General features: G+C 34.9%; 3 protein-coding genes across 3 annotated transcripts; 1 reads left to right on the plus strand and 2 right to left on the minus strand.

Moving 5' to 3' along the window:
* Positions 1-1002: 1002 nt before the first annotated feature.
* LOC128989627 (glyceraldehyde-3-phosphate dehydrogenase 2) lies at positions 1003-11765 on the plus strand. Its single transcript, XM_054411573.1, has 8 exons — positions 1003-1116; positions 3732-3817; positions 4325-4448; positions 5385-5500; positions 6544-6798; positions 8881-9041; positions 10323-10517; positions 11530-11765. Exons 2-8 carry the CDS (start codon positions 3740-3742, stop codon positions 11600-11602), a joined length of 1002 nt encoding a protein of 333 aa, XP_054267548.1. The 5' UTR covers positions 1003-1116; positions 3732-3739; the 3' UTR covers positions 11603-11765.
* An 806-nt stretch (positions 11766-12571) lies between these two features.
* LOC128989628 (syntaxin-12) lies at positions 12572-28729 on the minus strand. Its single transcript, XM_054411574.1, has 6 exons — positions 28551-28729; positions 26735-26980; positions 26311-26476; positions 23991-24258; positions 18186-18268; positions 12572-14616 (listed from the first exon to the last, which is right to left on the minus strand). The coding sequence occupies exons 2-6, from the start codon at positions 26962-26964 to the stop codon at positions 14524-14526; spliced, it is 840 nt and encodes a 279-aa protein (XP_054267549.1). The 5' UTR covers positions 26965-26980; positions 28551-28729; the 3' UTR covers positions 12572-14523.
* Positions 28730-36092: 7363 nt separating this feature from the next.
* LOC128989903 (glyceraldehyde-3-phosphate dehydrogenase-like) lies at positions 36093-49807 on the minus strand. Its single transcript, XM_054412028.1, has 8 exons — positions 49634-49807; positions 47888-48164; positions 46767-46890; positions 46278-46393; positions 39918-40175; positions 38867-39027; positions 37900-38094; positions 36093-36258 (listed from the first exon to the last, which is right to left on the minus strand). The coding sequence occupies exons 1-8, from the start codon at positions 49732-49734 to the stop codon at positions 36171-36173; spliced, it is 1320 nt and encodes a 439-aa protein (XP_054268003.1). The 5' UTR covers positions 49735-49807; the 3' UTR covers positions 36093-36170.
* Positions 49808-72089: the final 22282 nt, after the last annotated feature.

Genomic DNA, 72089 nt, shown 5'->3' on the forward strand with positions numbered 1-72089 from the left:
TTGGTTTCTGCCTTTTTTTACCACTTCTTGGAGATTGTACGTACCTAGGTGATATTCTTTGGCAATTGCATCTGTAGACGAAACTTGGATTGGTGTAATTATTACAACGGAAAAGAGCGAGAAATCCTGGACAATTTGATATAGGCTAAAAATAAAACTGAATTAACACTGTGCTACATTTCTTGAGCAATCATTGATATAGGTAACCGATTTGCAAACAATGGAAACATAGAAAAAGTCATAGAACACATCCAGGTAAAAGAAATAGAAATATTTTTTTTACACTAAAAACATTAAAAAAACAAGATCAGCTTTTTGAAAAAAGATAAGATATTTACAAAAGATTTTGATATCTAACTGTTGTGTAGATCGTAAGTATTTCCATAATCTTTGAGTCGCCTGCAATGCTCCGCAATTGCTCGAATTCGAGCAACAGGTACACTAGTGTCAAATTATTTTAAGCCTTCAAACGGCAGAACACATATTATATACACAAGATAGTTGAGATAGCATTGACAAATTTGAAGGAGACTGCAAGCGCCGTGAATAGAAGTCGTTCGGAGTTTAAAAAAGAACGACTCTCATTATACTCAACCGATCTGTTCAGCAAGAGCTGTTCTCCTTCAATTTGAATCTCCCGCTCTTTGTCGATCTGTTTTGCTTGTCGACATTTTGCGTGTCGATAAAGTGGGAAAATTTACACAACCGTCCCACATAACAGACATCCCACATAACCGACATCCCACTTTACAGACATCCCATATTACCGACACTGTCGACATTTTGAGTTGTCGACAAAGTGGGACTATTTCAGTGTCGATCTTTTGGGATGTCGATAAACTGGGACCCCACGTGAAAGTTCAATTAATTACGTGACAAACATCACACATCCCATTCCCATACAACATTTTAACATAGTCGGAATGAGTAAAAAACGAAAGTTGGGCACCCAGCCATATTGATACTCTATGGATCGTTTTCCCCTCCACCAGGTGGGAAGGGGTGATCACGTGACTCGGTCCGATTTATACTCGACTTTGACGCAATTCTTCCTCTTCGTGTCCTTGAAGTGTCAGTGGCACATCCTGTGTCTCTTCGTTTGAATATTATAATCAGGTAATTAATTTAATTTTTTCATGAATTAAACCTACTGGGTAGAACATTTTATTGAGTGAGTGAGTTACCATACCGATGAAGTGTTTTCACACAGAAACAACATTATTGTAAGTGAATTAAATGAGGAACTGTGTGGTTTACGTGATAGCAGCCGGTTATTGCATGGATTTTCTTGAATTATAACGAAAGTCTTGTTTGATTATTATTACAGACCAAACTCAACACAATTTTACCAAAACGTTTTGCATATATTTTAATTAACTTATTCAATAGTTGGTATCCGCGTTGTACACGTTTAACCAGTTTATTTTAGATGAGACTGAGCCGAAAAGGAAGTTTGGTTATGACAGTGACAGATGTTTGAAATCAATGTAACTCCACTAAATGGAGCTAACTAGAGAGATAATTGACCTTAACACTGTTAATTTTATTATTTAGTAGAAATAATAAACTGGAAGTTTGAAACGTGTCTGTTTTTATTTTAAAATGAAAGTCTTCCATGACCTTGAGTGACCTTCATGTCTGTAGTGTCATACAACAGGTCTAGGCGTTGTAAGCAAGCCAATTTCGGAGTGATATATTTTGATAAACACTTTTTGTCAGCCTAGTAGCTTTGTCCTACGTTTTTAATATTATGAAAATAATAGCTAGGAGTAACTTTATGTGTTAAAATTAATGCCTGTTGGCCTAGCAGTAGACTCAATTTACAATAACTTAAGTTAAGGCTCTGTGATTTGTTACTTGTTTCAACAAAATAAAATATAGCCTACGGCAAGCTTCTTAACTTTTGTTGTTAATAGATATATTTCAAAACTTAAGTTACAGTGATTGTTGTTGAATAAGTCTTAGCGTGACAAGATTTGATTTTTTTGTTATTAAGTTAGTTAAATTAAGCTTCCATTTAAGTACCCGAAGCCAGCTGACAGACAGCTTTATCTTACTTTCTCGGGTAATTTGAAATAAAGCTGCGTTTGAACAAAGCCAGTTGGTGGGCAAGTTACCTACCTACTACTAGAGTCAAGTGGGTAGACTTTCATAGGCAGTGACTCAAAAAAACCGAATGAAAATATTACGTTAAGGTTAGGTTAACCTAAACCCGTGTTTACACCGGAGTTTGAAACTTGAGTTGCAAACGTCTCTAAAAACGCACATTTTTAGACTAAACAATTCGCTGTTGCAAACAGTTTTTCAGTGTTTGCATCAGAAATTTTTGTTCCACCTGAAGTCGGTAAAGATCAAAAGGGAGTTGCAAACTTTTGTTTGCAACACCGGTTTCGGTCACTAACTTATGTGCCGATGAAACACGATACAGAAACATTTCCCCGCCATCCCCTACGCTGCCACCTTCACTCTCTCTCACGTGATCACTCGCACCACCGAGTCACACTAATGTGTCTCGGCCATCGATATATAACTACGAGTAGTTATATATCGATGGTCTTGACTCAAGTGTCATAAACCTGTCTGGACTGCTAGTAGTTCTCTCGAGCATGTTGTGAGTGATAAGTTTTCAGTGATAATGGAAAATTTACTGAATAAGATGGAGTGGTTAGATGACAACATTCTTAATTAATTAATTTATTTGTTTATTTATTTGCCAACGGATTTACACCAATTTTACAGTTTGATTGAGTTGTAAATTGCTCATTATGACTAGATAATCCATAATAATAATAACAATGAAAGGAATGTCAAATGTCACAACAATAATAACAACAATAACTAAAGTTGATTATCTTGTACAGAGAGCAGAACGTCCTGTGGAACCAAACTATTTCCGATTACAAAAATAAAAACATGAAAAACTACGTATGGAATGACATATTCATCCTCTACACTTGATATCCTCGGAAGGACTGATCCCAGGAACCAGAACATTTAAGCGAGTCATAATCAAGGTCGAAAGTATTTCAAACATTTTAATGAAACATGGAAATAAAACCATGAAATAAAAATTGCAAACTTTTATTTGAAACTACTGTTTGCAACTGCTATTTGCAATAAAAGTTTACAACTTTTTGTTTGAAACTTGTTGTTTGAAACAGTGTAGACACGGCTTAACTAACCAAACTTTATATTTCAAATGAAATAATCAATCGAAAATTGCATTCGAATGAGTGTAGGTTTTTTGGAGTCCTGCTTATGAAAGTCTACCCAGGCAAGCAAATTGACTGCCTACAGGCGTCGAGTAAACACGTAGCTTAAGTTAAGTTACACTAGACGCAGGTAACCTGCCTGCCTACTGGCCTCGTGTAAATGCGGCTTTATTTCCATTAGGCACTTTAGGCTATGATAGAACACAAGATCTTTGGGCAACTTGTAGGGGCATCAAAAGATGAATAGGCCTAACTTAAAGCGGAGGATTTTATTTATATCTTAGCCTAAGTAGCTTAGGCCTAGTTACCTTTTAGCACGTTCATAAAACTAGCCTCAATCAATTTCTTTATGTCCTTCTAAATTGTCAATACAGTTTAAGTTAGTATGGGCAATAAGTTAGGCCACGTTAACATTGCTTATGGTGAACTACCAATTTATTCTGTATTATGATCAAAGATGGACAGTTTTTAAACTGTTTCATTTGTTACATTTGATTAACTATTTATTTGATATTCCAGAAGTCATCATGTCCAAGATTGGTATCAATGGTTTTGGCCGTATTGGAAGGCTGGTGCTGAGAGCTTCTCTGGAGCGAGGTGCTCAGGTAAGCTTAAAGTCATTGATTTTAGATTTGTTTGGAATATAAATGGAAGTTTTCTATATTTACTCCAAAGGCTTAAACAAGTTTTAATTATCCTTTGCAAGGAGTTATATTAAAATGTAGCCTACAGTTTTCCATAAATTTTTGGAAGGAGTAATTAGTTGTCAGGGATAAAAATAATCTAGGCTACTCAAGTTAGCATTATGACTGTTGTAAAACAGTCATTAACATAATTAAAAAATTAAAACCAATTTAAGTTTGTAAGTATCTGTATTCTAGAAACTAGCTTAGGAACTTAGGCTGTATTTCTTATTTATTTAACACTTTCAATTAAATTATCAAATATTTGCGATGAGAGTTTTTGCCACCTCAAAGGAGCTTGATTCAAATGATTCTGGTAAACAACTATTTTACAATCAATGTGTGACCAAAGGAAAAGACAGTTAGAACATAAATATCTGTTTTACTCTACTTTTTGAGAAAAATTATGTTGTTTGTTTGTACAAACAGGTGGTTGCCATCAATGACCCCTTCATCGGTCTGGACTACATGGTGTACATGTTCAAGTATGACTCTACCCACGGACGCTTCAAGGGGGAGGTTAAGGCTGAGGGAGACTTCCTCGTCGTTAACGGTAAAATAATGTTTTAATTCATCTCAAAAGCATTATAAGATTAGTAGGCTAATTCATAGCCGAGTTGCTAATCGTCTGCTAATCAGAAGGCTGCTTGTTCGATCTCTGATAATCAGCATCTTGGTTAGTTAGTGTTTGGAACTGGACTCAGCTGTGAAGTAAGGGCTTCTAATAAATGATCCTGGTTTAGAGAACCACCTGATCTAAGCCTAAGTTAAGCTATCTTCTCATCCATTCAACACTCAACCTCTACCGTCATCTTCACCTTAAAATATATTGGTATATCGGTGTTGGTGTATAACAGATCCAATCTAGATTAGTAGACACATTCGTTATTTACATGATTGTTTACATTGATGATTAGATTGTAAGAATACTTTCTGTATTTGTCTTGAAACAGTTTGAAACATTTATTCCAAATAAAGCAGGACTGTACGCTATCAGTGGCGGGTTTAGTGGGGCTGAAGGGGTTGCAGCCCAGGGCAAGACGTTTAAGGGCGGTAAATTTTAGAAGTATGTTATTTTAGTTTGAAATTTCAAAAATATGTTTAGCTTAAATAATTACACATTAAATAATTGACACTAACGCCCAGTGTCACCGGACATGAACTAGACATGAAAAACGAGCTTCAAAATTTACAATGGGATGAGGAGTCTACTTGTGGTTGGTTAGTCTAGGCCTATGGTGAAAGGTAGTAGGCTTATTTGAAATTAATTTTGTGGATAATCATTATGACAGTGCTGTGAAAAAAGTAAGTTACTGAGGGACGAATTTGTCCATATCTTATCATGGCATCAGCTGTGATATCATTTAAAATTATTATATCATTTTTTGAATGAAAAAAGCTAGTCGCACCGTTCGAGATGTATATGTGTGGTATGGCCGTAGTATATAAAAGTCAATAGGGTTACCTAACTGTTATGTTGAATTTGCAGGAAACAAGATCGCCGTGTTCTCTGAGCGAGACCCCAAGGCAATCCCCTGGGGCAAGGCCGGAGCCGAGTACGTTGTGGAGTCTACTGGAGTCTTCACCACCATTGACAAAGCTTCTGTAAGTCTTGCTTCTAAAATCAACTGACTTTTAATTTTTTTAAATATGTTTTCAGTTTGAAAAGTTTCAAAAAGTATGATGAAAATCAGTGTCCTTATCTTGCTCCAGATTCTGATTATTTATAATTATTAGGCTGTAGAATAAAGTTAAGATTAGTAGATAATTAAAATTGAACATGAAAATTCTGTTTGAATTTGCTGATCCATCAAGTTAAGACAATGCCATCATCTGTTAAACAATTATGTTAGGGCCAACACATTGTAAAAATTGTTAATTTTAAAAAAACACAACTAAATTGATTTCATATTTTCAAGATATCAATTAGATATAACAATAAAATAGCAATGTACATTATCTATTCACATGTTACTAGATAGAATCAGACATAAAAGTGTAGCCAGTTTAGAGTTAAAATAGGAATATATGAAATATTAAGACTCTGAAGCCTTGTTCATTTGTCAACTATTCTTTTCTGTTGAATATAACAACTTTTTTACCGAGTTAAACAGAATGTTCTTACAACTGAAAGTCACATCAACTATCTAGTATAAAAAACAAACAGAGAGAAGAAAATTTTAGTAGCCTAGTACAGTAAACCTTCGATAGTTCGACACTCCTTGTAGTTCGACACGGGCTGAGCTATTTTGTCAAGTGATATTTAATGGTTACTATTGATGTAAGCTGACTTGAACATTAATTTGTAATTTATTGTTGACTTGAGACTTAACTCATGAACATTGAAATTGTTGAGCTTTTTGATATTTAATACATTTGAGTGATTTCTATATTGTTCTTACTTTTCTGTATATTAAACTCCATTTACTCCCTATAGTTCGACATTTGGATGGTTCAGAATCTCTTAAGTCCACAAAGAGTCGAACTATCCAGGTTCTACTGTATTCCTTTATGTGAGGCTTATTAAAACGATGTTCTATGTAAATACAATATTGGCTACAGCTGATCCCCATAGATCATCTGCCTCAGTATCCAAAAGTCAAAGGTAAAACTGATAGAGTTTTCTACATCTGCTCTATGACTCGCAGGCCCATTTGGAGGGAGGAGCCAAGAAGGTGATCATCTCAGCACCCAGTGCGGACGCCCCCATGTTTGTGGTAGGAGTCAACCTGGACGCCTACGACCCCAGCTACAAGGTTGTGTCCAACGCCTCCTGCACTACCAACTGTCTCGCCCCACTGGCCAAGGTCATCCACGACAACTTTGAGATTGTTGAGGGTCTGATGACCACCGTCCACGCTACCACTGCCACCCAGAAGACTGTTGATGGACCCTCTGGCAAGGTAATTTCAGATAGTCCTAGACACAATCTGCTTTTTGAATTGAATTCACAATATCTACATCCTTAGTGTTGTACGTGTTGTGGTTAAATAATAGATAGGTTAAACAAGATCTATTTGGATGTTGCACACAACATAATAAGACTTGAACATAATTAATACCGTAACTAGATCAGCTTTAGCACATCTAAAGAAAAACCTTATATGGGAAGTGGGAATTACAAGATAAAAAACATTAATCTTCATAGCTAGATAACCGGCAGGCTATAATAAATACAAAACGGTGGCTATTTCTATTGAAAGCTGGATTTGAAATGTTGTAATATAGACCTAACAGGCATATAAATTATTGGTTGGAGTTTTTAATAATTTTTTCTGTAGGCCCTAGGTTCTAAATCAATACTTGAAGGCAGTGTTTTCTTGCGCTCTATTAAAAAAAACAACAAAAAAAACAGGAATCTTAGATAATGTGCGATTTTGTTGGTACAAAACCAGATATGAAATTAAAAAATTTAAGATTTTAGAGACCGACGCCTAAATTTTGTTCAGGTAGAATGAACAAACCAGTTATTCTTAGAACAGTTAGCATAGTTTTTGCTTTTATCGTGTCGAAATACTGCTTGTAAAGCGTATAAGTTTTAAACCATGTTTTCACCTAAATAATTCTTAATAGCCTATACCTTTTAAAATATTTAAGTGGTAACTTATTTGTTTGTGTGGTTTAAAAAAAAAACTCCTTCAGAAATCCTAAGAAGACTGGACTCAAGCACAAGTGTGCCTTAGTGAAAACATAACTCTTTCCTCAAAAGTTCCTGGAATTTCTTTGAAAAAATCCAAGAAGTTCTAGAAAGATGAAAATTAGGACGAATAAAATAACTACAGGTCAGGTAATATTTATTTTGTATAACAATCACAGTAGTAATTGATTTGATTTTACAAAGAGTTACAATTCAAAAATTCCAACTAAAATTTCTGTCCCAATTTCTTATATTTCAACTAAATCCTTTTATTGGACCTTACTCAGAGATTTAATTTCTCTTATCTTAACCTGTCTTATAGTAATACCACGAACAAAACAACCTGCGCAGAAACGGAAAGACCACGTGGTTCGCGCAGGTAGGTGTGGCGTACCATTGAAACCTGCGCGGCTCGAAACGGCCCAGGGTTCTTTTGTTTCTGGTATTACTATAACTTAAAATTATTAATCTACAAGTAGTCTTTACTAATCACCATTACTCTAATCGACAAGTTTTAGGACACTTAAGTACTCTTAGATACCCTATGCTTAATGTGATTTGTTTCTTGTAGATAATCCTATAAATTCGAAGTAGTTAGTAGAAAAGTTTGAAAATACAATCGTTACGGTACGTGACTAGGCCTAACTTAATTTTTATGCGATTTGTCGTTATCTCAAAATGTATGTATGTTGTTTTTTGGGTTGAACCGACGTTTTTGGACACAATGCAGATCTACATTGTTCTGTTCTAATGATGTTGTAGAACTCCATTATGTCCAAAATTGCAATGCAAAATTTCAAATCCAGTTAGTAGTGAAGTTACAACTGAGTCTTCACTACTAGATTTGCCGAAGATGGGGAACTAGAATGTCTCCAAAATATCAGTCAGCATTAAAACACAACTCGACAACATGGTTCAACCCAGAAATCTACAAGCCTACATCTTTATGCAATTTGTAGCTTGAAATAAATGTGACAGAAGTCAATAACTGCTGTAATTTAAGTACCGTAGCTAAAAATCAATTTCTCCTATCACACACTCATGTTCTTGTAAGTAAATACACATCACATGAAAAATAACAGTTAAGTCGTACACAAACACAACAGTAGATTTTGAATGGACTCCCTTTTAACTAAATTGATAGTAAGCTTAGGTATGACTTTCTAAATCTAATTTACAATTTATAGCAAACTAAAACATAGTTAATAGAGCATGGGGATCTTGGGTTATGTCACCTTTAGTGACCTTCATTGTTGAGACCAATTAGAATAAACTATGCTGCTAGTCTATATTAATTTACTATGAGTGTAATAATCGTCAACACCTTAAATGACTTTTCTTTTAACAGCTGTGGCGTGACGGACGTGGAGCTCAACAGAACATCATCCCAGCTGCTACTGGAGCTGCCAAAGCCGTCGGCAAAGTCATTCCTGCCCTGAACGGAAAACTGACCGGTATGGCCTTCCGAGTCCCAGTACCCAATGTGTCTGTAGTCGACCTCACTGTCAGGTAGGCTTCTGTTGGGATTGTTTTCCACTTGAAGTTCCAAATTAATTTAACATAATTTAAAAGCAATTTACTGTTATTTAGGCCTAACAACCAATTAACCGTTTCCGTATTAGCTATTACAATAGAATTTCCTCGTTTTTTTTATTCCATATCAATTGTAACACATTTGAAATAAAAATGTACTGTTTTTGAACCTTTTTAGGCCTGTCGCACACGGTCGATTTTTCGATAGGCCAATAAAAAAATCGGCCAAAAATAAATCGCCCTTGATTTATGTCTAGGCGCACACGTGGCGATTTTTTAGTCGAGAAATGGATGTTTTGGAGTGCGTTTAAGCTATACTAAAATGGACTTTGTTGAATTAACCTTTGTTTGTGCTCTTTAAATTAGATAAAAGAAAAAAAAGAAGACAACTTAAATATTGGGTTCATTCGATAGTAAGTCAGAGACTTTTAAATCAACAGTTTTATAAACTATACACTTTACGTGATACGCTTCAAAATAGGCAATTTTAATAGGGTTCTAAAGGAGCTGCTAGTTATAATAATATTCAGTCTCCAATGGGTTAATACACTGTCTATGAAAAACAACCTCGATATTGATTTGTGCATTCAAGGACACTTCAAAAGATATGAGGTCATAGTTATGAAGGCCCAATGTTGGGTTATCTGTATGACCTTTGATTACAGTCTAATTGTGTAAGTCCACTTAAATACTTAACTTCAAACTAACTGATAACTGTAGCCCTTGGACTTTGTGTTTATCATATCACTTAACAATTACAAACAACAATTACAGACAACTGTGGTGCATTTTTAAAGTTTTGGTTTAAAAATAAACGTTTATGAATTCAAGATTAACGTTACTTTATTGAAGGGAAGTATTGTAAATTTTTACAGTAAATGTTCTCCCTAAATATTAGTCAATTGCTCATAAAAGTCTACAACAGTGATGTATTATGATGAAATAATCATATCGTAATTACTTTCACCTTAAAATATAACTGCATTTCACAAAGTCTATTTTTGAGATTATAAACTGTTAAGGGAGCTTTATCTCCATCTATGAGTTCCATGACGTAGTCTGCTCAATTACATTCCATGGACCAAGCGAGGTCAACTTGAATTTTCATTATGGCATTGGGTTAATTCTTATGTTTATAAGAGGTTTTACTGTATTTGTAGCTCTACATTCATTTAATCAATTTTGAATCTTGGATCCCACAGATAATATGAGGATATATTTGTAGACACCCACTGTTAACCTCGTCTGTCTGGTTAGGTTGGGCAAGGAAGCCAGCTACGATGACATCAAGGCCAAGGTGAAGGAAGCTGCCGAGGGACCCCTGAAGGGAATTCTGGGATACACAGAAGACGATGTTGTCTCATCTGACTTCGTCGGCGACAACCATTCCTCCATCTTCGACGCCAAGGCGGGAATCCCGCTGAACGGCAAGTTCGTCAAACTCATCTCATGGTAAGATTTTCCTGTCATTGAGTTCCTCTTTTTATTAGCCTAATAGTCAGTTGTCTACATATTTCTACTTGGTGTTGTTTAATTTTTTTTACAAGTAATTAATAGCAAAAAAAATATGGTTAACGTTTCAATTCTTGAAGCAAGAATATAAAGGAAATAACGAATAACAATGATGTTAATAGGCCAGAAATTTAAAGTTTTCAACTAAGAATTTTGATTTAATTGATAATATGTTGGCTTTGTGATGAGAAAAGAATAAATTATTTTGTGACTTAAATAGATCAAAATAAAAGGTACTTTTACTGTCTTTTTGTCATTGCATACACGTTAATATTGGCGGTTTTAATTATATGAAAATACATAAATTATATTACTTATTCATCTAATATTGGTTAGTTTATTGTCTACATTAAATAAGTATCTTCTAATTCATCCTGAGTGGTGTGTAGTGAAAAGGAATTGTTTGATTGTTCAATTTGACAGGCCTACTACAGTTGTGTCCTGACCAAGTAAAAAAAAATTACAATATTAAATTTACCTTTTTGCTACACTACTATTAATGACCTGTTTATCACCTGGGAAAATCCATCATTACATTGTTTATTACGGCACAAGAATGTTTACTATCTTTTTTGGATTTTTCCGACGTAAACAACACAGATTTGTTATTGTTTTGTCAACTGTTTTAATTTTCAACAACTAAAACTGTACAACCTTTGACTATTCATACTGTGCAACTTCAGTTTCTAATGCTAATAGTCAATGGTAAAACCAAAGGAAATATTAACTGTTTTTAATATTGATGCTATAACCTGAAAAATGCTCAGAGTTTTGTAATGTTCAAGCAAATAATTATTAGTCTTTTTAGTGTAGTGAAAAGTAACATTCAACACACGAGTGAAAGTGAGTCTATACATATTCTCGACCATTTAAAAATAAGTAATGACTCACTTTCTACTCTTGTTATGAAATATACTATTTGCTCCGTATTGACTGTGTTATTCTTTTGCAGGTATGACAATGAGTTTGGTTACTCCAGCAGAGTAATTGACCTGATCAAGTACATGCAAACCAAGGACAAATGAACACTAGGACAATAACATAACCACCTCGATGTTCCAATGCCACAGAAATCGTAGATTTCTATTCTATCTTTTGTTTAACTTCTTTTTTTAATTACATGTATTTATCAATTATTGCTTTTGTTGATGTTGTGTGAAATTTATATAGATTAAAATTATAAAACTATGTGTGACAATATACTTTCCATTTTCTAGTCTGTAGAGATCGGATGTAAGTTGAATTTTCCTTTTATCCTGCTGATTGATAATACTAAAATGTTTTGTGATTGCAAAATGTACCTATTGGGCGACTAGTTTGGACTATCCCTAGTAGTCATCTTCAGGCTTAGTAGAAATCTTGATTCTACTAATCACATTCTGCCCGCTTACCTATATTTTTTGTTTCTTGTATTTTAAATGTTTGTATTTTAATTTACATGTGGGAAACTAGTTTGTCTCTTGTTATGTTGAACAAATGATATTATGTTTTGACAATTTTCAAATGAAGCGATAGGACTTTCTGTTCTGCTGCTCTGAACCTGAACATAACTACTCGTGCTTAGTCAGAAATAGTTACCCAATAGAAACATTATCAATTATTGAAATGGGGAAGCTACCTATGTGCGTATTTTAACCCAAATATAAGTGCAGAATGGAGTGTGATGATCTGTGTAGCTTTGTTACTGACTAAGATCAGCTGTCTCATTAGTCAGGATCAATGATCAGGCACAGTGGGTCCAGTTTCAAACCATCAAAGAGTTTTCTCAAGATCGGCCCAGTGACCTTTTGATTGTTAGACGAGGACTATGTTTGATTGCATGAATCCAGTTTAGTAAACACACACTGTTACCAAGCTGAATATGTCTTGAAGGGGAATTCCTTCCACAAACTGGTTGTTGATTAGGCAAATAAAATAACCCACAGAATGCTGATAAATTTATTCAAACAAAACATTATATACAAATACTAAAAGTAATGGAAATTTAAATGATAAAAATACATGTCATAAACTTCCAATAAAATATACTGAGTAACAATACTAATGAAAGCATAATGTTGTGTTTGTTATCACATGACAATTTTATACATGAGCATATTAAACTTTTAATACAAATAATCTAATCAAGTATATATATACAGCATGATTATAATTATGTTTTTGTACTACAAAAAGGGTTAACGTTGTTGCAAGTGCAGAATGTAATCGAATGGAAATATAAAAAATGTGATGATGTTACAGTTTTAAGCAAATTAGTTGTATGTTTACATCTCATCACTACAGGTTCCAATGTTTTTCAGTTTCTACATCAACTTAAGTATCAAAGATTTTATATACTAATAATAATAAACAAACAAGTTGTAATCAAGTAGCAATCGAAAACTGTAAAAGATCAGATAAAGTGTTACATTAATTTTGATAATGAAATATTTTTAAATACACTATAATAATTTAAATTAAATGCAATATTTGAGAATGTTCACATATTGCAAAGAAACCTTTATTAGTCTAGTTTTCAAGGAATCAAAATAAAAGTATGAACAATTTTTTTAATACAGAGGGATAGTTCTTAAATTAGTTGCTTATAAAAAATAATTCTATACCGTGGGTAATATATAAAAACCAACATTAATATTGTTTAAAAAAATGAAGTATTTTTAAATAGTATATTACGTTACTAGTCCTGAAAATAAGTGTTTACCGGACGAGCGTGGTTGTTCCCATACGTCATACGTGATTACCATATGAGTCCGGTACACACATTTTGGACGAGTTACGTACGATAGTTTACGCCATACTACTTAATCCGTACAGATCCTTATATATTTCCACCAACTAAAGGACTAATAATCACTAGTCATAACCTCTGAGAGAGGTTACGTTTTTGTTTATAACCACTAATTAATTGCCACGAAAATACAGTATAATCAGCTGATTGGTGTTCGGTAAAACTCATTGCAGAACAGTATTACGCAATGAAACCCCATTTGAATAAGCTGGCGGCAAACAGCTGTTTTCTGGACTAAATCCTTGCGTGGAAAGTTTATCAAAATAATGTAGTGTGGCGACAACTAAATTACATTTCCTACAATAATGCAAAATCTATTCACCTTTGGAATGTGATATTTGATTTTCCAGTCATGTGGAAATGCACAGATACAAGTTAACTATAAACAAATTAGTTTTGAAAGTAAAACCACAGAAAACATACTACTATTACCCAGAATGCCAACCGCATGGTAAAAAGTCTGCTATGCTGAGTGCATTGCAACGCTGGTGGCGCTGCCTACGAATTGACAGACAAAGCTCTCTCAAAGTACTTAACGCTTTTTATCATGCGGTTGGCATTCTGGGTTATAGTAGTATGTTTTCTGTGGTAAAACATACATTTAATAAGATCCATAAATCATAAGCAACTGACAAAAACACAAACACATTTAGCATAAATCACTAAAATAAACAGCTTGCTTTACATATTTTTATGACAATTTAACATTAACGACATAAACAACGTTATTTAACATGTAAAACAAATTTATCAGGGTAACTAATCCAGTTTAGAGAGACTTTGATTTCCTAAAATAAAGGGCTCACTCTTTATTATAAAATTAAAATATTATTTAAATTATTGACATTTTGTTACACTAAGGAATCATACAAGTCAGTGAATAAATCGTTAAAATTATTATTTAAAATTGATTTGCATGGCATCTAAAAAGACTTGAAGTACAAGTTTTCCCAACAAGCAAGATGCTCTGGATATTATTCTTCAAGGAATAACAAAACACAATGAACTAGAACTTGGTCAAACGGCTATGAAGAAACATGTAGTTGAGAAAATCCTTAATAATGGTACAAATTTCATAAAATCTTACAAGTATAAGAGTACATGAAGATAATCTATACATCCAATGTAAAATAAAATTAGATGTTTGGCATCCGGAAACTACCGGAGGGTAAAATAAACTAAAACAGCAAAAACTAAAAATATCCCAGTGGCAAAGGTTAAGATGAACATGGTTCTTTTTCTTCTTTGATTCTGCAACAGAAATAAGTGCAAATGTGTATATTACTAAGTTACGATTCAAGGCTGAAGAGGCCTTAAGGAGAAGAAACCTCAATAGAAACATACTTGTCTAAGTTGAAATAAATTGATTCATTTTACGTAAAAAAACTTACAATTTTAAGTTCTCTTAAAGTTAATAACTGTTTTGATAGTGCATGTATTGTTTCTGGTAGTAGCCTACCTTTAGTTTAAAGACTTACATGTTATGGAACTTTAGAGTCCAATATTACAGAATTCAGAAATTTCTATTAAAAATTTTAATTTAAGGCATACACATCTGAACTTTAGTTTATCTTCCACTTTTATAATGTAGTACAAACGTTTCATTATTACTTCATAGAAAAATAAGCAAAGCAATCTTATCCCAAAAATGTAATTCTCTGACAAAATCCTACCAGTAAAACCATGGTTTCTTCAGAATTTCCCAAAATTACTCCAACCCAGTAGGAATTGGCTAACTCGGTCGTGTGTCGGAACTGGCTAACCGTCTCAGTCAGGAATTGGCTAACTCCGGAACCCGCTAACTCGATTTTGTATCGCGGCGGAAGTCGCTAACCCGGCCGCGCCCACTGCATGGAGCGTTGCCAACCTTGCACGACGAAATAATCGTACACTGCCGTATTTCAAAATGTCAGTGTCAATGAAGATACAGTAAATGTTATTGTTTTTGTTATCAACTCCACTTTGAACAGATAACTAGCCCAAAGTAATTAAAAGACAATAAAAAAATAATGTAAAAGTGTTTTTTTTATTGAACTGTACAATGGCCAATTAAATGTTTATGATTTTGATCTTAAACATAAATGCTATCAGTATAAAAAAATTAAAAAAATATGAAAAATATTGAAAATTCAGTTTAATTGGTACTAAATAATTAAACATCTACGAAATTAAGCTAAAATACACGCAAGTTCTCAAACACGGAAAAAAAATTTAATCGTAATGTCGTAATAAACCAAAACCATCAATTAATACAGTAATCAACCATTGTAACTTTCATAACTAATTCATAGATTTAAAATTAAATGTTCGTCGTTGATTCTTCCAACTTACGTGTAAAAATATGACATAGACTAAGTTTCATATCAATTATAGAATAGCTTAGGCCTAAATCTAGGCCTAATAGTTTAAACCAAAGCATTGTAGGTCTACTAGTAAATAGTTGCCTAATTCTAAAATGTGTTGAATTTTTTAGTAATAATGTTACATGTTTTAAAACAGTTTTTAGATTGTACACCTATGCACCTCTAGTAAATAGTAGGAGAAGATATAATACATATAATGAAACGGACCAGGGTTATTTTAATTCACGATTCTTAATCAACGACTTGACGGATTTTCCTGATTTGAGTGTTGGGTTTCCTTTATATTGTTTTTATAATCGAGTGTATACCAAGCCATTGCTCGGTTCCCCGTTCCCCTACTCAATAGACAATAGCTTTGTTTTTAGATAAGCTCAGGTAATTTTAGCTATGGCTACCATTCATAAAAATGGTAACAAACAAGAACGCCTGGGTCCATTTAGAACCATAAAAACTCAAAACTTTTAAAAAGTAGGCCTACTGAAAGACGTAAAATTAATATTAATCAAACAAAATTAAGAGGATGACACGGGTTTTACACTACAGTAGGCCTAATAGCCTACGATAACAGAAATTTGCAATTTGTATTTATGCATAGACAAATTTTTAATGCAATCCATGAATACATTAGGCCTACCGGTACCACTTTATAATGTATTGATCAATATTTATTTAAATTCAATAGCTCTATTTAAAAATAAATTACCACTACAATGCATTTCTGTAATGACGTTTAACACGTAAATTTTATCATGATTTATGATTCAATTTTATGATTAAAGGTTACGAGCCCAGTATATAAAATACGAACTTAATAATTTTATTTGCAGAAGTTAACAAAATGGTATTTATTCGAATAAAAGAAACAAATGGTGGACTACGAAAATAGATATTTTATAACATGTACAATATCCGAATTAAATGTACAGTATTATCATTTTGCATCCCAATAAACTACTATTTAAGTAAGAAAACCACATATAAAACATACTTCCTTGTACACTAGCTGTAACCCGCGGGCTTTGACCCGTTTAACTTCTTAATTTTCAAGATGATCTCATTCGCATGGCTCAATCACGTCCTGGTTGAAGTTCGTTCGCTACGCTCACTCACCTTTAGGCTGGAGCTCGTTCTCTGCGCTCACTTGCCTTCAGGTTAGCTTGTTCGCTACGGTAACTCGCCTCCAGGTTGAAGTTCGTTTGCTACGCTCACTCACCTTTTGGTTGCAAATTAGCTGTTGTCATAAATGTAAAAGAAATAATAGTGCTGCACCCTGTTGGTAATCCTTGTAACTTTAATGCTATTGAACATCATAGAACAGAACCAACTTGTTTAATTGAAACAGCTGTTAAGATTCATTAATTCCATTTCTCATAAGGTTAACATGGGAAACTCCAGAGCCACTGGGGGCGGAGCCCAGAGGTCGGAGGGTAAAATCCTTTCTCAGTGAGCGTTTACTACCCAAAAGGAAGATGCCTGCCAAGTTTCAGGTTCCTAGATCTTATGGTTTCTGAGATTTCGTGATGAGTGAGTAAATGAATGAATGAGTCAGTGGTATTTGAGCTTTATATATAAATAGATTTCTCATCTTTAAGGATCAGCTGAAGACAGTTTATTGTTAGTTATGTCCGGTGCACTGTCTTTAGAGGTCGTGTTTTGTTTACAATTGTTTCTTGTTTTCAGTAATTTAAAACCTCGTTTAACCAAATAAAACGTTCTAATCACAACTTATAACACGTACCCTAGTTATATAACCAAACAGTAAAGAACAAATCATGAAGTTAACAATAAAATAATAGAAACACAATTTCGTCGACACTAGCGATCAGTGTCACCGGACATGAACTAGACACGAAAAACGAGCTTCAAAGTTTACAATAGGATGTAAAGTTTACTTGTGTTAGTTAGTCTATGGTAAGACTAAAATGCATTTTCTACCCTAATAACCATAAGAGTAATATTAAACATACTTCTAAATATATTTATTTTATCCGATACGTTGCTCTTACTCCTAATTATTCGTAGGATACAACATTATGGTACCGATATGATATAGGTACTACACTTTCGGCAACACTGGCTAAAAATCTTCGTGCTTGGCTCCCATTGCGAGGCTTCTGATTGGGAGTTAGCGAGTTCCGCCGAGGGACCGAGTTAGCGACTTCCGTATGAGGACGGAATTCGCTAACCCGGCTCTAGAGCGGGTTCCGGAGTTAGCAAATTCCGAAACCGAACAAGTTAGTGAGTTCCTCTCATCGACCAAATTTGAAGATAGGGCGTTTAACATGGGGTTAGCGAGTTCCAGAGTTAGCCAATTCCGCGGACCCAACCCATCCCATTCATATAATTCGTCAAATATTTTCCTTACCATTTAAACCCTTTAGAATTGGACACAGCGAAATTAAAAACAGTTTTGTCTTTAATTTTATGGCTTAAAATATAAGTAAAAGAGCAACAAACCTGGTACCGAGCAGCTTTTTCTAACTCCTCCCGGCCCCCTTCCACTCTCTGGTATACATTCTCCACATTGTCTTCAATAAGATCTAGAAATGACAAAAAGTACAAAGTTTAATAATTACCTTAAAAAGAGGATTTTTACTTCCGCAACTAGAACTAACTGTTGAGGCAAATTACTACAACATACAGATTAACATCTCAATTATCTTAACTGTGGAAAAAAATGCTAACCAGGAAACGAGATTATTTTGTATGATTAACAAACAACTTGATTTAAATCCATTGGTATACCGAAATTTCACTACTGGATTACACATTTTGTTTGACTCTTTTAGTGACTTACAAAAACAACTATAATCTTATTCTCTAATATTTTGTCTTAAATTAAAATTACTATCCTCCCCCTAAAATAAGACCGGAAGACAATTCACAATTGGTTACTCAATCGTAAACAAGACAGACGTGGCATTTTGACACAAAACATAATCTAAAAAAAAAAAACATTTTTTGTTCTGTGTTGTATACTTGTAGCTAATTGCAGAATGCAGATAGACAGAAAAAAATCTATTCAACCGACAAGTGCTGCAATCCTTGGCAGTCAGCATAATGTTGAACTAGTGTAGCCATAATCCAGGACAGAACACTTTCGTCTAGGAATGGCAGAGCTTATTAGCAGCAGGACGGAAATCTTCCGTCCGAGTACACCAGTGGGTTAAAAAAACCTCTACGTGTATTTACTAGTAGATTTAAAAATTTATTGGTAAGTATTCAGAGCATAAAATGGTCAAGAAAGGCCTTAGAGAAAACCACTGGCACTAAAATGCACATCAATCTTTTTCTAAATGCTTAAAAACTTGTGTTCCTTTTGTTTATTAAAACTGAATAGCATTTTTTTTACACAGGTATGAAACTATTTTTGGTCCTAGGACGTTCGGTACGAGTCCAGAATTGTTTTTACATTACTTGTTTTAAAGTTGGGAGTTGTTATTGGGGGTATAACAGTCCCCAAGGGGATGAAATATTGTGTTCAATTTATCTTCTGTATGTTTTTATGGCCTATCTGCAGTACCTGCACTTTTTCAGGGTAAACTAGGTACCGTAATACCATCCTTATCCTACAATTATAAAGTGTTCTTTACTTGATTTTCTGACCTAAACTATTCTATCGGGTTCACATCCCAATGAAAGTGTTTTTTCATAGTATGAGTGAAGGAAAATTGACGCTTCCACCTTCCACCATTTATGAATGACGTTCTATGTTTATGGTTTCTTTAGAATGGGGTATAGAATATAGTTGCTAGTTTACAGATGTGTTATCCAGAAAAGTGTTTTGATGTAGAAAATGTGCACATGTGACCTAGGCAGTTTACAGAAGGCCATAAACATTTGTTCAATGAGGCCAGTAGCAGGCTGTTCTTTAGTTTCCATTGACACAGTGATTAAAGTTGAGGAAACTTTGAATGCTGATTGACGTGTTTCACACCACCAGGGTTTAACGTTGGTCTTAATAGTGCTGGTGTGGTCACTTGTCAGTATCTAGCAATCTTTTGTTCAGCCACTGCCACATAAAAAAAATTTCCTTATATTTGGTCATTGTTGCAAATGAACATGATGTACAGGCCTGCATACACTGTGCTATTGTTAAAAATTGTTAACATAGTGCAAACATTTGCAGTCATCTTTCGAATCCCTCCACATCTTATGTAGATTTTCTATATCCAAACACTTTACTTAATTCACATCTGTCAACTGTCTATGAACTTCACAGGCTGCCTTGGATAACAGAAATCCAATCACTGATTGTTATTCATACTTTCCAGGAAACCTATTTTCCTTGACAAAGTTTTTATCTACCATGACGAGAATCATCGCATTGGATAGGAACAAACTACAGTAGAACCTTCATAACAAGACTCTCATGGGGATTATTAACACGTTCGCTACTGCAATAGTACGAAATTTTCCATTCACATGGACCAGCGACGCACATATGCGACGGCCGGTTTCTACCCATAGACTGCCGTCGCATATATGCGACGGCCAGTCACATTAAAATAGACTGCCGACGCATATTTGCGTCGGGGTTCTAATGTTATTAAAATGCTTATATCTTTGTAGTGGTCTATTTGAAGGCACTGAATTCCCTGCAGTGGTCTACAGAGATGTCTGACGCACAACTGCGTCGCTTGGTCTGAGGATATGATGATTGGTGACGTCATATAATAGAAGGAAAAACTGGTCTTTACTTTTCTGCATCACTGTATGTATGTATGCAGTATGTATGCTGCATTATCCTATGTAGCTTTTATATTTGTTCAGTTGTAGACTGTTCTTGAATAATCTGTTTATTTTTTTACTTACTTTCACCTTAAAACTCAAAAAAATTAGCCGTCGCATATATGCGACGTTTAGTCTATTTCAAGAAAACTATGATAATTTTCACTATTGTTTTCGCTGTAGACCGGGCGTCGCAAATATGCGACATTACAAAAGGTTATAAAAAATACAAAAAAAACAAGAACAATTTATTTACAAACACGATTGTAGCGTATTACAATGTAAATGATCACTGTTTTACAGGTTTTCGCCCGTGGTCTGTGTGTACTGTTATCCAAGTGACAGCCGGTCTATGTGTAAGATTGAAATGTATACCTCGGTCTGTGGCAATGACCGCGGCGTCGCATATATGCGACGCTCAGTAGCGAACGTGTTAAATAAGACGTCATCAGGGATAAAATAAATTCAAGGGGATTTGATAAATGACACTTGTTATTGAGGGTCTTGTTATCGAGGTTCTACTGTAGTATCATAGTGGACGAAATCTGCATATTTGATCTAGCTTGCTTCTTGCTTGCCTGTGACAGGAGATCGAATGAGATCTCCACTTACAGATAACCCTTAACATTCTTATTTGTAAACTACTATTTGCGCTCTGGTGTCCAAAGCCATGCCCTCCTGTAATACAAGGCTGCGGTGAGACAAAAATTACAGGCCACAGTTCCGGCCTAACGAAACATCTGTTGCACTAATTTAGGCCCCTTTTATTCACCGCGGTTTTATAAATGCATTGCCGTAAATGGGTGCTTTTATTCAAATAGAAGTCATATATCAGTTATATCATATAGAATAGTTATATCAAGTGATATAGTTAGTCAGTTATAGAATAGAAGAAATAGAGGTCTCAGAAGTTGCGGGTACCCGCGGCGGTTTGTAGATTTGCCCGCTTGCACTTAGAAACCGCCGGCGGGTAGCGGTTTGTATATGCATTGTGTCATATGGGATCGTTTATTCAACGTGGGTGCCCGCCGTCGCTCTCGCATTGCTGCCAACCCAATTCACCAGTATCACTCATTACACGTGGTCTAGTCATTGGCTGTGCGCATCGTACTTACTGTAGTCGTTTTGTCTTGTACGTGGCTGAAGTTCTTGCCGTGCATTTTAGGTATAAATACCCCAAAACACACGGATCCATCGTGTACTGCCACTAGTGCACGTTGACTGAGTGACTGTCGACTGCCGGAAAGGGTTGGCAGCACTGTTACACTATCCACGTGACAGCGGGCGATCGCGGCGGGTGCCTGCTGGCGGGCAACCACCGTGAATAAAAGGGCCCTTATAATGGAACTCCAGCTGAAGCAGGTCGGTGAGACTTTGCCACCCACCAACGCTGTGGCCTTGTATTAGATGAGGACCAAGTAGTTTGACTAAATTGACTGTTATGGTTATGTTATATTATTTATTATTCACTGCATTTTCTGATACTAAAAAAAAGTAACACATTTACTGTGCAATCCACCCAAATATAAGAGAAAACCAATGGTCTAATATCAATGCATTGATTTGTGACAGGAAATTTTGATATTTATAAGAACTAGCTGTATCCAACGTTTAATGAAAAAGATAGCCTAATTGAGTTAATTACTCACAGAGCTATAATCAGTTGTATCCCTTAGATTTTGTTACTGTGATAGTTGTATGTGTCAACGCTATAATTTACAAAAAGTTGTCCTTTCAGTCTAGTGTGATTAACGGTTGGCGTATTTAGGCTAACCATAACAACAGTAATTTACATCCGTACACTCTGTCAGTGGCTCCAATTCAATCGGTTTTATTTGTATTCCAAAACTGGCAACAACTTTTACATGGGAATGAATTGTATATTTCCATCCACAATCGAAGATTAGATTCATGCGGAATCTGGATTTTGTTTTGGCATAAGGATTATAAGACATGGAAAAGCAGCATTTAAAAAATGGAAAAGCACCAGGTGAAGATGATATAGCAATAGAGGTTATGAAACAATGTGGTAAGAATGCTAGGCCTACTAGAGAAATTTATAAACTGATTCAGCGAATATGGATCGAGGAAGAAATGCCTATAGAATGGAGTGAATCTGTAATACTGTAATCCCGATCCACAAAAAAGGAGACAAAGAAACTTGTAGCAATTTTAGAGGAATATCCCTACTTAACTCAACTTACAAAATATTGTCTAAGATTTTATTGAACAGAATAAAACCGTATGCAGAAGAATTCATTGAAGACCATCAAGCTGGTTTCATCAACGGACGCTCAACGACGGATCAAATTTTTGGGATTAGAGAGATAATATCAAAGTATTGGAAATATAATAAAGAGTGTTATATCCTGTTCATTGACTTTGTAAAAGCTTATGATACCATAAAAAGACCCAAACTCTGGGAAACAATGCAGAAAATTGGAATTCCCGACAAACTGATAAATTTGACAAAGATGTGAGTTGAAGGTTCCAAAAGTAAAGTTAAGATAGAAAATGAATACTCAGAAACCTTCCAAACCCATTCAGGGGTTAGACAAGGGGATTGACTTTCACCGATTCTATTCAATATTGCAATAGAAGAAACCTTAAAAAGCACCAAAAATATCGAAGCTGGAATAAACCTCGGATCTATAGTAAACACTTGCTTTTGCGGATGATGTTGCATTAGTTGCAGAATCAAAAGAGGACCTAGGTAAGCTTACTGAGATTATTATAAGGGAAGCAAATAAGATTGGACTTAAAATAAGTGAAGAGAAGTTGAAATATCTGAAGGTCAGAAGAACCCAAATTGAAGGAGCTGAACCTTTTAGGGTCAATAACTATAATTTTGAAAGAGTAAACGAATTTAAATACCTCGGAGTCTCAGTTAACTGGAATAACGAAAGAGGAACAGAAATAGAAAAGAGATTGCAGCAACCAAATGTTTCTGGGGAGTATTAAAAATATTTAGTTCAAAAATACTATCCAAAAACACAAAATTAAGAATCTATAATTTAACTTTAATTCAACCAGTCCTTTTATATAGTTCGGAAACCTGGACATTAACTAAAAATCACTAAAAATCATGAAAACAAACTTATCATTTTTGAGAACAAAATTTTGAGAAAGATTTTCGGACCTATAAATGAAGAAGGGATGTGGCGAATAAGAAAAAAACCAAGAGCTCCGAGAACTGTACAAAGAACCGGACATTGTAGATAGTGAAGAGTAGACGACTGAGATGGGCAGGCCATGTAGAAAGAAGGGAAGAAGAAAGTATGCTTAAGAAGATCGCCAATGGACAACCACGAGGCACTCGCCAGCTAGGAAGTCCAAAGTTGAGATGGAGAGACCAAGTCCAGAAGGACCTACACAGAGTGGGGGCATCTCTTGACTTGGCGGCAGACCGGCAGCAGTGGAGGCAACTTGTTGGCGAGGCCAAAAACCTTCTTAGGTTTGAGTGGCCAAGGAGGTAAGGTAAGGTAATAAGGATTATAAATAGGCAAATTTAAAGGCAATGGTTATACTCACTGACAGACTGTTCCTGCTCCACCACCATGGCCGCCAGTTCTTTCATCACCTCGTTGACATCCAACACATCTTCCTCTATCTGTTTGACTCTTTGTAGCCTCTCTACCTGCAGTCCATGCATGAACTCCTCATCTTGCTGAGCCAACCGCTGCTGATGTAACTGTCGCAGACCTTCCTCTGTGTTGGCATCTCGATCTTGCTGAGCCTCATCTTCCTCAGCAGCAACCTCCGACGGTAACATGCAGAACTTCATCTTCTCTGCTACTTGCTGGGGGAAGAAAATTGGGAAAATTCAGTGGGGATGACAGAATCGATCTTGCTTGGAATCTTAACCAGCGACCTTCAGATTCGTAGGCTAGAGCTGTAACCACTTAGCTACCTACCCAAAAAGTTGATCTATCATAAAAAAAAATCTTAAAATACCATGAGAAAGAAAATCGTAGTAAAAATAATTGCTCCATACACATGGTTCATAATACTAATATTATAAATGAGCAAGTTTGGATGTATGGATGTGTGAATGTTTGTGACAAGTAAACACGAAAAATACTGGTCTGATTGGGCTGAAATTTGGCATGATGATAGCTTACATTCCCGATTAACATATAGGCATATTCTTATCTCAAAAATCCTTTTGGGCTCCGCCCCAGTGGCTCTGCAGTTCCCCATGTTAACCTTATGAGTATTCATATTTAAAGGGAATTAAAGAATTTAGCCAGCTGTTTCAACTAAAAGAGTTGGTTCTACGATATGCAAAAGCATTAAAAATTTATAAGATTTACCAATCAATCAATCAAATCAACTTTATTTGTCCTTGTACATGTCATTACACAATAGAGAAAGATAGATTATTAAAAATTTGCAAAATATCATAAATTATTCATTAAATTAAAAACATAAACATAACTGTAAACAATCCTACTTTGACAGTTCTCATTGTGTATCACAGTTTTTTGTTGCTGCTTAGTTCAAATTAGCTGTTTTCATAAATAATGAAATAAAATAATAGTGCTGCAATCTGTTGGTAAATCTTATAGATTTTTAATGCTTTTGCATATCATAGAACCATAGATAAAACATACTCCCTTAGTAGATTTCTCATCCTTTCGGAACAGCTGAAGACGATTTTATTGTTAATTCTGTACGGTTTATGTAGAGGTCGTGTTTTGTTTACAATTTGTTTCCCGTTATTAGAGTCATTTAAAACCTCGTTTAACCAAATAATACGATCTAATCATAAACAATAACTTGTCCCCTAGTTATATAACCAAACAGTAAAGCACAAATCAAGAAATTAACGCTACAATAATAGAAAAAAAATTTCGTCGACACTAGCCCCCAGTGTGACCGTACATGAACTAGACACGAAAAACGTGCTTCAAAATTTACAATGGGATGAGAAGTCTACTTGTGTTGGTTAGTCTATGATAGAACCAACTCTTTTAGTTGAAACAGCTGGCTAAATTCTTTAATCTATACTAATATATAAAAATGAGATGGTGTGTGTTTGTGTGTGTGTCTGCCTGTTACTTAATAACGCAAGAACCAATGAACCGATTGAAATAAAATTTTGTATGGAGGTAGCTTATATACCTGGTTAACATATTCCTATTCCTGGCCTATTCCTGTAATCATATTTCCCTTGGGCCTAAAGGTGAGTGAGCGTAGCAAACGAACTTTAACCAGGATGTGATTGAGCCATGCGAACGAGCTCATCTTGAAAATGAACGAGCATTTGACATAGGGTAAAACCACATTTAGGACAGGACGACGTCGGTCGGGCCAGCTAGTAGTCTAATAAATGAAAAATATAGTCAACAGTAGACCACAATTAATTTCAATTTTAATTACCTACTGTAACTTAAATAAATTCTTCACATTTAATTGTGTTACACTGCTATCTCTATTTACAATTTCCATAATACAATTCTTTTTTCAACTCATTAAATCTTTACTGCTCTAGCCAAAAGCAACAACTTAAGCCGATTGGCGAAGTAAAATCTTCAAACGTTTGCAGATTAACCATGTTTAATTGGATTCATGTAACATGTTTACCATACTAGAGGCCAGAGAGTCTGCAGTTGGCGGCAGCCTATAGCAAGACTGGACTAGCGTGACGTCGCAACATCGCACGTTCACTAATTTTGGACACTAGGCCTAATTAAAATATACTATAAACAGTATTTTCAAATCAGCTGGTATTATTAGATTTGGCAACAGTGTGAGGTGCTCATTGGCTCCTTCGAAGTCACGTGATAAATAGCCCTAGGCTTCTCCCTCAACTGCAGACTCTCATAGACCGTTCTGTAGGTTTTCTTACCTTCTGCTTACTGCTGTAAGTGTTGACTGCTTCTTTGAACCTGCCTCGTAGAGACTCAACTTGCAGCTTCAACTGTTTGTCCTTCCCTCTGACAAGATCAGTGAGCCTATGGAGGTCTCGGGTTGTTTGCGAGATGATTTGGTTGGTACTTAACTGTGTCACATGTCTGTGGAAATATGTGTGTGTAAATCAAATCAAGGACAACATTTTTTAAGGTTTTTACTAAGAAATGTTTTTCAAAATTTCAAAAATATACTCCAAGCAAGGAGTAAGTTTTAGTAGGTAAACATGGAAAACATGGTTAAAGAAATCCAAATAGTAATGAATTTCCATTTACAATTATGAGTACCGGTATTAAGAATTAGATTCAAGTGTTGTGAGAGTATAATGACTGGAGACTAACTTAAAGACAAGGCCTACTCACACTTTATCTCGAAGGCCTTGGTTGTCTCTCCTGGTGCCAAGAGCTTTGAGGGTGCCGTCTAGCTGTTTGAAGCTAGAATTGATGGTGTAGATCTTAGTTGTGATACTTTCAGAGAGAGTGTAAAGCTCGGGATTTGAGGCATTGCTGAATCCGACAGTTGGAACCATACTCTCACTGATAGCTCCATAGGACCGTTGCGAGGGCCCTCCCATTAGGTTTGGGTTGTTCATTTTGTTGGATGTTTATCTAAAGAGATCAATTTAGTTGAATGTACACAGTCTAAGTTTATACACTTGAAAGGTAAAGCTGTAAAATTTGGTAAAGTAACTTAAACCTAAAGATTTCTATTAACTTAGTCATTAAGTTAAAAATGTACCTAGGGTAGATATATCGATGATAAATACACAATCAATCTTTAAAGTTTTAGTTTCTGTTTAAAAGTGTATTGCATGGTCATATAACTTAGTTAAGCTAAGCAGGAGTAGTAGATAAACTTAGAACACACTGACACAAGTATGTCTGAATCTGCTACACTACAAGGATAAAAGGTCTCACCTTCACAAATAACTTATATTTCACATTTTGAAAAGAATCAAGATAATTGTTGAAGGTTTTTGACAGAACAGCACACACAATTATGTGAATTTAAGTAATTTAAGTAAGAACAGCGCCACGGCAACACCGTCTCCTCCAGTGTTGACTTCTTCAACAGCAACCTGGCCAGTTTTAGAAGAGCGGTAAAGCGACGCCTCATCCAATAACGACAGCCCAGATGATACGTGTTGGTAAAGTGAGTTTGTGCGGTTGTGCTTGGCGATGCCTTTAAAGGATCGCATTCGGAATTTGTGGGTGAATGGTGTGCTTGTGTTAGGTGGCGCCTTTAAAGGGCCACACGCCTGAACAGGCAAATAGTGCGTGAGTGTTTAGCTTATTTATTAATTAATTAATTTATTTATTTTTTTTTTTGTTTGTTGTATCTTCAATATCCTTGTTGGTAATAATCATTATTTACACTTGTTTTTTTCCTAGTTTCTTTTCAAAATCACATTCATTAAACTGCATGTTCCTTGTAAATATTAAACAAAGTTTTTCATAATTGCTCTAGTCATAATCTGTTATACTTATTTAAGCTAATATTTATTCTCCCAAACATGCCTGTTTTCCTTGTTATTTATGGTTATTATGTATTACGATCGTCTTTGTTATGTTTTTGCTATAATTTATTGTTGTTAATTACTACATTATTGTTGTTAATTACTATATTATTGTTAGTTGTTTTGTTGCCTATGTCTAAGTGTTAAAAGTTCACAGTTGTTATTTAATATTAGTCATCTTGAACTGTACAATGTATCTTTAGTACCACATCAAACAAAATGGAATGTCCGTTGAAATAAAATAAAATAAAAATAAAATAAAATTTAATAATAAGTTACCTTAACTTTGTTAGGATAAAGTTTTTGTGATATTAAGTACAAGCCTTTGGTAAGTTACTTTGCATTTTCTGGAACTGAATTGTAAGTTAGTACCTAAATTCATAGGACATGTATTAATTAATAACAGGGTATCGACCTCCAGTCTTTTTATGATTGGCCAGTTACTTTAAACAAATTAGTGGCCTTGCCCTAGGCATAGGCTGGTTTAAATTTCTTGAAGGCCACTTTAATATCTGAGCATGATTAAACCTAGTCTAATATAGGCTACTCAGTACTTGATTAACGTGGTGCTTTTGTTTTAAATTTGTTTAAAATAATTTAGCAACCATAAAACCGGACTTCGTTGTTACATAACAGTACTTTTTGAAATTAATCCCTATTACCTGTTAGCCTAATAATTATTGGATGATAATAAAAATGTTCTAGGAATAACTATTCCTTAACAGCATTGGTCCGATTTTGCTTCAATTAAGTTAAACACAAACTAAGAACTGGAAACCATTAAAATTAAGCACGATAGTAACATTTTGTCATCCACGAAAACCACACAAAACAAAACAAAACTTTGGTTAGATATTTTGACAGATTCAGTCAGAACAGAAAACAGAACAGAAGTCAGAACGGATTAGATGCATGGAGAGACCAAGAAGGAAATATTTAGCCGTCAGCTGGTAGGCAGCATAGAGAGTCGTGTCAGAGATTGACTGAATATGTATCATAAAGCTTAACCATTGATTTTTAGTATATCATGGTTAGACTTATCTTCAATGTTAAATATAAATCTAGGTTATATTTATGTTGTTAACATTTGATATTGCATTTAGTGTATGTATTTATTGTATGATGGATTTTATTACACTATGTGTTTTATTTATGAATGTCCCGGTATAACTTCCCGGTTATAACCCGGTATATAAGGTGTTATCCACCATTACTGTGGGTGTAGACGATGAGTCTACACCCACAGTAATGGTGGATGACTGACACCTCTTTAGAGGGGGTTGAATCCATAAAGTTCTTGGGGATGCACCTGGATAGGGCGCTGAACTGGCAAGAACACATAGATAGCCTCTGTTCCAGAATTACAAAGGGCATTTTTGCCCTGAGGAATCTCAATCTGACCTGCACAACACAAGTTCTGATCATGGCCTATTATGGCCTTGTTCACTCACACATTTCTTATGGAATTAGGTTATGGGGTGGTTGTGCTAATCAAGATTTTGAAAGGGTGTTTAGACTCCAGAAAAGAGCCATCAGACTCCCCATGTAGCACAGATGGTTTGTGCTAGAGATCCCAGACGTCCTCTTTTTCCCGGACACGTCCTCTTTTTGGGTACAAAAAAAAAAAAAACGTCCGGGGGGATTTTTGGCAAAACTTTCAAATGTCCGGGATTTTGACTTTGTGAGAGAATAAAAAAATATTTCTTCAAGTATTAATATTTAGCAATCAGCTTTTATAATTAATCGTCATCATATCATTAAACTAAGTTAAAATACTACACTTTAATAATAGGCCTATCTTACTAAACTATTATACCAGGGGAACTTTAATAATTTTTATTGCAAATCGTTCTACCAAATTGAATTCATTGTAGTCTTTACACTTGTGGCGGACGAATGGACTAATTACAAACTCTAACCCAAACCTCGGGGTCGTTCGAGTCTTGACTATTTTTTGTACGTTATGAAAAGTAGGGAAGATTGGCAGACGACGGACGCTTTCAGCCATATACGGCAACGGCAGTAGTGTCCGATGCTGGCGCTCGACGTTCGGCCGCATTCTTCTTATTTAATTTTTCAGCATTTAATGTTACCATTAATTTTAACCTAGATGGTTGAAAACTTGAATTGGGTTTTGGATAAAGAAAAGAAGTTGTATCAAAGTCCAAGCTTGAAGGGTAGTTGAATATTAATTTAGGCCTATCTGAGTTCAGTGACAGGAATTTTTTATTACAGTAATGTAACTCAATGATTACCATAGACATTTTTTTTAATTTCAATATTAAATCATTCATATTTAGAGCACCTGATATCATATTTAAGAATAATTGGTATGTTGCTAGCCACAAAACAACAACAAAATGGTAGTGTCTCTGACTTAGATGCGGAAGGGACGGATTTAATTCCCGGCACAACCACTCACAACCACAAAAAAGTTGCACAAAAACTTTATCCTCACATTGACCCCTTGTAAAATTCCACTGGCGTAGACAAAAATTAGAACACTGGGAACCAACTCTTCAGACGGGACGCCGACGGCATCGTTAGTTGGGTAGTGTACATTGTGTAGGTTAACTGTTGCTTGCTGGGCAGGTATAATGCAGTCGTGTTGGGTGCTAGTTCTTAAACACTTCTTAGATAAAATAAGTTCTCTGGTTCAAAATCATGGTCTGATTTTGGACAATTTCTGTTTAGCATGCACATTGGCACCAGGGTGTTTTTGTAAATCAAACATGCTTGAATGTGTTGTAATGTTGCGGTATTCCTTTGATATTAAAACCTCAAGTCTCAATAATAAAAGAAAAACTTGACATTATACGAGTACAAGTTTATTTTTTAACATTTCTTGACCTTTAAAAAATAAACTGGGAAGCTTGAACACATTAAACTAGGTCCTCAAAATAGCTTAAAAAGTACTAATTTTAGCACGTTATTTCCAAAATTTTCAATAACGTTTCAATAAAATTATTCCATACCCCCCAGGCCCCCCGGTGACCCCCCCAAAATATATGTCTAGGACCACCCTTGGTGAGTGATTTTGTCCCCTTTTTTGATGGAGGGTTCCTGGGAACCCTAGGTTGGGCCAACTGTGGGACAGTTGGTCGATGGTTGGTTGGAGCTTCCACGACCAACCAACCGTTGTCCAACTGTATATCTCGTAGTTAGGCCAACCAATATTTACAACTGTGGACCAACATTGGTTCATTGTTAATGAAATACATTAATATGCATTCCTGGGTATCATACATCAAGCCAACCGTGTTGTCCAACCGTTTTATACTCCGTTGGACCAACAAAAGATATTTTTGTTGGACCAACGATGGTCCATAGTTGAGTTTACACGACTTTCATTCTCTGGATCTAGCTTTCATAACACAATTATTATAATAATGCAATTTTTAAATTAATATTCTTTAACTTATTTGCATCAATTTAAGGGGAAAGAGTAATTAATCATATAACAGTCAATTATAATAGCATTAATAATCTAACGGTAATTAAATAATCTATTCAAATACCAGTATCCTCTCTTACTCCAAAAAAATAAAATAATACTTAATACTTTAATACTTTCTTATGAAATGGCGACCATACAATGTAGGTATTTTAAGCCAAGCATGAATGGAGATGAGTGTAGGATGAGTGGCGCGATCTTACCATTTTACCATTTACCATGGGTCCTCCTCTTCACAATCGATCTTGTAGTCTTGTTAGTGACTAAGGCCGACATTCCTTAGACACAGCTGTTAATTAATAGCCCAAACAGCTAATGGCAACTAAGGGACCTACAGTTTATAGTGGAATCCGAACAAAATTTTTTCCATGGTATATACGAATTGGTCTAATTATCAGGTTAGTACTGCGGATAGTCGTAATACTCACTAGTGCGGACGTTAATCCACACCAGGGAGTATCCCATCCACAGTGCATACCTATAAATATCCACAATCCGTGACCTCAATAATAACTACTTATGATGCCTTAACAGATTAACAGAATCATATTATATACTGTGTAGTATCAAAAATGTTTTAAGTATTGCGACCATTGCAACTGTCGGCTAGGTACTCTTTCACCACTTGAAAACTCTTTTTATCAACAATCACAGATAGCTCAGTGGTAAGGCAAGAGGCTCATAAAGTCGAGGGACCCGGGTTCGAGACCCGTCTGGGACAAAAACTTTTGTTCCAGTTTACTTGTTCTCCATAAGAATAACATGAGAATTTTAAATTTACATTTTTTTGGAATTTTCTCCGTAACCATTAGGCGCATAATAACGCATCAATATACTAAATTATTTGTTTTTTTAAGCTCTACAAAATGGTTTGGAAAGAAATTGCTAAATTTTATGTTTTTTGGGTCCAAAATGGGAAAAACCTATTTTTACCCCATAAAACTCCCCGTAAACCCCCGTTCCCATAGTCCGATCATGCTGGTTTGCGAACTCGTTCGAATAAATGTAGGTTTAAACATTTACACAAAATTTCATCAAAATCGGATCATTTTTGCTCGAGTTATCGTGCTAACGGACACACACACACACACACATATATATATTTGGCCTCTAGGGACCTCAAAACGAAAAAAAATTTGTCCCGCGTCCAGGTCTTACTATGTGTACTACAGTAATAGCTTATTCCCTATATGGGAAATTCGCTAAAACGTACGTTTTCAGGAAAAGCACTTTTAAAATTGTCGTTCCGTTTTTTGAAACTTTTTAGCGAATTTCCCTATAGGGAAGTAGCTATTACCGTAGGTCTCATGGTAAGACTTAGGCCCGGGACCGATTTACTTTTTCATTTTGATGTCCCCCAGAGGCCAAAAACACCATTCGTTCAAATTTTTATATATGCATATAAATATATAGATTTATATATATAAAGATTTATATATATATGTGTGTCCGTGAACACGATAACTTGAGTAATTTTTATCCAACTTTGATGAAATTTGGTTTGAAGGTGTAAGGCGGGATAAACTTGAATGAGTTCGCGATCCAGCATGATCGGACCATGGGAACAGGGTTTTATGGGGTAAAAATTGGTTTTTCTCAATTTTGACCCTCAAAACACAAAATTTCCCAATTTCTCTCTAAACCTTCCTCAAAGAGCTTAAAAAAACAAACAATTCAGTATATCAAAGTGTTTTTGTACGGTTATTGGTTAAGGAGAAAACTAAAAAAAAAATAGTAAATTTAAAATTCCCATGTTATTCTTATGGAGAATATTGTAAAATGTTGTAGTTTGCTTGTTTATGGATATCTTTTGATCAAACTTAGCAAATATACTCATTTTATACTAAGCAATAATTATTTTACTTAAAACACACTCTTTATTAGTTTCCTTGTAGCAGCAAACCTAGGTATTCGTTAAACCTAATGTTATTTAAATAGATCAATTGAAAATCAATTCAGCCAAATGGAAATTCGCTTAGACGGCAGGCTTGCTGCGGCGGGGGTATTTAATTTTTTTATTTCATTGACATTTGAAGTTTCATAAAATGTCCATGGTAACGCAATATCTTTGGCGATTTTTTATTAATAGAGCATCTTTGATGGAAAAACACAAAATTTTGTCATGACCATCACGACATAAAACTGAATATACTAAAATAAATAAAAATAAATAGAAATATTAAAAATAGTTAATTAATTATACAATAAACAGCTCACTAAGCTTTTGGTATATTTGGTCTTTATAGAAAAAAATAATAAAAATATAAAAATTGAAAAAAGCCAATAAAATCTTTTAAGTTTGTATAACTCCAAAAAACTTACGTGAGACCCGAAAAATCGTTATGTTTTTGTAGAGGTGTGCTTCTTTTGTGTATAAAACATTGAAATATGATGATATTTTAATTTTTATGATAGAAATCATAAACGTGATGGTCAGGGACAAGCAGTACGGACGTGAATTGTCTGGAATAATCTAAATCTTTATAAACAATCCTTCAATTATACTGATAGTTATAATAAAAATATGTGTTTCAATTGAACTAAACTGTTCAATTTACAATGATATTTAAGTTATTATCACGACCAAACACACTATAACCCATAAGGCTGGATTGGTCGTGAAAAAACCCGCGATGGTCGTGAAACTTTGGTTGTGACATTACTTGTTATTTGGCTCTGTTCTGGCGGTAGCCCTGCACCTCATGTTCGAGGATACAAAGTGGAATTCTTGGTTAATCTAGCAATTGAAATATCTCATAAACAAAAATTAACACCGTGTCTACTTCATCGAATGACTGCGTACGGTCATGGATACACCAAAATTACAAAAAACACAAACTTGCCTTTATTGATCTTGTAATTTCTCCTTTCAACTTGAAACGACCGGCACTACAAACTTGACGTACACCCCGTACTAGTCTCTAAAACGAACTGACGCAATCGACGCCAGGCTTCCACTGTTGTGCTCCAAAGTTGAAAATTTTTCCCAAATGGTCCAAAACACATAATAATAAAAGGCCAGGGACACGAAAACGTACGTTTTTAAATTTTTACTCGGAAACGGCCGTGCACATGTGCCTGCAACTCGCCCATACGCAGGTCCTCCGAACTACTACATGCTCATAAATGAAAGGTAATCAGGTAATCATAACCTCAAATTTCGTTGAGTTTGTTGGAGGAAATTTTCGAAGCCACTTTGTACGCTCAAATCTCTCATCAATTTAATTAAATGCGCCTTCCAATGGTCTTTTAGCAAAAAAAAAAACTCACAATAAGAGAGTAACTACCTTGTCGGCCAGTTGAGGTGGTGGGACTTGTGCCTGGAATGGAAACGGCATGACAAACTACGTATGGCATGTGCCGCGACATGGTCTCGACATGTGCCGCGACTTGTGCCTGCGACTTGTAGGAATGGAAACGTAGACATATAAACCAATGCTACACTAGAAACACACACACACACACACACTACACTACACTAGTGCTACACTAGTGTTTGTTTCGGACTATTGCTAGTTTAGTTCATCAACTTATTGACTTTATTTTTTTTCAAATTTTTTTTAAAGTATCGTGTTTGTTTTTTCTAAAAATAATTTCTAAAAAAAATATTTTTTTGAGTAATTACAGGTGGCGTTGGTGGAAAAAACTAGGTCGGTACAATCAGAAATTTCAAAATTACGGCTATTTTAATTTAGTCATAATAATCTGTTTCTTTGATGTTATATTTATAACTTAAATAACTCAAAAATGGAAAATTTCATAAAAATTAAAGCAGATGCCATTTTAAGTTTTTAATTGGGCCGACTTAGGTCTTGTGTCTTGTGTGGGTTAACATGCTTACCATAGTTTGATAATCATCTGTTGAAAAAATTCAAAGATAAAAATATTCATTTATAAAAAAAACTAAATGCCGGTTACCTGGGAAAATATGCATTTTCGGACATAACTTCATATACAATTTTTTCTTCCTTATTAGGATTCATTCCCAAAGTCCGGCTGAAACGTTTTTTATGGGCATCCTGTGTATGTGAAATTGAACTGATGGTGTGTTTTATTTGGGCTCTGGGTACATCAAAAGGAAAAATAAAATTGGTCCCGGGTCCAGGTCTTAACATGAGACCAACCTACCTACTACAATAGCTTTTTCTCTATGTGAGAAATTCGTTAAAAGAACTGATTGAATTATTACACCAACCATCAGAGTAATTAAACCAGTTGCTATTTGTATAATTTACTGATAATATAGCAACAAAACAATTAAACTGTTAGGTTAGGTAAACTGATAAATCATCCCTTTTACACTCCCTGTATTAATCTTGCTGAGAGTGAAAGTGTACAAAGTTTACCCACCAATCAAGGAACGGAGGAACATAAAATTAGCCAATAAGTATAAGTACTCCTGAGAGAAATATTATATTCGTGAAATGCTTCTATGACATTATACTTCACAAATCACATACTGATCATGATAAGCTGTTTTCCATCTCTAGCTTGAAGTTATTTATAATAATTATACACACTTACAAACCAACTAATAATAATTGTTACCGTGCATTGTTATAAAATATAGCCTAGAATACAATTATTTTGTTTTATTATTTTTTATTATGTTTGGGTCGTTTGAGAGTTTTCAATAAACACATTATTTGAAACATTGTATGTACTTTTACGATTATGTTTATTGATGAATGGTCTCAATTTCACTTATATAGGTAATCTAAATTAACTTTCAACACAGTAGTAATGAATATATTTTTATTCATTAATTCATAAATAGAATTCGTGGACAAAATCATACAGAGTAGGATTGTGTTTTGTAGACTCTTCTTCAAGAATTCTCAGCTTCCTTTGCTTCTGCATGCATGAACTTGATAAGGTCAATAACTCTACAGGTGTAGCCGTACTCGTTATCGAACCTGTAAAATCGTTCTTAATCAAAAATTAAAATCAATGTTAAAAATTGGATCGCCAATGTAATTTCCTAATATTTTTGAAATATCAAACATATTGCACATACTATATACTATTTGTATTTCTGTATCTGTATTTCTTATATGTATTTCTGTATTTGTATTTCTGTATATTCTGTATTTGTATTTTTTGTATATTTTTGTATATTCTTTGTATGTAGCCTTGTTGCATCATGGCCTTGTTGCCTATACAAGTATGGAGATTTATTGTAGGATGAGTGGCGGATGAGTGTAGGATGAGCCTTGTTACTGACTAAGGCTGACCTGTTCCTTAGACAGGACTGTTAATTAATAGCCCATACAGCCAATGGCAACCAAGGGACCTACTGTTTATTGTGGAATCCGAACCAATTTTTTTTCCTTGTAATTTACAAATTGGTCTAATTATCAAAATAGTACTGCGGATAGTTGTAGTACTCACTTGTGAGGGGGTTAATCCACACTAGCAAGTATCACATCCACAGATCATGCCTATAAATATCCACAATTTGTGACCTCAAAAGTAGTTGGATTACAGTCCCAGTCTAGTTCATGTTGGTGACACTGATCGCTAGTGTCGACAACATTTTATTTATATTATTTTAGGGTTAGTTTAATGATTTTTCTTTACTGTGTAGTTATATAACTAGGGAACAAGTTATCGTTTATGATAGATCGTTTTATTTGGTTAAACGAGGTTTTCAAGGACTAAAATAACAAGAAACAAATAGTTTACATCAGCTGATCCATAAGGATGAGAAATCTTCTAAGGGAATAAATACTACGACAACCAGCTGTTTCTTTAGCCAGTAGCATTTTAGTGAACAAGGTAAAAGTGTTTAAGGCTGTATTTACAATCTACGAGGGTCCCCCAGCGGCTCACTCTAGAGTGTCCCCTCTATTCTGATTCTTCTGTTTGTGGGGCTTAGGGGTTTTAAAATTATTACTTCAAAGCCATATGAGCTTAACCGTTTATTTTCTATGATCCAATCAGAAAACAGATCCCAAGAGAGTACCTAGCTAATAAATAAATCCAATTTATTTTTTGATAATATTGGGGTCTGCGGACCAGACCTTTTTACTTCAGGCGGGGTAAAAATTTTCGATCTTCGGAGCTTGGGTCAAAATTGGGTACCTTTGGAAAGTATTGATTTATTAAAATATTAATTATCATCCTACAACCTCGTTAAGCGTGGATAAATCGCAAACATAAAACTATATTGAAAATTAATAATGTTGTCCTCAAGGTATTCTATGCGGGCGTGGTGCCACCTACGTCTCCTGTCGTCCGGTGGTCATGATGAAATGATTAATGTCTTCCACATTAACGCTGACATTATCTAAGTCTCCCTCGGTTAGGAAAATTGGTGAAAGCCCATACCCGTGAAATTTATTTTTCAATAGAAAAAAGAATTTCCTTTAAGCCCAAAGTGGGACCCCCTCCCAGGCTGAGGTTCTTGGCAACCGCTGTGTCCACCGTTGGTAAAATACAGCCCAGAATCTCATTGAATATGAAGATTGTTCGTGTTCCTCAAATCTGTGATTTTTAAATATTACCTGTATTTGTATAAGACTAAAAGATAAATCAAACAACATAGAAGTGCATACCAAGCTATCAATTTGAAGAAGTTCTTATTAAGTTCCATGCTGGCCTTGGGGTCGTAGATGACTGAATAGTGTGACCCTATGAGGTCGGAGGACACTATCTCATCAGAGGTGACGTCCATTATTCCCAACATGCTGTCGTCACTCGCTTCCACCATCGCCTTAGTGATTTCATCCAGACATGTTGCCTGCTTTGTCCTGCAGGTAATTAGAGTTCAAAGTGCAGTTCTAAAAAATTGTCTGGAGTTCATCTCTGTCTATAGTCAAAAGAAAATAGAACTGGCGGGTCAAGGTAATGTTTTTAAATAGGCAAGCTGGTACTAATTACCGCCAGTTCTATTTGAGTTGACTATAGTGTTTGCATGAAATGGAGGATCTTTGAACACCGAACAAATAACAGATGAAAAGAATGAGAATGGTTTGTATTAATTGCCAAAGTGGATAGCAATTATTTTTTAATATGCTTGTTTTTTTCCAGAGAATGTGAATGTGTAAAACCCCAGAGTATAAATTTTGACTATTGATAGGATGGAACTCCTATTCCCAAGTTAAAGCTGCAGTTGGTTTAGTAATAGAGGACATGGTTAAATCAAGCCACCAACAAAGTGGGCTGATGTCAATTATTGATTTCCTTGAACGTTTTTATTAACCTAAATCGAAATGACAACTTTCTTTAAGGTATAGCTAGTTTTATTTCTCATAAAAATGTATAGTACTAAAAACTATGGAAACTCCAAATTTCAACAGCAGCACAATCATGTGACTGGCTCATTCAACTGTGATTTATTTGAATAGAAAATTGGCAACAGATTTCCCATATGGATGGGATGTCTACTTCACTACCAAAAAGTCAATACTATGAGCAATGTCAATTGTTAAAATAAATTCTTATAAATGAAATTGATTGAAAATCTTGGACATTAATTTTTTCTAACCAACAAACGCAAGTATGGAAGTGTTTTGCATTCACCTGACAGTCAGGTCTATCATAGACACAGTAGGGATGGGTACTCTGATAGACAGCGCCGTCATCTTTCCTTGTAGCTGAGGTAGAACCTTGCCTAGCGCTGCCGCAGCCCCGGTGTATGTTGGGATCATGTTCTGCAAACCACCACGGCTCTCCCGCCAATTCTGAAAAGAAAGGAGTGATAAACTGTGCTACTTATACCTCAACTAATCAGTTAATCTCTCCACTAAGACTGCAGCACGCTTTAAGCTGAATAATACAGGATGCATGGTCTGTCCAATGGTAGTTCCAAGGAGGGGGGCTACAGGGGTTAAAGCTCATACATAAATGAATTTAAAGACACATCCCTTCCTTAAAAGGTAATGGAAGTTTTTGGACACAGTTCTAGATGATAAAAATGGCTTTAGAAAGTTATCAAGTAGCTTTCGAAATACAAAATTTTCCTTGTACCCCCGTCTTTTCTTGGGGTGTGGATCCACAAACCTCCCAGGAGCCACCCCTCCCTCCCTTGACAAGGTCTTAGAACCCTCATTGGTTCCGTAGAACGGATTGGATAATATGTGTAGCTTTATCACTGAGATCTGTTTGTTTAGCCAGGATGATTTATTGAATGCACAATGTTCAAGAAGAGCAGAGGGTTCTGTTTTGAACTATCTAAGAGTATTAATATAGTCTATTTATGAACCACACAGTTCAACTTCTAAAAACTTCGTCTCACACATAAAGGAAAGTTTTGACTTGTTTATCACTACCTACTTCAGTCTGATCTAGAAGTAGGATTTATAAGACTATGTGTTAAGTTAGCTACCTTTTGAGAGGTTATGCTACCTCAGATGAAATACTTAAAATTAGACTCAGTTAATAACTTTTAGAAACACAGGGTAGGTAGGTAAAACATTTACACTCTTTAACTCATACACTTATGAAAAAGCCAGTATAGCTAAGGTTATTTTAAAAGAAATGTTTAAAAATATGCAATGCTTACACCTCATAAGTACAACTTACAATAAAAGTCTAGCTAGTGAATCACAAAATAAAAAATATCAAAACAAACCTTCTGGGACGCCTGATCCAGTATTCTCTGTGAAGCAGTGATAGCATGCACTGTTGTCATGAAGCCCTCTACAACCCCGAACTTGTCATGTAGCACTTTGGTGAGCGGTGCAAGAGCATTGGTCGCGCAGGAAGCGGCAGAAACAATGCTCATGTTGGTCTCGTACTCGTCCAGGTTGACACCGACCACGAACGTGGGACAGTTGTCTTTACATGGGGCGGCCACCACAACGTGTCTGGCGCCAGCGTCCAGATGACCCTGTCAATAGAGAGTGTTAGCGTCTAGCGAGGGACTAGCTAGGAGGTTACAGAGGGGATTATTTAAAATCAAAGCCATTCTTTGAGATGACTGTAACGTGCTAAAATTAAGGAGTTGAATTTTATCACATTACAAGGAATAATGTTTTATTTGTTAAGCTGGGTTTTCCTAGGCGCGTAGTCGGCCAGCGGAGAGAGGAACGCGGAGAGCGGACTCAGCTTGTCTTAGGTAATTTAATGTTACTGTTTTCCTAGCAGCGGAGCGGAATGCCATGTTAATTTCAATTCCGCTCTCCGTTGTCCGCTCTCCGCTGGCCGACTCCGCGTCTAGGAAAACCCAGCTTTATGAAGAGAGAAAAACAGTCAGCGAAAAATAATAGAAAAATGATATAAAATAATTACTTGGAAAAAAATATTCAATTTCAATCTACAGTATTTGGAAAATATTAACAAGTTACAGCTGGCCCCAGAGTCGGGCATGCGCAGAAGAGTCAACGAGTTGGCAATCGCGGTAGCGGGAGAACCCGCGCATGCGCATGAGGCACTCGCGCATGCGCCCGAGGCTCGAGTGGCGAGCGCCGAACGAGAGTAAAGCTGGGTTTTCCTAGACGCGGAGTCGGCCAGCGGAGAGCGGACAACGGAGAGCGGAATTGAAATTAACATGGCATTCCGCTCCGCTGCTAGGAAAACAGTAACATTAAATTACCTAAGACAAGCTGAGTCCGCTCTCCGCGTTCCTCTCTCCGCTGGCCGACTACGCGCCTAGGAAAACCCAGCTTAACCACGACCGTCAGTCTATCTCCGACCCTCCGACACCGACACACGAGCTGACGAGTTGTTAGAAGTTGTAGTACGAGTTAGTAGAGTGAGTAAATACCAGTATAAGTATTATAACGGATAGTACTAGTAGGGTGCATCAAACATCAATTGCGACTAAGGTACGCTCTATCTACCATTTTCGGCTTTTAGCCATTTAGTAGCCACCAAAACCACCAGTAGCTTGTTTTCCTACTGTATTATAAATCCATACTAAATTTGCAAATTATTCTTACTATTCCTATACAAATTATAAAATCACAATAGTTTTCCTATTCAATCATATAATTTGAATTTCACTGTCAATTAAACCCTACCGTAGAACGCTTACTACCACAGTTATCTACATTCCTATCTGGTAATCAGTCTTTGAACCATAGTATCCTACATCAGATTATCTCCTTTCATTTATTTTTATTTAGACTCAGTTATCATTCATTCCAGTAAAATACCACCTAAACAATTGCCTGGAGCTTGAAATAATTTCATAACGTAGTAGCCTAATATAATAGCTTGCATTACTAATAGCCTATCCTCCAACTATATCAATTGCTTTGCATTAGTTTCCTGCTTGATTTGGTGTGCATTGTTGTATAGATTTGATTTGGGCCAAGTGTATGTACACATTCTCCTAATTGTTTACCCTACCCTTACACAAATCTCCATCCTGCAGACGACCGTCCGATATTATTACCGATTTTCTCCCGCAGACGTCCGTCTGGATTCCATAGTAAACCTAAATAGTGAGCAAAGGCGGCTAATTGGCATCGAATCATCCAAACTTGTTTTAGGCTAAAGAAAATTAATACTTCGATTATTTCAAGCTGTAATCTGGTTTTGTAAGCAGGGGAACAGACACGCGACTCGTGATTACCCCATACCTTACCATTTCAAACCCACTATTACCGTTTATCCATCCAACGACCGTTGGGAAGTAATTTTATCCTTGCCGATGACACTCGGGATAATCCTTACTTCCGATCCAACGACCGTTGGGAACGATCTTACCTTTAACGACCCACTCGACTTATCCCTCCAACGACCGTTGGGAAGTACCCTTTATCCCTACCGATTACAATCGGGATAACTTACTTCCGATCCAACTACCGTTGGGAACGATCTTACCTTTAACGACCCACTCGACTTATCCCTCCAACGACCGTTGGGAAGTACCCTTTATCCCTACCGATTACAATCGGGATAACTTACTTCCGATCCAACGACCGTTGGGAACGATCTTACCTTTAACGACCCACTCGACTTATCCCTCCAACGACCGTTGGGAAGTACCCTTTATCCCTACCGATTACAATCGGGATAACTTACTTCCGATCCAACGACCGTTGGGAACGATCTTACCTTTAACGACCCACTCGACTTATCCCTCCAACGACCGTTGGGAAGTACCCTTTATCCCTACCGATTACAATCGGGATAACTTACTTCCGATCCAACGACCGTTGGGAACGATCTTACCTTTAACGACCCACTCGACTTATCCCTCCAACGACCGTTGGGAAGTACTCTTTATCCCTACCGATTTCAATCGGGATAACTTACTTCCAATCCAACGACCGTTGGGAACGATCCTACCTTTAAAGACTCTCTCAACTTATCCATCCAACGACCGTTGGGAAGTACCCTTTATCCCTACCGATTACAATCGGGATAACTTACTTCCGATCCAACGACAGTTGGGAACGATCTTACCTTTAACGACCCACTCGACTTATCCATCCAACGACCGTTGGGAAGTACCCTTTATCCCTACCGACTACAATCCGGATAACTTACTTCCGATCCAACGACCGTTGGGAACGATCCTACAGTTAACGACCCACTTGATTTATCCATCCAACGACCGTTGGGAAGTAACCTTTTATCCCTACCAACTACACTCGGGATAACCTTACTTCCGATCCAACGACCGTTGGGAACGATCCTACAGTTAACGACCCACTTGATTTATCCATCCAACGACCGTTGGGAAGTAACCTTTATCCCTACCGACTACACTCGGGATAACCTTACTTCCGATCCAACGACCGTTGGGACCGATCCTACCTTTAACGACCCAATCGATTTATCCATCCAACGACCGTTGGGAAGTAACCTTTATCCCTGCCGACTACCCTTGGGATAACCTTACTTCCGATCCAACGACCGTTGGGACCGATCCTACCTTTAACGACCCACTCGATTTATCCATCCAACGACCGTTGGGAAGTAACCTTTTATCCCTACCGACGACACTCGGGATAACCTTACTTCCGATCCAACGACCGTTGGGACCGATCCTACCTTTAACGACCCAATCGATTTATCCATCCAACGACCGTTGGGAAGTAACCTTTATCCCTGCCGACTACCCTCGGGATAACCTTAATTCCGATCCAACGACCGTTGGGACCGATCCTACCTTTAACGACCCACTCGATTTTTCCATCCAACGACCGTTGGGAAGTAACCTTTTATCCCTACCGACGACACTCGGGATAACCTTACTTCCGATCCAACGACCGTTGGGACCGATCCTACCTTTAACGACCCAATCGATTTATCCATCCAACGACCGTTGGGAAGCAACCTATATCCCTGCCGACTGCACTCGGGATAACCCTACTTCCGATCCAACGACCGTTGGGAAAATAACGTCATTTCTCCGACCTATTAATCAGGATTAACCGGACTTTAAAATCCCAACCTATTCCACGATCCGGTTGAAAGTTAGTTTACCACCTTGCTAATCTTATTGTTGGTTATGTGGGCTGTGATGAGACCGAAAACGTAAACTGTTGGACATCGTCCTAAACGTCACGGGTCTGAGCCTTAACCAACAAATAAAACCGGACCTTGGCTTGCTGAGCTTTTTGGACAAATTTTAAGTGTAAACGGCTTTACCAGGTGACAAGAACGTTGTCGACCAGATAAGCGTTACATGACAGTTAGAATAAAGTGACTGATCGTGTCAGTGAGGTTTCCGCTAGCACACTTGTTTAAAAATGCAGGATGTACAAATTCTTCATGTCCTCACTTCACCAACTATCTTGATTTAAACAAACTTTTTCTAGTGTGGTAGTGTGGATTTCAAGCTGACCAAACCATGGTTGCCTATCTTAAATGACTAGAACCAGCAGAGTTAATTGTTCCAGTGTTATGACAAATGTACAATTGTGATCAAAGAAGGGCCATAATTTATCTCTGATTTAAATATACAAGCTTGATTAAAGGTATACGTATATTTATGAAATGTTTTGTGTATTTATAGGTTGAGAAAAAGAAAGATGACATATAGTGGACATTATTTAAGTTTATAACCTTTTTGATATTTTCCTAACAAACTTTCAGATATTACTATAAAGTCTTGATCTCTGACATCAAAAGGCTACTTATGGTACTTTATGGTATGCTAAGTTACTAAGGGTTATGTTACTTGGTTAGTTTGACTTATTATTAAACTAGCTGTACCCACGGGCTTTGCCCCGTTTAACTTCATGAGTATTCGCATGGCTCAATCACGTCCTGGTTGAAGTTTGTTCGCTACGCTCACTCACCTTTAGGTTGGAGCTCGTTCGCTGCGCTCACTTGCCTTCAGGTTAGCTCGTTCGCTACGCTAACTAGCCTCCAGGTTGAAGTTCGTTCGCTACGCTCACTCACCTTTTGGTTGCAAATTAGCTGTTGTCATACATTTAAAACAAATTATAGTGCTGCACCCTGTTGGTAATCCTTGTAACTTGAATTCTATTGAACATCATAGAACAAAACCAACTTGTTTTATTGAAACAGCTGTTAAGATTCATTAATTCCTTTTAAATATGAAAAATCATAAGGTTAACATGGGAAACTCCAGAGCCAATGGGGCGAAGCCCGAGAGTCCGATCAGAATAAAAACTACTTAGTTTTCCTATTTAATGCCGAAAGAATCAGTGTACCAAATTTCAGCCTCCTAGGTAAATGTGAAGTGGGAGAATTAGTGATGAGTGAGTGAGTGAGTGAGTCAGTCAGTGAGGGCTTTGCTTTTTATATAATACTAGCTGTACCCGCGGGCTTTGCCCCGTTTAACTTCATAAGTGAGCTCGTTCGCATGGCTCAATCACGTCCTGGTTGAAGTTCGTACGCTACCTTTAGGTTGGAGGTCGTTCGCTGCACTCACTTGCCTTCAGGTTAGCTCGTTCGCTACGCTAACTCGCCCCCAGGTTGAAGTTCGTTCGCTACGCTCACTCACCTTTTGGTTGCAAATTAGCTGTTGTCATAAATAAAAAAAAAAATAATAGTGCTGCACCCTGTTGGTAATCCTTGTAACTTTAATGCTATTGAACATCATAGAACAGAACCAACTTGTTTAATTGAAACAGCTGTTAAGATTCATTAACTCCTTTTAAATATGAAAAATCATAAGGTTAACATGGGAAACTTACAGCCACTGGGCCGGAGCCCGATGGCCCGATCAGAATAAAAACTACTTGGTTTTCCTATTTAATGCCCAAAGAATCGGTGTACCGAATTTCAGCCTCCTAGGTAAATGGGAAGTGGGAGAATTAGTGATGAGTAAGTGAGTGAGTCAGTCAGTGAGTCAGTGAGGGCTTTGCCTTATATATATATATACTAGCTGTTTGCCCGTTCTACGTACGGGAATCTTGCAGTAAGTTGAAACCTTATATTCAGAACAGGAGTTGGTTTGCATATTTAGTGTGCATTTTTCCAGATATGCTACCAAAACTACTACTGTATAGGAATACATATAAACCTTCGCAAATACAATATCTGACAGTTTCAAAGCCAAAACGTGAATGTAAACATATCAGTGACAGCTAGAAGTGAGAACTAATCCAAACAGCTGATCGTTATTTCATCAAATGTAATAGGAAACATTGGGAGAAAATTTGACAAAAATCAAACAAAATTGGGTTTTTGATGGTTCGTTTTTTTGTTTTCAAAGAAGCCAGGCCATGTTTTTATAGCCCAAGACACTCTCACCAATCCAGTAAATACAGAAAAACGATTAGAACCTTGATCGGTACTCTAGTTTCCTAGGAGTAGGCCGCGTAAAATGACAATTTGGCGTTACAGACAGAGTCACAGAATGGACAGACAGATATACAGACAGAAATTGAGATAAGACTCGTTTCGGCTTTCTTAGTCTATGAAACGTAAAAATAACCAAAAACTGCATGATTCTAAGCAATGTACAGACAAAACTGTAATTTTATTTATATAGATATATATAGATATAGTATAATATATAATATTATATAGAAGATTTATCCAAAACGTTTGCATTGTTTACCTGACATTTCTCCGTCGTTGTGTTTTTCCCACTTGCTTCAATCACATAATCCACACCTAGATCTTTCCAAGGAATATTTTTTGGGTTGGCTTCTTGATAAGTACAGACCTTCCTGCCTAGAAATTAAAATTTTGATTAGTTCAAAACTGCTTTTTAATTTAAATCAATTAATTACGTTTGGTTGTGACATTTCAGTAGTGAGCAGTTAGCTCAAAATAGATTTTTGATTATTTTAGCCCAAAAGGCTCATTTCCACTCAGTAAGCTGGCAAGGCCACTGGCTAAAGGTCTTACACAACAGCTGACATACTTATACATGAACCTCAGAATAAACCCTTGCCAACAAAAGAATTGCTATGGCAGTTCAGTAACAGAATGCTTATGTGGGATTTACTTTTAATGTACAGAGGTATTAAACAAAATATGCCTTATTGATCAAAGACATTCTATGGAATATTTGGTGAGCATTGAACAGGTAACATAAACTTACCTTCCATAACCAGTTGCTTCCCCTCCACTTCCACATCAGAGACAAAGCGGCCATGAGTGGAATCATACTTAAGCAAGTAAGCCATGTACTCTGGCTTCATCTGGGGGTCGTTAACCGCTACGATCTGGGGAATAATAAAAGAGATTTGTAGAAAATATTTTTGAGTTAGTTACCATCAACAGTTTCAAATCTGTAGATAAAATACTGAAAGTAGCATCTTAGACGTGAAAATGGTGAAATTTTTAAAAGTCCGCTTCAGCATAGTCGGTGAGTATTATAACAATTAGTGATCATCATTGTCACAAAGGTTACTTGTTGGAGATTAAGGGAAAAGTTAGAAAAGTAGTACTAATAACTGACTATACTTAAGTGGAAGCATTAAGTAAAACTTTCTGTTTCATTCTGTAGGAGCACAGATAAGACTGTTTCATGGGAATTATGGCATTATTAGCATGCACTACTGTATTATAGTTCAATTTGAAGCTGGAGTTTGTTCTTCAAATGGTGTGTAATCACAAGGCTGTTATTACACACATTCAAATTCAATACATTTTGGGGTAAAAATATTGGCATAAATAGGTACACAAATATGTACTAATCGGATTAAATAGGTTACAGTCCCACCCCCTAATATTTTACAAATCTAGCACTGCTAATAACAATGTTGAAGCTGTATGCAGTTTTATAATAAAAATATTATTTGTTGAGTTGAGCCACCAACAGAGTGCACTGCTGTCAATAACTGATTTCACACTATAGTATACACAGTCTTTTTAACTTAAACAAACATAAAGGTTTATGTAAACTAAAGGTACCTCACAGCAGGTAAAGAGAAATAAAGTAAAGAGACATTTAAGACTATAGCGCGTGACTCTGAATGATCATTCAATAAGACGTTCTTTTAAACTAAATAATTAGATACGACTAGTCTATGTAGATGAGATATCTACTTCAGAAACCAAAAGTCTACGGTGAAACATACAATTAATTTGCTTAGCGGATAAGGCTTCAACCATTCTCTGATTTACCTCTGTGTCTGTTGTGATAATCAAAAGAGAATGGTTTACTGTATAGCTAAAGATCTACAAATTATAATATCGCCAACCTATCACACACTTTACCTCCAAAGGACAACCGTGCTCTGCAGCTATCCTCATCACCATTCTCCCTATCCTGCCGAACCCGTTGATGCCGATCCTGGGATACTCAGATATTCCTTTATCTTCACCTGATCCTTCCTCCGTCTTCCCTCCACACATCACCTTACCTTTCTCCTTCATGTTCTTGCTTGGTCCACACATCTTGCCTTTCTCGACCTTGGAGTCACTTTTCTTATCCTGCTTTGCTGGGCTGCACATCTTTCCCTTTTTATCATCCTTTCCTTTGCTTGCTTTTGAGCTGGAGCAACAAAAAAAGGAAAATAATTGGTGTGAGGTGTTAACATAAATGATAGGAGTGAACAATCAAAACATTTAGAGTATAAAGTTGTTTATACATTACTAGCTGAACCCGGCAGACGATGTCTTGCCTTTGACTATTTATAATCCCGCGGGCTTTGCCCCGTTTAACTTCTTAATTTTCAAGATGATCTCGTTTGCATGGCTCAATCACGTCCTGGTTGAAGTTCGTTCGCTACGCACACTCACCTTTAGGTTGGAGCTCGTTCGCTGCGCTCACTTGCCTTCAGGATAGCTCGTTCGCTACGCTAACTCGCCTCCAGGTTGAAGTTCGTTCGCTGCGCTCACTCACCTTTTGGTTGCAAATTAGCTGTTGTCATAAATGTAAAAGAAATAATAGTGCTGCACCCTGTTGGTAATCCTTGTAGCTTTAATGCTATTGAACATCATAGAACAGAACCAACTTGTTTAATTGAAACAGCTGTTAAGATTCAATAATTCCATTTCTCATAAGGTTAACATGGGAAACTCCAGAGCCACTGGGGCGGAGCCGATTGATGGATCACGAAATTGATGGTGTATAAACCTATTCCATGACATTCTACACGTATGTACCAAGATTCGTGGCAATCGGTTCAGCGGTGTCTGAGTTTATCACTGCCAAACAAACAAACAAACAAATATATATACAAACATCCTCTTTTATACTTATAGATTAACATTTTAATTTTATAGAAAATGGATTAAAACATTTTAATTCACCTTACTTGTTTTTATACTACCTATTCTTTTGTTTCTCCTATTCCCATCTTATTACACGTGATATCACAGTGATATCAATACTGCTTACTTTAATAACCTAAATTATTAACTTGTTATTATCATACAGCAATCCTTCTCTGTATAGATTATCTAGACAGAACTTGTCATATGCTTCCATCCTTCTCATTCACTAACGCACAAACAATATTAACAACTAATTTTAAATTTTGACGCTGCTAGTAGGGACAATGTATTGGTGTTAAAAACCTAAGTCATTAAAAAATCTTTAAAGATGCTAAAATCTCTTCTTCAAAATCTCATCTTTCCTTTAAAAACCAGGTGGTCAGTCTCTCTTTCAGCAGGTTCAATGGAAAATTACACATAGGCTAATGTAATGATAGTAAACTGGATCTGATTCTCAAGTTTCCCTAAACTTTTGTTTTATCTTTTTATTTATAGATATGGAACGTATTCTAGCTTAACAATTTACATATCAGTGAAATATTTTTGCTTTCAAATAAAATTTTTATTTACGTTATAAAATTGTTATATTACCAATTGTAGGATTGTAGTAGATACACTACCTGAAATCGTAAAACCTACTTTTTTTTAGCTTTATTTTGCATTTTTTATGCCTATATTTCAACTTGGAGTAAATACTAGTACACCTAACCAAAAACTAAAGAAGCTAATGTAGTTGAAGAATACCTGTAAAACGTAGAAGGAGGAATTTGAACAGTTCCTGGATTTCCTGGTTTAATCACCAGATGACTGCATCGTTGAATGTTAAGTCGAAGAGAGGGAAACATTCTTGAAAATTTAATTTTACTAAAAATTTTTATCAGAAGAAATAATATTTGAAACAAGAATTTTGTTACAATGTTATGTCAGCTGAGTCAACAAATTATTCAACACCAAGCAAGAAAATTAAGTAAAGTATAAAAGAGAAAACATCCTAACCAAAACATAAAAAATATATAATACACAATTATCCAATCCCATGGTTAAGATAAAATCATTGAACAGTATACAAGTAAGAAATACAAGTGTTTATTGGTTAGAATAAATTTTAATAATTAAATTAGTAAACACTAAAACTAAGAGGGGCCAAATTGAATAAAAGCACTTAAACTAAGGCACTTAGTTGTCAAAGAAAGAGAGCAATGATTAATTCTTAATTACATTTTACACAACCAAAGAGGGGTTCTCTTCAATAACTATTACTTTGAAATAAAGTCCTGTTAGAAAATTACCTTACGTCTACAAATACTAAATCATTACATTGTGTCTGTTTGTCTTCCAGGATTATTTTGAAAAAGAAAAAGAAATTAAATTTGTTAGCCAAAAGCATTGGTTATACAGTATTATGGGTTTAATTATTGTTGTTGTAAGGAACTATAAAATTAAATACAGTTTAACAACCCTTGGTGCTTTACAAAGTTTGAAACTATTTGCATTAATATCCAGTTGAGAGCACACTTTTCATTAATGCATTTTTTATCTTGTTAGTTAAATGTTTCTGTCCGAAACATCAATGGGGACAATCATATGAAAAAATGTGTATTCTAATCGTGTAAAATATTATGTAGGCTATAAACTAATTCTGTTGTAATTTTGGTAAAATCTTAATAGCTATAAAAATAAAGTAAAATAATATCAAAATAAAGTAAAAGTTTAAGTTGTTATCAATGTATACTTCGTATAGAATGTTGTCATGTTTGGTATCCAATAGACAAGTAATTGATCAACAGATTCTTGCTGTCTTCATAATTTGTTTTACTAATATATTTTTATAAACAGCCTTCTTATTCCAGATATAATTTGTTATTGAGCTTCAATAGCTGATAAACCTTACGAGCACCAAATTCAAACAAACATAGAAACAATACCAAACAACAGAAACAAGACCAGAAAAAAATCAACAATATTGTTTACGTAAGCATCTAAAATACACAATATGACATTGATTCGTATTATTCTGCCCTTGGGTATAATCGGGTATTCTTGACTTTTTATGTCAAGTAATATTGGTACATTGATGCTTCACTTAAATTGTTTTGTATCAGTAATTCATTATTGCCTATAGGTGTCACGTTTCAGCATTTTCTAAAACATTCTCAGTTTGCAAGATGGCTTGTTTTACTTGGTATTTTTGGGATGGAGTTCTTTTCATTTTTACATGTTTCCTGTGTAAGATCACTGGTATACTTCCGTCACACGTAAATGGAAAAGGATTTACCTTAGAGAAAATTCTCCATAAGACCACAGGTTTGTTTAACGTTGCCAAAGTTTGATATGACTAGTATTAACAGTCACAAAAAAGAAAAACGCAATAGGCATTTCTGTGCATGAATGTTTTATTGGGAAATCACCATTAAAAATAAAAATTTCTAGGGATAGATTTAAGGTTTAGGCATGTGTTGACTGTATGTTGTTTAGCTATCATACATGGAGTTCTGTTGTTAATTTCATGTTGGCATATATACCGTGCAATAAAAAATCAAGGAGCTATATAAAAAAAAAAAAAACAGAAACACAAATTCACAACCAAAGGAAAAAACCTAATCACAAAAAAGGAAAACGTGCATTGATTATTCAAGTAATTGAATCGTTTTTTGTTTCAGGAGTTGAATCAAAGTCGATCACTGAAAATGACAGTCCGTTTTACATTTATGGGATCGGTTACATAGTTTTGGTTACGTTAGGCATAGGTGCCTGGAAGATATACGTGTCCAGTCATAACCTTGAAATTTCCTTGGGTTATGATTTTGAAGTGAATCGTATTTTCGCTTACATTGTAATCCTCAATGCCCTTCTGTTCAGAAGGAGGAGCACTTTGAAATGTGTGTACAGCGCAGCAAAACTCTACTGCAAGTGTCATCCTTCTTTGAAACCCTGTTGGTTCATTATCTTTTCTATATTATTAAATATAATTTCAATTGTAGGATCTCATCTTTTATTTGTCAACAACGCCAATATTATCCTAGCAGAACAGACTTTGCTGATGCAGCTAATGGTTTTACCCACTTTTGCCTCTGTTTTACTGATTTGCTGCTTGTGCCTTGTTGTTGAAAGATCCTACATCAGCATCAATCGTCAGTTGTTGGGGATGAGGTTGGTTGAACCCTCTGAGAAGACAAGAGAAGAGATTAGAATTCTTATGTTTTACCACGAATCCACCACAGACTTGATGGACGAGGTAGCGGATGCATTCAGCTTCGATTTGGTCGTCCATCTTGCAGACTTTACCATCCAACTGATCTTCTGTTCTTATTCAGTAACTCGTTTGGTTATCACAGGCGATATCAAAGTAATCAAATACTTCATTCATGACATGTCTATATTCTTAATAAGACTATTCAAATTCTTCATGATTTGCTATAGCAGTCAACAGCTTCAAAAACAGGTAGGTTACATTTCTAGTATTTTGAGCTACATAGAGAAAACGAGGGCAATAATCCTGAATACATGTTGTTCAGAATTTTTAATCCAAAATAAGGTTTATAAAGTTATTTTTTTTCTTTTGAGAATACAGTAATGGGATATGTATTAGAATTTGTTTATCTCCGAAAGATCTTACTTACACATCCGTTGATTTTTGAGTTGGAATATTAAAAATTACAAACCTTTATACAAATATTTAGCTATTTATGCTACTAAAACAGCACACAATGAATATTATAAAGTGAAAATCTTTCTTTTTAACACGAAATCTCAAGCTTGTATAAAAGATTACCTCTTTGCAAGTAGGTAGTAGAATAAAAACCACAGAGCATTTAACGTGAACAATTTTAAAATTTATTTCCAGGTAGACATGTTAAGATCAAACATCCAAGCCATCAAGGTCCACTGGCTCACCTTTAGCTGCCCTGATGAAGACATTTTGGTATTAAATAATTTTTAGTTTAAATAATTTCATATTTCGTTCAAAGCTAAGTATATTATTAACATGTTAACATGTTTTCTTTCTAACTTTACTTTGGTGGGTTTCTAAACTGTCTTATCCGCCTCTAGTAATGTTTCATATGCTGACCTTTCCTATAAAAATAAATACGAATATTTTAATGGAAAATACTTTATAAAATTAAATGCTATATGACTGTAAAAGGTTCTATAGCACGGATCCTTAGATTGAGACAAATTATAACGTAAACATTTTAGTGACAGTTTTCAGAAAGACTCTCTCTCTCTCTCTAAACGGCTGACATGTATTTCATAAAGTGACTTGGGGTTCAAAGTACATTATTTTTATCACAAATAAGCTAAATACTACTACTTGTTTGATTGGCTAAATGCATTCACAAACAGTCAGTAACTACAAAAGAAACATTTCAATCTTAATCGATGCTCTAGTTTTCCGAAATAGTCAGCAAATTCAAACTTTGGATGTGTCACTTTTAGACTATACAGAAAATTATATAGGACTCGATTCGGTTTTCTTACGCTATATAAAACGAGAAAATAACTAAAGACTTGACGAGTCTGTTAAGTACAGAAACCCTGTTTTTATATATTCATATCCATAAAAAATTATGGCTTTTACTCGGCTTGAAGCAATTTCACTGACAATGACTACAATATGTTTCAGCTGACAGATTTCTCAGACTCAGTAGAAGTACGTCCAGTTGTATTGTCTGCAGCTGGCTTTACTGAACTCGACTTGTCTCTTATTTTCAAGGTACATTTAAAGTTTAAATATCCTTAAATTAGATTAACCACTTATGAAATTACTGGCAACTCATTTTATTACTAAAAATAATGGATTGTTTTGGTAGAAGCATTGACTATTGGTTACTGTTTATCAACAGTCTTTATCACAGTACTTACTTAACGTTTTATGATAGTTAAAGGTGTTATATTGCAACGGTATTGTTACAAAACGAATTACTTTGTGGGTAATTAATTAAGTAGGATAATTATATAATTTGCAGTGTTCATCTAATTCATCGTAAATCAAAATTGTTTGTTGATTTGTTATAAATTGTATCAACAATTGTATTAATAATATTGCAATATCTGTTAAAAAAGCTACTGCAAATGTATTGGAAGCAGTACCTACCTCTCTTCTCTACATTAAATTGTTTCATATTGGTTTACTAATTATTTATAATCTATATATTAATTTGAAACTGCTTTTCTTTGTGACAGCTAATTTGAGAAAACGGCTGGGCGTAGAAACTCGGTAGAGGTGTCTAAAGAAAGGGCTTGGTCTGTAGATGAGCCATCAAAAGAGAAACGTGGTAAATTCCCTTGGGGCTCTGCCCCAGTGGCGTTTAAATTCCCATCCCATGTTATTCTTATGGGGGGAAACGGGTTTTTGTCACAGCTAATTTGAGAGAACGGCTGGGTGTAGAAACTTGGTAGGCTGGGTGTAGAAACTTGGTAGGGGTGTCTAAAGAAAGGTATTGGTCTGTACTTTATTGCTCTTAGAAAATTTTTAATTATGAAATAAGTGTGACATATCAATTTTAAAGGAACATAATTATTCCTTATCGGGTTAGCTTATATATATTGTAAGGTTGGCACTTGCCTTTTTTTGCCTACTTACAATTACCATTTATTTTTGAATTCAAGAAAGAACACCAGAAATTCATTTATAGTACGGTGCAATTAGACCTAAACCGGGACATCCAAAAAAAAAGTTTTAAACCAGCGCCAAATTGTTGAATACACTTCCCTCAATATGTAAAAAAAAGTTACACTGATTTGAGTGTCGGGTTTGGGGGGGAGGGGGTGAAAATGGGGTAAAAATAGGACTTTTTTTTACTTTTTTGCAAATTCCTCAAAAACGGCGAGTTTTTCTTAAAATACAATGAATTACAAAAATAATCTACATTAAATTTCGAACAAAATGATACCATACAATACCTATCTACAATGAACGGTTCAGGAGATATTGAGGGGTAAATGTGATTTTTTCTTAAAATTCTAAAAAAATTGTTTTTTAAATGGAGAAAACCCATGGACACCCATAAAAAAAGTGTCTATTGAGTGCCAAATTGTTTAATATACCTCCCTTAATATGTGTAAAAAAGTTACACTGATTTGAGTGTCGGATTTGGGAAGTAGGGTTTAAAGAAAATGGGGTAAAAATAGGACTTTTTTGCAAATACCTCAAAAACGGCGAGTCTTTCTTAAAATACAATGAATTACAAAAATAATCTACATTAAATTTCAAACAAAATTATACCATACAATACCTATCTACTATGAACGGTTCAGGAAATTTTGGGGGGTAAATGTGATTTTTTCTTAAATTTCTAAAAAAAATTGTTTTTTAAATGGAGAAAAACCATGGACACCCATAGAAAAGGTTTCTAATGAGTGCCAAATTGTTTAATAGACCTCCCTTAATATATGTAAAAAAGTTACACTGATTCGAGTGACGGATTTGGGAAGTAGGGTTTAAAGAAAATGGAGTGAAAATAGGACTTTTTTTACTTTTTCGCAAATACCTCAAAAACGGCGAGTTTTTCTTAAAATACAATGAATTACAAAAATAATCTACATTAAACTTCGAACAAAATGATACCATACAATACCTATCTACAATAATTGGTTCAGGAGATATTGAGGGGTAAATATGATTTGTTTTAAAATTCTACAAAAATTGTTTTTTAAATGGAGAAAACCCATGGACACCCATAAATTATCTTAATCCAATAAAGAATTTTAAAATGGTGGCCATTTAAATATTTTAAATTTAAATTGCAAAAAAGGCTATTTTTATGAAAAATGTAATGAAAACTTTTATTTAGGTTTTAAAATTCCCTATCAAACGACACCAAGCTCAATAAGATTGAATAAAAATAACTAAATTATAACTATTTTTAGTTGTAAAATTATTAAGATCAAGGCTTCGCTATTCAGGTTTGCCTCATTTTACAACTAAAAATCGTGATATTTCATTTATTTTTTAAAATTATTTTCATCATTTTAAAAGCTAAATGAAGTTCATAAAAGTCTCATAAAATTAGTCATTTTTTGCAATTTCAATTCAAACAAATTTAAATGGCCGCCATTTTGAAATTTTTAATTGGATTAAGATCATTCTTTTTCTAACGAGAGTCTATTTTACCTCAACATACATACCAAGTTACATAATGATCGGTTAAAAAATTCAAAGATAAAATACTGTTTATGTGTAAAAAAACAAAATGACAAATATCTGGTTAACGAAGTGATTATGGGAAATAATTTATTCTTGATTTTCTTATTATTTTGACCCATAGAACCATTTTCTGAAGTTTGGCTGTTCTTACGGAACACCCTGTAGGATGTCTCACGTAAAGTGAACCAATAGCGTTGAAACTCACCTTTTTTTATTATGAGTTATAGAGTTGACTTCTTATGGAGCACTCCCCTTTACTTTTTAGATGTTTTTTGGGATGATTTCCAATTTTAAAAATATGTTTGCCATTTTCCAATATGGCTGACAACTTTGTTATTTCTTATGAAACACTCTGTGGTTTATGATTGTTTTATAATTCAAATGCAATTTTAAGACATTTTTAATTTTTTAATTTTCTCTTAAAAACTACTCATTTAGGAGTTACAACGTAACGTGTTACACTTATGGAAAAAGGCTTGCTGTATACATTCCGCATCCTGTAGCTCATATACGAATAAGTTTATAGAGAATATGCAAAGAACAAAAAAGAGTTAAAATCGCATTTATATCTTAAACAGACCATGAAATACAGAAGGTTCCAATATTAAAGTTAGCTGCCATTTTGGAAAATGGTGGCAATTTTTTTTACAAGGAAATCAATATTTTTATCGTATTTTATTATTTTATTAGAATGTAGTTGAAATTTTTACAACCGTTCATAGTTGATAGGTATTGTAAATATGATTGTGTTTAAAATTCAGTAAAGATTTTTTTTGTAATTCATTATATAAAAAAGCACCCTTTACGAGCCTCCCTTTTTGAAAAGCCCTCCTACCAAATCAGAGACTCAAATCAGTGTAACTTTATTACACATATTAAGGGAGGTCTATTGAATAAATTAGCACTCATTAGGAGATTTTTATGGGTATCCATAGTTTTCATGAATTAAAAAAAAACAACTTTTTTAGAATTAAAAGAAGAAAATCACATTTACCCCTCAATATCTCCTTACCCGTAAATGGTAGATAGGTATTGAATGGCATCATCTTGTTCTAAATTTAATTTAGATTATTTTTGTAATTCATTGTATTTTAAGAAAAACGCACCATTTTTGAGGTATTTGCAAAAGGGTAAAAAAAGTCCTATTTTCACCCTATTTTCTTTAAACCCTACTTCCCAAATCCGACACTCAAATCAGTGTAACTTTTTTACACATATTAAGGGAGGAATATTGAACAATTTGGCACTCATTAGAAACCTTTTCTATGGGTGTCCATGGTTTTCTCCATTTAAAAAACAATTTTTTTTAGAATTTTTAGAAAAAATCACATTTACCCCCCAATATTTCCGGGACCGTTCATAGTAGATAGGTATTGTATGGTATCATTTTGTTCGAAATGTAATGTAGATTGTTTTTGTAATTCATTGTATTTTAAGAAAAACTCACCGTTTTTGAGGTATTTGCAAAAAAGTAAAAAAAGTCCTATTTTCATCCCATTTTCACCTCCTCCCCCCCCCCAAACCCGACACTCAAAACAGTGTAACTTTTTTTTACATATTGAGGGAAGTGTATTCAACAATTTGACACTGGTTTGAAACTTTTTTTTTGGATGTCCCGGTTTGCTCTTTTTTTAAGCCAATTGCACTGTACTATTATTGGTATAAAAGTTTTCGACAATCGGGTTAAAAATTGTGTCATAGATGAGTACGTTGAGGATGAGAGCTGTGTTCAAGTTTTGGAATAGACTGTCTACGGAGTATGTTTTATCTATGGTTTTGGTGAAGTAGGTGAACTAATGTCAATTCAGGTATTTAAAAAAAATGTGTACAGGGTTTTTACTTTGCTGTACACATGTAACAACGCATCTAAACACAGCTTTATGTTATCGATCTGGCCAAGGCGAAACTATCCTATAAGTTAATGAATTATCAAGTAAGAACAGGATGATTAAATACATGGGTCGATGTGGCAAGAGAAGGAATTAAAATTGCTTGGATCGAAGTAAGAATCTTACTGCTTTCTAGAGAATTTGATTTAATATGCTGATGAAATTCTGTATTTTTATGACCAAAGATGAAGATTTACTTATAAATTTCCTAAAGCAGATTGAATTAGTTGTTAGTAATAAATATTGACTCTTTCCGTAACATGATAGACTAATTATATGGACTCATTCCCCCATATAGTGAAAGTGGCTTTGACATGAAACAAACTCATGAACAAACAATTATAAGACTCCTAAAAAACCTTTTGGGCAACCTAAAGCCGATAAAAAGGTAGGAAATATTGTGTTAAACGAATTCATTAATCACGTTTTTTAGGCAACACAATCGTCATACTTATTATTATGTTTATCCTCCCTTTATTTAACTAAGATTTTAATGACTTCACTCTATCTATCGTAGTTAGCTGAATTTACATAAAACCTCAAGATTAACCGTCGATTTCGACGGGGTTCTACTAGTATTAATTAATTGAATCAATATTTTATTAGGTAGGTAGGTAGTTTGTGTAAGGATACCTGTCGTTTCTACGGCTAGGAACTGTACATCATAAACTGTTGTGTGATGCGCATTAAAAAATCTGTATTTTAATCTAAATACTTTTGATTAAAAGTTTTGTTAGAATAAAGTTACCGTTACAACATATTTTGTTGATTTATGTACTGCGAAAATTTATATAATTAACTAGTTGTTCTGCCCTTGCTTCAAACGGGGCAAGAATACTAAGATATACAGTAAAAATCTGTTACACACACTCAACATGGAAATTATACAGGCAAATCTCAATCGTACGTTTTTGCATTAAACTGTGTGGCAGAATAAAAAGACTAACTGTGGGAAAAGTAAACAAACTGTAAGTAGGGTAAAAATGAGAGAGCTAGCACCACCGTGTTATTAAACGGCTGAGAGAACTGGCACGGGGAGAACGTACATGGGTGAGAGAGCTGGCACGGTGAGAGAGCTGGCACACGGTGTCGGAAGTTTTCGTCGGCGTGTCGGGGTGGACGGCTGAGAGAGCTGGCACCGCGGAGGCTGGCACACGGGAAAGGTGTCGGTGGTGTGTCGTGGTGGACGGACGAGAGAGCTGACACCGTGGAGGGTACAGGTGTGACAAGATGTATTATAAATATTTAAATTAACATTTTGATTTTTAAGGTGGTGATGATTAACTCGCAAACGCTTGTCGCTTTTGTCAATTAGTGTTGAGTGTAGATAGTTTTCCAAATGCGTGGAGTAAATAGAGTGTTTAATTGTTAGCCTGATGTAAGGAATAATGGATAAATAATATGTTTATATAGATTAATTTAAAAACGATTATGGTGGAATCGCAAGCGATTTTATGGCATGCGCTCGTATATCATTTAACGTTGAGGTTGTTTCCACAAATATGTGACATATTTTGTTTGGGAATTTGTGTTCGAAACTTATATTTTAAAAACTACCATGTGATTAAAAAAATATATATATATAAAATATTAGTTTCATCTGTTTAAAAAATCTTAGGACTGACATATGTTGTATTTTAAAATAAGTTAAACAATTTACAGATTGTATAGTATTTAGATAAGCGCTTAATGGATTTGCATCGTGGCTTATCGTGACGTTGCAGAAAACATGCGATAGTGATAACTGCGAGTGCATCATCAATTCATTTGAGTCAAACAACAGATAAGATGTCTAATTTATATACCAATTATTTGTTTACAATCTGAAGCAAGTCTTTATACTGATATCGATACGAGGTAGGTTGTGTAGGTCATGTTTCAGGTTGACGAGCGGTTATCGTCTCGGGCTTCGACGCCACGGGACCGGGTTCGGGACTGACGAAGGTAAGTATATTAGGATAATTTATTTTTACTATATTTAATTGTAATTTATATATGTAATAAAAGAAATGTTTTTGAGTTTAGTATATATTTATTCACAATAAGCAGTAGTACTACAGTATAAAAAATGTCTATTATATATCATGTTAAACAATATTATCTTTTTGAATCCAGGAGTTTTTGGACGAAGGAAAACCAAGCCATTTTACAAACACTTTATCATCCTTCTTCTTGAGAATCTTTTCGACTAAGTAAACGTCTTTATGTTTAACCTTAGTTAGCTCTTCTTGATAGAATCCTCCGGCAATGGGTTGGTTCTCGGCATCTACCAACTTGTAAGTGACGGGTTCTGTCGGAACTACTTGCGTGATGCGAAATATTTCTGTGGAATAATTCGGAGTATATCCCTTGGCGAATTCCCCTTTATATTTGCTAATGCGGACGTAGTCGTTAATTTCAAACTTAGGTATCATTCGTAGTTTGGGTTGTTTATATGAATAAATGGTCTTTAGTAATTCCATTTCATTCTTCTTTGATACGTCACACGGCTTCATTTTTATAGTCGAATGTTTCTTTGTATTGTAGAAGTCCATTAGTTGGTCTAGTATGTCGATCCAATTGTAAGTACCATTAATTGTAAATTTTTTCCACATAAAATTTTTTAACGTGCGATTAAATCTTTCTGCCACGCTCGACTTTAAAATGCTGTAGGTAGAATAGTGGTTAATTTTATAATCACCCATCAACTTTTTAAACTCGGAATTGTAGAATTCTGTTCCTAAATCGGATTGTAAATTTTTTGGAACCCTTCCCTGTTTTAATATGTTTTCCATTGCAAAAGTAACCTCTTTACTGGTTTTAGTTTTGAGAGGTCTTGACCAAGCATATTTTGAAAAAACGTCAATTACTGTGATTATATACTTGAATCCCTTATTGACCTTGTAATATTTTGTCATATCAATTAAATCACACTGCCAAAGGTCGTCAAACCCTTTCACAACTACCTTTCGTCGAGGAAAATTCTTTCTTACCGACTTATGTAACTCGTTAGCAATATCTTCTTTTATACCCATAATATTAGTTACTCTATAACTCCTTTATCTCTGAGCTCTGATATTATATTTATAACTTCGTTATTGTGACTAGTATTACCTGAAATCTCTGATAATTTCAATAATCGCAGCCTGTCCACAATTTCATTTATATTATCATAATGCACATAGTCTGGAGCACATGGATAAGTATCCAATTTTAAATAGGGAGTTTTTAACCCACTCCCTTTCTTAAAAATATTTTTTATATAGTTTCTGTATTTAAATGTATTTGTAGCTTGAACCTTCTCTCCATCAGAATGTCTCACTAAATGAGCATTTGTAAGCAGTAATATATCTTTAAAAGAATTCAGATCATCTTTAGTGATAAGTGTCTTATTTGGTTTCTTCTTAAACATAAGTTCCAACAAACCAATTGTTGGTTTAAATTTTTGACCTTTTATTTTAATGAAACTATCAGATGGATCGTAGTTAATTTTACTATTTCCAATCATCCATTCATCATTATCACCTAAATATACACCATACGTATGATCCATTTCATTTTTACTATCGTTAATAGATTTATTGATATAATCGTTAAAATTTTCTTCGTTTTCATCATGTTCACTATTGGAATCCGATTCTTCTGATAATGATTCATTGGTTTGAATTTGTGAAGGTTTGCTTTCATTCATAACTTTAAGTGATGACGACGGAGTTTGTTCACTATCAAGAATTGATGAATTCTTGTCACTCTTTTTTTTCTTTTTCTCTTCAATATTTTTTACTATTTCACTAATAGGATCGACGATAGGTTTAAATTTCTTTTTGAATATTTCTTCTTCATCCACAATACCTCGTTTCAGTGCTAAATATTTTTTTCTTACCGTATTACTTGTTTTGATTAACTCCTTTTTAACATCCATTTCCTTTCGAAGTTGGATGAAGACTGTGTGGTATCACATACAATATTACCTTATAAAAAATTTATCGAACCCATTGCGATATCTACCATTGTTCAGATCACTTTCTTTATCGATTACGAAAAATCCAAATTTTTTATTCCAACAAATTTGACACATATCTACAAATTCCGTAAATGTTAAGTCGGGATTAATATGATTGTTATAAACATGTTTAAGATTATTATTATCCTGTTTAAAAACAATTATCATATTAGCATTATCTCTAATTAACTGCTTCGGAATTCTGGAATAAGATTGACAAAGATAAAAACAATCCACGTCTTTGTGTCGACCCATACTAAAAAATGCACTTACGTTGTTTTGCTTATCACATATTATATCATCAAACACAAACACCGAGTGTTTCTTAGCCTCAGAAGGTTGAATTACTTCTTCATTTTCAGAGAATTTATAATAACCAATTCCTTTTACATTTTTTAAAACGTTTTCCAAAAACTGGTATTTTGGTTGATATAAGGACTTTGAGTAAACATATATGTTTTCAAATTTTAATCCATTAGGATCTGTAATTAGGCTTAACATCACAGCAGTTTTCCCACAAGATGATGGTCCTGTAATTAAACATCTGATTTGATTTGGAAGGAGCCCACTATGTCTTCGTCTATTATCAACCGGTTTTAAATCAAAACTTTCAATGTTTAATTTTTGTTTTTGATTAATCACCTTCATTATTATGAGATAACCTTCTCTTACCACGTTCTATGCAGAAATGAGATTGATCGGCATTCTTAAATTCTTATGTAATCTTATAAGTAGTACACAAGGGAATATAAATAATAAACGAAAAAATATAAAATGAAAACTATTTTATTTCCACATGGTTCTATTTTCCATCCTATGATATAAAGATTTCATTTTTTCTACAGCAAGTTTTACTGACTTAATTTTTGAACTATTAAAGCTTTTTGAAAACAGATCACCGATACGCTTATCTTTCTCCTCGTCTGTGCAGTCTGAAAATAATGATGTAAACCCCTCAATGTCTTGCCCAGAAGATCGATGGATCAGATACATCAAAGTGTAGTATCCACTGTAGTCTGATGATTCACTCTGTATTCGATGTCGATTGTAACTCCATTTTTCAGTAGCATTTTGAATGAAGAGAAATATTTTGTAAGGTGGAGGTAAACCGAAACTATCAAAATATTCACCCCGATGAAATTCGTCAATGTAAACGGCTACCCATCGGTCTCCAGTATTGAATATATATGATGAGGGATAGTTGATGTATGAAGGTATTCTACCTTCAGCGTGAAATATTCCGTTAAAATGTTGAACGATTTGTGGATTACTTTGAATAAAAAGCTCTAATTCGATTGCGTACATCTTGCACAATTTTCTTTTCTCTGAGGTTTTCCGTCGATGTGATCTGTACCCGCACCTGAGGAGTTGTAATGTTCATAGCAGTAAATTATATCCTTTAGCTTATCTTTTTTGTGATCTGGGAGAAGGTCCCACACGTGCCATAGGTCACTCGGGGACACGTGATGTACAAAATACTCTTTCGGTAGGTAAGATATTTCTTGTATTTTTAAATTGGCTAAAGTTCTGTTACCGTATTTATCAAGCGTATTGAATTTATCAATAATTTCTCCAATCTTGTCAACTGTTTTGTCTTCGATCTCCAATAATGTGGATTTCTTTTCAACCTTGTTTATATACCAGTGTAACAACAGTCTAACATTTTCACTTGCACATTGATCAGTCGTTCGAGAATGGTAAAAACACTTTCTAAAGCTCATCTGTTTTCTCAGATCGTTGATTCTTGGACAACAAATTTCATCCATATCCCGCACGGACACAGTTTTATTCGATAAAGTATTTTCAATAAAAATCTTTTTTTCCATACCTTTGACTAATACAACATCGTAAGATCCTAATATCCTGTTAAAAATATTCTTCATTTCGAAATATGGAGTGTAACCGTCATTCCAGTCAATTCCATGACAGAATTGCTTAACCCATGTTGCAACCTTTTGTTGTGTTTCAGGTAACGCTGTATATGGAAAAGGTGGTTTGAAAATAATCGATTGCACTTTACTACCTGAAGTTGTGAGAAAAGCTGCTTCCTTCACGATGAACTCATTTTTTAGTCCACGGAACCCTTGGATATCACATACGACTGTTCTGTTCGACATCTTGTTAGCAACTGGAATAAAAATTGTGAATTATCACGTTACAACTTGTTTAATCTCAACCTACTAACCCTTGACCTTGTTCCTGACCTTTTGTTTTCCTTTTTTCACCTCATACTAACTTTTTTACCAAACTTGTCATCGGGTTGTATTCAACGACACGATCGTGTAATATTAAACAATATGCTGTAGTTTTAGCTGCGATTGTACTTTTCGATTCAAACTCTAATCTTATATCCACTGGTCCTGATTTTATGGATTCGTTTTGTCTGGAACAATCGATTACAATTAACGGAGCATGTGTTACAAATTCACTATATGTGAATAGAGGTTCGCCCTTTTTAAAATAGTAGTTTTCTTGAAATTTTACATACATTTCATAAAGAATCGCTAGCTGATTCTTGGACTGATCAAGGTTCATATCGTCATACGGGTAACACTCTGAATTCAAATAAAGTTTTACATTTGAAACGTCACATATATCAAATTCGCTGACATTTTTTTTGATATTGTTTGATCTGTCCGTTTGAAATGCTAATACAACATATCGTGGTTTTTCCAACTGAGTTGATGTTTTTACATTCCATGTCTGTCTATTTGATTGTGGTAATAAAGGATATTCATAAAGCTCCCATGTTCTAAAATTGATGAAAATTGATTGATTTTTTTCAATAACTTTGAGTAAAGATAGTTTTTCTTGATCTGATGGGAATACGTAGGGAACTCTCCATTGAATTTTCTTGATGTTAATGTCCATCGTTGGCTCGATACTTGTACTTGTACCTGCAGCTCCTGTTTCAGTCTTAACCTCACCAAGCATAGCATTTAGGTCAGTTCTTGATCTTATAAGTATAAGTTCCTGTTTAACGTTTAATATAATTTTATTATAATCCTCAGCGAACCCAATTAAAATCTTAAGAGGAATGCAGACATTAAAATAGAAAGTACCTTTATTTGTACTGTCTTCTTTGAGAGTCAATAAACTACCTTTTTCACTCGTCCAGCCTGCATTAGTTAACATTTTAATGTCACTATCATTAAAAGACAGATAACCTTTCATTGTACTTGTAATTCCAACGTTTTTCACCCTATCTATTTCAACTCCACCGATTTCGTATCGTATTTCATCAAATAAATAAGCATATCCGTTATTAATGAATTTTGTATTTGTTGATTTAACCACCCCCTCGATGTAGAGAGTACTGTTGCAGGGATACGTATAGATATCTTGATGTTGGATTGGTATTCTAATTTCATCATTATTGTTGAATGAAGAATTAGCATATGGTTGATGTGCGTGTACTTCTATTTTATTTATCGATTCGTCAAAGTAAATTTGCTCTCTTACTTGTAATATACTACCAGCCATGTTTAATTTTTAAGCCTAATGATACTAAAAAGTCTCTATTACTCTTAGAAAGAGAACCTCTCTTCACGGTGTCCGGTGTAGAAATGTTCACGGTTTTCAAATACGGTATGTTCTTAACTGGGGTGAAGATCATAGGCATGATTACAAACGTTTAAGATGTAATGTTACTGTGATGGTTTCTTCACGGAAATTGATAGGTTTACCATTTTGATCAGTTATTTTAAGGGATATGTTATCAATCGTCCTTGTGTTGATTGGAAGATAGATTATATTGGCGGGAGTTTCAACTATTTTAAATCCTGGTGGAACAGTGGGAAAGAATGTATGTATCACATGACTTGGATTACTATTTACAAACGAAGACGTAATTATATTACACTCCACGTTTATAGTATTGACTTTTAAGACGTTTACCGTTCCATCCGACACATGAGTGAAAAACTTGTTTAATTTTCTATTTTTGAAACCTAATAAAGGACCTATTGAGTCTGAAGGAGTGAAGTCGATGTCTTTGGAACACTTTATCTCACTTTTTAACGTATTATTGTTTGGTTGAATTGTTATCAGTACATCATGATTAATGGGATACGCATTTTTGTATGATAAGCTAGTATCGATGTCAGTTTCTGTTTCACCTCTCTTATCTCCAAGAACCTTTCGTAAATACTTTTGCAAATCTTTAACTTCATATGATCCAGTAGGTATTTCTATACCCACCTCTTCATTTTTATCGGTAAGATAATAAAACATATTACACCCTTCCTCAACATTTGGAATTGAATTAAATGTTTCAAAATTGATGAACCCTAACACGTAATCTCGATCATTTTCTAGTTCAATTTTGGGGAATATTTCACAGCTTAAGAGTGAACTATTTCCCGAAATTACAAATAGGTGAGACATGTTGCTTGTACGATGGTCAAATAATGACTGAGATAGTTATTGGAGAATATTTTAATTACAATCAGACAGAAATTTCAAACACAACTGTCCACATATTTCAGTGTTAAAATTTTGATCCCTAACATAGTTATACAAAATAATACAGTTTTTTAAATAATGTATAACTTCCATTGGTGGTTTGAGGTTCCCAAAACTGTCGTAATACTTTGCATGTGATCCATCTTTACGTAAAGCGACCCAATGAGTCCCGGGCCCATCATCATCGTCTAAGTTTATGATTATCGCTTCTTTATTCCATGGATGCAAAGGCAGTTTATCCTTAGAGAATACTCCTCTAAAGTAAGGTATTTTCAATCGTTTAGCATACCTTTCCAAATCCAGATTGGTTAGTGCGTTTGATCTAAAAAAATACCCATCCCTTGTTTGTATGGTCTCAAATACAATCCTTTTCCTGTTTTAATCTTAACGTCACTTACATTTTCCTTTCTTGCTCTGTTAACTTCGTTTATGGCTTTATACACTGAGGTAGCTCCGCCGGCCAGACTTCCGATGGCAGACAGTCCGGCAAATAATGGCAACAGGAACGGTAACGCTCCTCCAGATTTGGGTATGGGTATGATTCTAGGTTTTTTTATTTGATCCTTTTTACCACCCCTCATCGCATTTCTTGCAGCTTTCAACGCTGCAGGAACCAATACCTTAAGTTCTTTGCTTTTACTCTTTTTAAGTTCGTTTTTAGCCGCCAGTATAGCATCCTTGAGGTGTTTCTTCTGTGTATTTCCATTCTTACTGTCATGTTTCGGACTCCTTTTCTGCCTTTTCTTTGTAACACTTTCTGACTTCGATTTCTTCATACCAGCACCGAGTTTAAGTTTTGCTTTCATAGCGTTCGTTACTAAAAAAGCGTTTACCTTTTCACCGAGTTTAGCGTCCGGAGCCGATACTCTCGTCCACGCCCTATCGGCCAGCAGCCTGTCAGCTTTGTGTCTACTCGTTAAATCCTTGTTCTGAGCGTATGCTATATCGTGTTCCTTGCAGTAACTATCAAGTGGATTGATCCCTTTGTCGCCCCTTGCCAGACGTTTCTCCAATTTAGTACCAGCCCCACAAAATTGGTATCCACCCAACAGATGTGCCTCAAAAGGTAGGTTATCAATAAGCTTATTAATTAGACCTCCACCTCGTTTGAAGCTCAGAACCATACTGATGACCAGTCCTACTTGCTATTCAACTTACCTACCCTATCCCAAAAGTCGTCTTTATCATCATCTTCTGTTGATTTACTTTCTTTCAAGGTTTTTATTTCAGACCTAAGATAAGCTAAGTCATTTATCATTGCACTCATGACATCTGATATGGGCTTACCTTCTCTATTTCGGGACCTTGCAGTCAACGAAGAAGCTGGATAAAAAACCTTAAGCTTTTCATCAATACGTGACATATCAGAGTTTATCCTGTTTTTGAAAGCATCTAATTGTTTACGAGTCACAGGTGAATTTTCATTCTCGCTCGCTTTGACAACCAATTGAATATTATACTTTTTTAAATCTATGACACCATTCATATCAGGTTTAATATAATCCTTTATCATTTCCCTCAGTACCACTTCAACTAAAGTTGTATTGTTGCTTCGTACTGTTTCATCTACATATTCTTTGTTTGCAACATCATGTCTTTCAATTGGCTTTTTGACATTTGTTATTATTGAATTATTGATATTTACTTCACTTTTGTCATCAATGTATAAATACTTCTGCATGAGTGTTCTTGCCTGACCTAAAGTAATGGGAGAATAATTATTTATGGCTTCATTTATATTAATTATAAACTTTTTAAAGTTTAATTCTCCTTTTTCTGGTTTAATGAAGGATTCCACCGTCTTGCTAATTATTTGATTTACCCTAACTAATTCTTTATCTAGATAAAGTTTATTTATTGCATCAGAGTCATCGGTTGGATCTTTTTCAATTTTAAAAAAGCTCAATCGTTTATTCTTCATATTAATTTCATCATTGATACCAAAAGTCACACATTTTAAATTAATCTGTGAATTAACATAATTTTCGATGTATTGTTTAGAAACTACATCCGTTAACTCGGTAGGATCTCCAATATTGTTAATTCTCATTCTTTTAGCATTAAAATTGCCATTTTCATACATTAAAGTATTGCTTTTGAAATAATCGAGAGATATTGCATCTTTTCCATCTACAGGGTTTGATATATTTTTAATATTATGATTTTCGCAATCAATAATAAATTTCTTTCTATCAAACTTAATAGTATCTCGTAGTTCTTTGTCCATACTATTTTGAAAGTACCTCTTATTAACAACATCCATGTCTGATTCAGGATCATTGACATTAACAATTTTTCTCTTTCTTAAATTAACTTGTTTATCCTCTAACAATAGACATTTTGATGAAATATAATTTAAAGTAACGGCATCACTAGAATCGACAGCTTCCCCTACGTTTGTTAACCTTTTGTTTTCAATATTAAAATTTTGTTTATCAGTTAGCTTGAAACCTATTCCTGAAGGTCCTACTACAACGTTTTCTTTGGAAGTAAAACCTATATAACCTCCAAACTTGTCGATACTTGGTTTCATCGTCTTGAAAGTCAAACATCAAATGATGCTATTCTCTTATTTTGATTGATATAACTATGTTTTTATTCATGACGTAATATTTAATTGTGTATAAATATATATTTATATCAGATAAATGAAAGGGAGATAAATTAATCTGAAACAAGGTAGGTAATAAATAACACTGAACACAGATTGTATGTCAAAATAATTTATATTTATTTACAAACATATCAAAATTACAAATATACATAACAAATGTCAAATATAATTGTTACACTTACAAAATTATGAAAAAAAATCTATGTATTAATTTGAAGATTCAATGGTTACAGTAATTAAAAACATAAACAATCAAACTAAATAGATAAGTTAAGTTTACAGTTTTTTTCATTACAGTCATAATACTTTCTATTATTCCACTATTTACATAAATTTACTGTAAAGCTCAAATTACTTGATTTATTTGTAACTAGATAATGTCCCTTCTTACAATGACAGACACATGATTGTCAACAATTATTTCCTCTAATTTACAGTCCGGATCATCGTGATCTTCGGAACCACCGTTTAAGACCCAACACACCCTAGCAACCTTTATTAGGACAAGATCTGCGATGTGACTACAGTAATTAATGCTGAACGGCTCGTTTCCATGATTTATTAGGTTAACCCTGACTACGTCTGTATGGTTGGAGTCAATAGACGCTGGAGAGTCTAAAACTGTCACCCCGAAAGTTTCCGCTTGCCATGCTACCGGTCGAATTTGTCCTTCATAACCTTCAGGTATTCTAATTTTTATACCCGCAGATATGGTTTTTCTTTCTCCAGGATTTAAGGTTATAGTGTAAATACAGGAAGGGAAAAATGCGTGCAGAGGTATAGCAACCCGACCCATGTTCTCGTATTCAGGCATATTAAGGAAGCCCTCGTCAACAGAAAGTTGTTCGTACCTGACCGGTACAGTTTCCAAAAAAACATTATCTGAAAAGTAAAAAACTAAATTAACTTACATACAAATCTAACAAATAATTTGAGCTTAACAAGAATCATTGGTCATTTTAGCTTTTTTTGCAATCAGTTCTTTGTGTAAATCAATTTTCCTTTTTTTATTCTCAATTAGTTTGTAATGGCCATATGCCATGGTATGGATATTATCATTTAATACAAATCTTTTATCATCATGAGACGATAACGCTAGTTTTCGTACTTTCGTTGTGTATACATCATGTTTCCTACTCCTAATTATATTCATTTCTTTGTACTGGTTTTGATTACAAAACAAAGCTCTCTCGTAGTCCTGAAAAGTTATTTCATTTTTAACAACACTTTTCTTTACACCCTTAGCACGTTTCTTACAATCATAATTCTTACTAAGAGTAGTATATAGCTTTGTCCTAAGACCAATGAATTTCTTTAGGGGAACTGATAAAGTTTCATCTTTCATAACACCAAGTCTTTTCTTATTATCGAGAGAGAAACAAGCGTGTGTTATTGGGTACTCACTAGTGTCAAAGTAATGTATATTCTCCTTGATTTGCTCATATACGTCAACTGAGTTTACATTTATAAGGTAACTATCCGTATCTGTATATAATAGTTCTACATTTCCTTGACCAAATACACGAGGAAAAATATCATAAAAATATCTATACATTACGATTTTGCTTAGTTCAAGAATAGCCATACCTACTGCAATGGGTTTGTTAAAATTTACTTTAGTTTTATTTAGATGAACTGCTATCAGTTTTTCTGTAAATATAGTTCTATCACGAAAATTAGGCTTAGCAATAAGCTTATCGAGCCTTTTAGTGCTACAAACTATTTCCATATTCATTCTGTTTCTTACGTTTTCCATACATTTGCCATAAACCGAATTGTTCATGAGTTTGAAAAACTCCTTTTCAAACTCATTTTGCGCATTTTTTCTAAATGTTGTGTTTTTTTCGATGTATCCATACAACCACTTAGACTGAACAAATTTCATACCTCTATGGATTTTAACCAAAACCAATCCATGCTCTACGGCCTGTTTTAACGCTTGGCTGTGAATTATGTAATTACGTTTAGGTTCTAAAGTTGTTAACAATTTTGAATGTTTACTACCTGGTGGTACTTTTCTTTGGGCGCAAAATGGTAAGTCGTTGTGTTGTTCATGTAGATGTGCCGGATAATCTAGATCTACCTCAAGTATAAACCCTACTTCATCATTTTCACCAATATCATTAATTTTATTTTTTACTTCATCAATTTCAACAGGGGTTAACCATTTAAAGTCCTTTAACGGTAAACTTTCTCCCATTGCAGCCCCATAAAGGTTATTTATATCTAGGAATAATATAAAGTTTGAATTATCAACTGTCCAGAGTCCCTGATCCATAGGTTTGACACCAGGTTGTGATTCCGAGTCAAGATTTGTTTCTGAAACTAAATACTTATTTGATGCCTCGCAGTAACGTTTAGTGCACATAGAAATACCACCACGAATACCAGCTTCTATGAACATGTACTGTTCATAGCTTGTTAACAAATCGATTTCAACTTTAGTCAATTTAAGACACGCGTCGAACGAAAGGCCAGGAGCTGTGAAATACCAACCTGGGTCCAAACCATAATTGGATTTACAAACTTTTCGGAAATTTTCAAATACATCGCTTAATAGTAACACATCAGTCTTAAGGTAGATATCAGAAAATTCTCCTAAGGTTTGACAGTTAAATTTGTTCCAAACCTCAACAGCCCTATTATAATCTTCTACAGCAACTTCTGACTTATTTAGAGAGCTGTAAAACTGATCAATAGAAGGCAAGCTAGTCTCATTAAATTTTTCCCAGCCATCTATGTATTCGTAGGGAAAACAGCCTTTTTTTGTAACAATATTAAGTTTATCATAACCGAAATAAGAAAGTGTTTCATTGAATTGATTTTTGTCAAGATTTTTGACTAGTTCATCAAGACTTCTAGACATAAATTTGTACGAATCAAGAAAACGAATTTCAAATCTAGCAGCAACTTTCTTTGATAAAGAGATATACCGTTCTTCTGTATTAGGGATTACCTTTATTTCCATTTCATCATAATCGAGACTTTTAATAATAAAATGGAGGTCATAATTTGACATATTGTGCAAGACTACGGGCAAAAAGTGTGGATTTTGATATGACAAGTTACAATTTGAATGACTTGCACCTCTAAATTTCCCTGTA

This window comes from Macrosteles quadrilineatus, unplaced genomic scaffold (genome assembly GCF_028750875.1).
Source record: "Macrosteles quadrilineatus isolate MER2022 unplaced genomic scaffold, UCM_ALF_1.0 Scaffold_3__2_contigs__length_128488019, whole genome shotgun sequence".
Taxonomy (NCBI): domain Eukaryota; kingdom Metazoa; phylum Arthropoda; class Insecta; order Hemiptera; family Cicadellidae; genus Macrosteles; species Macrosteles quadrilineatus.

Coding starts and splice junctions, on each gene's coding strand:
- LOC128989627 (XM_054411573.1), top strand. CDS start 3,740: ATGTCCAAGATTGGTATCAATGGTTTTGGCCGTATTGGAAGGCTGGTG. Junction 6,799..8,880: donor TTGATGGACCCTCTGGCAAG/GTAATTTCAGAT, acceptor TTCTTTTAACAG/CTGTGGCGTGACGGACGTGG. Junction 9,042..10,322: donor GTAGTCGACCTCACTGTCAG/GTAGGCTTCTGT, acceptor CTGTCTGGTTAG/GTTGGGCAAGGAAGCCAGCT.
- LOC128989628 (XM_054411574.1), bottom strand. CDS start 26,964: ATGAACAACCCAAACCTAATGGGAGGGCCCTCGCAACGGTCCTATGGA. Junction 18,269..23,990: donor GGAGCAGGAACAGTCTGTCA/GTGAGTATAACC, acceptor TGTCATTTCTAG/ATCTTATTGAAGACAATGTG. Junction 14,617..18,185: donor AAAAAGCTGCTCGGTACCAG/GTTTGTTGCTCT, acceptor TTTCTGTTGCAG/AATCAAAGAAGAAAAAGAAC.
- LOC128989903 (XM_054412028.1), bottom strand. CDS start 49,734: ATGTTTCCCTCTCTTCGACTTAACATTCAACGATGCAGTCATCTGGTG. Junction 48,165..49,633: donor CCTCCTTCTACGTTTTACAG/GTATTCTTCAAC, acceptor TTGTTGCTCCAG/CTCAAAAGCAAGCAAAGGAA. Junction 46,394..46,766: donor GAAGCAACTGGTTATGGAAG/GTAAGTTTATGT, acceptor TTTAATTTCTAG/GCAGGAAGGTCTGTACTTAT.